Genomic DNA, 72,089 nt, shown 5'->3' on the forward strand with positions numbered 1-72,089 from the left:
GAACATATAAAATAAATATGAAGTGATATAAAAGAGTCAGTCAGTCAGTCAGTCAGTCAGTCAGTCAGTCAGTCAGTCGGTCGGTCGGTCGGTCGGTCGGTCGGTCGGTCGGTCGGTTCGGTCGGTCGGTCGGTCGGTCGGTCGGTCGGTCGGTCGGTCGGTCGGTCGGTCGGTCGGTCGGTCGGTCGGTCGGTCGGTCGGTCGGTCGGTCGGTCGGTCGGTCGGTCGGTCGGTCGGTCGGTCGGTCGGTCGGTCGGTCGGTCGGTCGGTCGGTCGGTCGGTCGGTCGGTCGGTCGGTCGGTCGGTCGGTCGGTCGGTCGGTCGGTCGGTCGGTCGGTCGGTCGGTCGGTCGGTCGGTCGGTCGGTCGGTCGGTCAGTCAGTCAGTCAGTCAGTCAGTCCCTCTGTCCCTCTGTCTGTCTGTCTGTCTGTCTGTCTGTCTGTCTGTCTGTCTGTCTGTCTGTCTGTCTGTCTGTCTGTCTGTCTGTCTGTCTGTCTGTCTGTCTGTCTGTCTGTCTGTCTGTCTGTCTGTCTGTCAGTCAGTCAGTCAGTCAGTCAGTCAGTCAGTCAGTCAGCCAGCCAGCCAGACAGCCAGCCAGCCAGCCCGCCCGCCCTCCCGCCTGTCTGTCTGTCTGTCTGTCTGTCTGTCTTTCTGAAATTAAATACTATTACTTAAGCTTGTACTTGTTAAAGATATGTGCATATAGTGAATGAAATCGATGGAAACGTATAGCTTGGATTTGTAAATGCCTTTATTTTGCCTTTTAAACATTGAACAGTTTGAAATATGTAAGAGGGAGTTGCTTTTGATGTTTACATGTTGAACACATTGTCAAGGAGGATACTTCTTCTGAAAATAAACCTACTAAAATGAAAACGTAAATAGTTTTTCAATAATCTGAATTAATGTACCTCGATAGAGCAGGTTTTCAGTTAGTTAAACATTCTGTTAAATCGAAACTTATAACAATTCAAAAAGCGTTAACATAATAGCCCGAAATATATTTATAACTTATTCGACGTAACTTCCTTTAAATGGAAGACGTAATATTGTAGGGGTATATGGCACAAAGGTACGCTTTACAAGAGATTTTCGTCATGTCATACTTTGTCACTGACTTTCCCATGTTTTATCTTACGAAAGAGGCACAATCCCTATAATTATACCCATTGAACGGTCACACAATTCCCACATCAAGTTGCTGAATGAGGTGTGAAGAATGTGCTTATACACAAATAGAATTATGTTGTTTGCTACCGTCCAATCAAATATCTGCTTTGATGTGTGGCTCGCGTTACCATTGTATATGCGCACTATTGACTGCGTATCATTAGCGATTGACCTGACATATGGTTCTTAATATAATCATTTAATATAATTGCGTCGACAATCCCAATTATGTCATTACAATCCTGGCCCATAATGAATTGTCTGTGAACAGGTCTAAGTTCATAAGTTTGCCTTTGTATATGAAGTATGTGGGAAGGTGATAACCGGCCGCTTGGGCGCATCCTATTAAGGTTGTTGGTTTCCAGTTTGTGAATGTCACGGACTTTTGTCTTTATTGAGGCAATGATACTAAGAAGGCTTTGGTCTGGCTGAATGCCGGTTTTGTCCAGATTCTAAATGTACTGAAACGAGACCTGTCAGACAAACCGTTTTCTTCGGTTATCTTTTTTGATGTTCAAAATATCGTTCAACCACAATAGGTAATGCTGATTTTGCTCTAGTTTTTTCCAACGCAATCAGCATTCCCGCGCTTACACGCTGTTTCAACCGTTGAAGAAATCCTATAAAGCAGCAGTTACTTTCTGGTTTTTAATAAGATTTTCCCCTAGTGTCTGAGCTAATTCCCTACCAAGCTCCTTTTGTTAATTATTTGTTTACACGTATTCAAGCTGTGACAAGACCTCCATGTGTTCTACAACAGACTGCTCCTCTTCAAACAAAAGCAATGCTGTCTCATGTTCAGGTAATTTGATCATTACACCATTTAACTCGAGTCTGAATCTGAACTCCAAACAGCGAGGCTCCCTTTTATACCGATATCTTTTCAATCTTGACACTCCCTCGTATTGTGATTTAAATTAGTCATAACAAGAGAGCACAATAAAACTCGATACGGGGCTCCAAGGGAAAAAAACTTACCTTATTTTTCGCTTTTCGCTTCCGGTGAAGGAATTTTGCAGATTTTCAACTTTTGTTTCAGTTATATCTATAAGAACAACGTGAGAGAAACTGAAAAAAGTGATAATTTTCAGGTAATATAATTTTTGTCTTGTAACTTCCTGTTTTTCCTTATAATTGTCGTCTTATAAACTACGAAAATTCTTGCGTTATACACTGGAACAAAATCTGGGCACATGCGATCGAACGTTGCTTAGTAATAAATGTTATAAAAAGTACAAGATCTTGCAAGTGTGCATGTACACGTGTACTCACAAATAAAAAAACTTAACAACAAAAAACGCACGCGCATAATTATGTTTAATATTTATTGATGAACTTGTTGGATAACGCGGAAAACAATATATATAATATAAAACATATATATATATATATATATATTGTTTTTCGCTTAATCCAACCATATTATGGAATACGTTTGTGTCTTATCTTAAGCGCGTGTTAGATCATGGGTGGACCCAGGATTTGGGGTCACGTGACGTTTACCAACAGAAATCCACTAAAATGTAAGTTAACATTGCGAGAGTTCATTAACTTCATTACTCTCTGTCTGACCAATCGCACTACGTTAGCTTGATGACATGACGCCGTTAGTATGAACTGAAAATATTCCCCGAAGTTGGTATGGACATGTGCATAACACTCATAAATTGTTAACCTTACACGTAAAAGTAATTTAAATCATGTCACCTATTTTAATAATGTGCGTAGAAACCTTGACATTCTACATGGTGCGTTATACCTTTTGTAGTGTGGACCTCAAATATTGACATTTGCAATTCACAATACAGATGTAAAATAATGTTCATGTTCCTGTCTCATCTGGAGCTTATTAAACATAATTTAACCCCATATAAACAAATTATTTTTTTGATATGTCAGACATATTTATTACCAAAAATGACCATGAACTACAACGGCGTGAATGATTGTATATTATTCAACATTTATGTTTGCTTGAAACGCAATTCAATGTTGAACTGTTTTATGACAACGCACTATTTTAAGAGCTACCATGATCAGAGATGTAAGTTAATGTAAAAGAATGTACAACCTTGTTATCCAAAATATATATTCTTGTTTTCAGTATGAGAAGTAAACAGTTTACGCAATGAAGTGCCCAAACCCAAAATGTGGGGTAGAAATACAGAGAAGTAATGCAAAATTTTGCAGCAAATGTCGTCAGAAATTGATACGAAAAGCAGAATCAATTATATGTAACGGCGAAGATGACGACGGTGAAAAATGTCGGGAAAACATCAAATCGGACGAACAATTCTGTGCAAACTGTGGTAGAGATGTTCTCCCAGATGAATTTCTAATAGAGAATTGCCAGAAATGCGGTGAATACTGCCTTGCTTCGAACAAGATGTGCATGCAATGTTTACAATCTGATACGCCAGGTAAGGATTTGCTTCTAAACGTCTTCTAAGATGAATGTGTTGAGGAATACACATCCAAGAAGTAGTCGTGTATTAATTCATTCGTTTGTTATTTCATTAACACTTGTCTAAAATAAATGATGCTATATTGAACATATTCATGAATCTTCTGAAAACATCAAAGTGGCTTTTAAAAGTACAACCGAACTATTTCATGAGCAGATGAATCTGCTTTTGATGTTCAATGTATAAAACATAGTTTGAATTATGCCTCCATCCCCAAGACGATACTGTTTTGATAAGGCTGTGGGTCTGTATGTATTTATTATACAACGTTATAGTAAACGGGAGTTAATGAACCTTAAATATACAAATGTAATTCCATGAATTCAACAGAGAACCGGACGGAAAAGCTGAATGCCTTTGTGACAGAGCCTATCCAGAAGCCTGCAGGGTAAAATATTTTTCAAACATGAACACTTTATAAGAACCATGAACAATTTTAATATTCAATAATTGTATTTAAATACAGCAATGAATAACCATTTATATTTTGATAACAAAAATAAAAGTACACTGGTTAACACAGTCAATTTCTTATCACTTGATTACGCAATTTATGACGTTGTAAACAGACGACAAAATGGCAAGCAATATTGCCAGCAAACGTTAACGTTTCAACGATAAGCAAGGAGGAACTGAAGGTTAACACAGTCAATTTTTTATCACTTGTTCGGTATAATAAAATAAATATTACATGTCTGACAGGGGTCTGACACTGGTTTCCACAGTCAAAGTATTCTTTCCTAATGGTGCAGCACAATACCAAATGTCATTTGTTTTTTAAATGATTCTAACGGTCATTGCCATAATGCTTCGAATTTAGGGTTCAGTTTAGATAGGTACTTATCAAAGCATCGGACTGGACAAAACGTACTGCCAGGCTGCTCGTAGATCTTTCCTTCTCCTGTGGTATCATCAGGCGTATCGTCAATCCTAAAAAGATGAATTCATTTAATAAGACACTGGTCTGACATTTAAAATTGCCTGAAACCAAAAAAATAAATATTTTTGCTAAAAGATTATGCGGTTTCACCACTAAAATTCCATGTAATTTATGTTTTTTTCCATCTGTCAAACAAATTAACAGCCACCTTTTATAGTTAAATTCTTTGCAGCAACTGCCAACTTTTAGTAAAATTACTACGATTTGAAAGGTTGACATTATATATATATTTTAAATTGAACCTACCCGTGATTTTTTGTTGATTTTGCGATGACATGGTGTATGAACTTTCTCCCGGTTGAATCAGTTGCTATAGTAATGTTGACTTCGTCAATGACCCTAAATTCTCTTGACCTCTCCTCAGAAGGTAGTACATTAAGTTAAACCACACCCGGTTTTGAAAACCACATGGGGTGTTAATATGTTAGTATTAAACGGTACACTGTTGCCACTTAATTTTTCCAGATCGCTGTCGGATATTACAGGTTTGTGGTCGACACTCCCATGTCCACTTCGCTTAAGCTGCTTAACTTTTGACTTGTAGGTTTCATTACTTGATGAAAATTGCTGGTCTTTCAAATTAATGTTATACGTGCTTAAGAGATGATTGGAAATTCCATACTTCAGACTGTCCAAATATTTTTTCTTTAGTTTCTCGCCGTTTTTCTGACGTACATTGTACAGATGCATAGAAAAACAAAAAGCGTAACTCAATAACTGGTTGTTAAGTTCCGCTGGATTTTCCACGAGATCACCAAGATCCATGTAATTGGAAAGAAGAAATTCGTTGTACAAGTTCATACCATGTTTAACTTCACGTTTAGTGTTTTTATTCGCATGCGCGAATGGGACAGTATACTTTTCGAACATTCCGCACGTGGTTGCTAAGGCAGCGGGATACATAATTTTTTGTACAGTAATTTTTTTCCCGCTGGTGGCACGTGATTGCCAAGGCAGCGGGCGACAGTAAATGTTTTCCCGCTGGGTCTGACAGTATTTCTATGTCACGATGGCCTATGGGAGTTTAGCATTGTGAATAAAAGTGAGGTATAATAAAGAGATCTATTATCTGGGGGTTGATGGCATCCTTATGAAGGTATTCCAAATTTCAACTTCATAAATGGTGAAATGCCGTTTTCAAGACGAAATTTTAATATATTATAAAACGATTGGAATCATCAAGAAAACTGGCAAAAAACAAACAAAAACATTTTGATATTTAAAAACGATGATTTTGTTTTCCGTAGACCGCTCGGGTATTTCCGCCACCTATTTTGGTGGTGATGTCAATTTAGCATACCGCGCATTACACGGAAATTCGTCTTTTGTTATTACGCATTGGAGCTTGAACATATCTTGCTTATGGCCAACTTTGACAATCTATATATTGTTATTGTGTTATAGTTGTTCATTAAGATTTATTGAACGCGCGTGTAACAACTGTTTATTTACACAAATAGTTATTCGGTGTTGTTCAGGGTGTTGTTCTCGGCAGCAAGGAACGTGCAGACAAATCTTTAAAATAGCATACCTGATTCGCTAAATTATAAAGATTTATATATTTTCTGACATTTCGCGACAAATTATATATGTATTAATATTACAAAAATCATAGATCATTGTACTGCCTTAAGTAGTTTTTCAGATAAGGATTATTTTCAAAATGCCATTTTTTGTATACGCATGTTTGCGTCAATGGGTTTATAACAAACAAGGTTATTTGAACCCTTTGAGAATTTTTAAAGACTAATGGGCGAATCAGTAGAACAGCTCTTAAATGGACAATTACATGTCTAGTAATAAATTTTGTCGAAAAAAAAAAGTATAAAAATATTATGTATGCTTGTCAGTATAAATTATATTTCCTAATTTTCTAGGAAATTATGAGAGAATCAATGTGATGGTGTGCAAACTGACAATAATACTTTATACAATTAATTGACTGTTTGCTACACAAATTTGTAACAGGCAACATTTTAAAAGGCAATACGAATAATATTTATATTGTCTGCTAACATCATTCATTATTTTATAATAAAAATTTTACAATTTTACAATTAAATATAATATCCTATGGGTTTTGTGCATGGGTCATAATCATAAGTATTGATTTCTGAAACAATTAATATATTGGAATTTCGCAGACATGTAAATTATCTGGATTAAATGTTACAAAGGGAAGGATTTTTCACAATCTTAACGGAAACAAATATCCATCCAATCTGTCATTTGAAATCTCAAATTGACACCATTTACCAGTGCTGTGTATTATTCAACGTAAATATATAAATTGGGTCATGTAGTTTATGGCTATTTGGGTGTTTACATGTGTCTTATCAGTGGCTATATCTCAAGTTGATTGTGACAGACACAGTATGGAATCAGATAAGATATAAGCACTCCCCAGTTAAATCAACTTCACATCATAAACATTAATCATTATCAGCAGCACCCTGTCGACCAAGGTCCCCATCCTGTCCCCTTATATATACAAATACATACCTTTATTTTGATTTCATCAGTTAATCATATTGGAAGATGTATTTGAAGTTTCAATAAACCGATCAGAACTGTTGCAAGTTATCTCTGTTGATAATTATGAATCGTACAACGAAGTTATATTCAACGCGATCGTTCAGTAGAATGACAAAAAAAGAAATCAGAAAATAAATCAGCATTCAATTATGTTTTGTTCAGACATTAAACGCAATAAGAAGATTATTTATTTACCAAATCGTATTTCCAACATGATGGCCATGTTGAGCATGGACAAAAATCTCCTCGCTGTCCGAGTCAGATTATTCAGACAAATCTGACTGACAGTCACTAGATCCCGGATCATACATGTACGGTTCAACGGAAAACTCTTCATAATAAAAAAATCGTCCATTTTCACCAATTTGTCCTACTTAAGTTGCGATAAATACCACTTTCGAATCTCTATAATACCGTTTTGTTAATGAGAGCATCGGAATGTATAAACATTCGCTACTTTGTTGGAATCGTTCTCGCCAATAATACCGTGATTGAATCGAAGTGAGGTGCGTTTTTATATGTAATCAATTCGATAAATAAAGGGTTTTACGGGTTTTAAAAAGAACGGCATTTCACCTTTAAGAGCATTATTATATCCCTTTGCATGGAACTGTATAGTTACAATTTTTATGAAGGTGAAATTTGGAATATCTTCATAAGAAGGATGCAACTTTATGACAGCGCTATACTGACACAGTTGCATGTCATATGTTTTATTGCTATTCGATCTTTTAGTAATTAGCATAGTGGTTAATATGGTCACCATTTCTATATGCATCTTTTAACGTTTTTATTTGTAATTTTAAATTGTTTTGAATTGATTTTAATTGCAAGACAAAATGTTAGTAGATAAAGACAGCCTAAACGATAATTATGAAACAATTAAATACGAAATCGTTTGCGCTATTAATAGATGTTAAGATAACATGGCCAATAGACAGAAAAAGATATTAATTAATTTGAAGTGTTGTATGCTAACAATGTATTTGAAACAGTTTGCACAAAACACTACAGTTTGCACAAAACACTACACTGTTGTGATATGCCAATATGCAATTGAAATATGGAATCATCCAGTTGTCGTTTAGCAACATGCAAAAATAACTAAGCAACATTTATGGGTTGGTGGATATTCTCTTCTAAATTCAGTGAGTGGTTAAAATTATATACATTGTATCAGTTACATTCAATTTCATCAGCCTGAACTTATGAAACTTTTCACATTATCTGCTATCTTGATCCTGCATTCAAACGTTGATTTTTCCTCATGAAACTTGTGTGCAACTTTAAAGTACTAAGATATAACCCTTCCATGGATCCGTACCAGGGATTTGATATTATGTAATCGTATTAATAACTTTGACCATGTCCTTTTAAAGATGATAGTTAATAAATTTTCGTATAATTTGAAGGACTTTAATTGACCAATTTCAGCATAGGAACTGATTAAGTTCTAATAAAAAAAAAGACAAACGACAGTACTTTCATCAGATCTAAACCCGAGATCTCTGGATTAAAAGACCAACGCATGCAGTACTCGGCCATTGGCCTTGTATGAATATAATAATTACAAATAAGTGTCTTGTTTGCTATGTAAAAATACTTTTGTGCGAGGTTAGATGTCATATTTCAATTTCAATGACCAAGGTACTTTCCAATATATTGCCAAACGTGGATTTACGTGGAATGACGTATCAGTTGAAAGGCATGACCATACATATATATAATATATAACCATACATATATTTTAAACGAACAGTATTAATACTTTAAATTGGTACGCTGTTTTGAGTAAAGAACGCCGATTTAATTAAATACAAAAAATCATCTGAATTGAAAACGAAGTGCTTAACATGCGAAGTTTGAAGTATGGTCTTTCATGTTTTTGTTGTTTCAATAAATTTTGCGACATTGCAAGGTTCTCTTTAGTCTTTTAAACACTAAAGCGTGAATGAACACATACCAGTCGATTGCTGAGATGTACTGGCGATATACTCAGTGAAGTAAAGTCAAACGCTTGGATAAGGCACAGGTAACTGAGTGGTAACACTTGCACTACAAGCTGTATTACAGACAGAATAGGAAGTTTGAAGGGTGTTAGCGGTACAGATGGGCGATGGAATAAGTTGGAGACCATGGGAAGAAGCAAGGCATTGAAAAACATAGAATGGCATGGGAAAAGCAACAAGCTTCAATTCTTCCACCGAACGATGTCCTTCCTACCCAAATGAACATTCTAAAATTGGGATTGACAAACAATAATTATTTAAGCTTCTGAGGAACCTCAAAATTACCATCGAATATGTCATGCGAATAAGGATTGACCAAAGGCAGATATAGTTTGCGCCATGATTGCTGAAGAACAAGGCTTAAGTCAAGGACTTCCTAAATACCACTCGTATAGGAAGGAAGCGCAAAGCAGTAACATCAAAACATGCCAAACATATATTCTGCACCGATTACATGACTGTTATATAGGAGTTTAATTTAACAAGACGTGCAGATTCATGACATAGTGAACGGAATACTAAGGTAAGATATTGTCATCTGTTCGGAGAAGATTACTCAGATTTTGATCGCGAAACTTACGGTAAAGTGGGAAGAAAGATGGCGCACGCCAAGAAACTGAAGTGGGGGAAGTACCCGAACAATCTGATACAGTGACAACAACAAGGCTGGTAAACCTGGAAATACTAAATGACGACCGGTTTCAGAGGTTTCATCGCACACTCTGCATGGAGAATGTTGAGCGCAGTCGGGATTATAGGATACTCGAGAAAACTGGGTGTTTGCTTCGGAAAGAAGCTCCATCTGCCAATGTATTAAGAAGTACGCAAGAATCTAGAAGCCCAACATCTATAGGTTATGGTTGGCCATCGTTATTGCCCTGACATCTCGAGTCTTTCTTTAGAGTGAATTAGTGAAACGGGCGTTTTAAGATGGTTTCCGTGTTATTATTTATGCTGATTAATGCTCAATTTATCCCGCATAGGCAATTTTGAAACTCGAGTGGCCATCTTGTTCTCATTTCTGTTTTATTTCAATATTTTTGTTTTCTGTTCTTTCACCTATTGTCATTAGTTCTGATGTTTGGATAATAAGTTCTACGTAGGCACTGCATGAATAGCTCAATAAAAGCCACATTCTGTGAACAACTTAAGACCCCTATAATTTCCATGTAGCACCATTGAAATTCTCTCACGAGTACTTGCGTTGTATATTTGTCTAACGTTAACAAGTCAAACATTTAATTACAATTGTATAGCAACTTTTTTCGTTAATTAATCTTAATCTTAATCGTTTTATTAAAAGAGTTTTTCGTTGTTCACTTTGCTAGGCCCACTGTAACGTGTGAAAAATGTGGACACAGTCAGACGGGTTACTGGAGTTTCTGTCTCAATTGTGGAAAAAATCATCCGTTCAAACCTAGTGGTAAGTAACTTACAATTCACGATTTTGCACAACGATAAATACATTCTATTTGCATGGAATCATGCGCTATTTTATGTGGTTTTGCACATTTTCAAAGTCGGTACCGATAATTGCAAAAACACTTTGGTTCATTTTATGCTCTCATCATTTACATTGGGATAACAAGACCAACATATCAAGACAACGTGTTGCTCGCTGAAAAGTTGAGGTTGCAGTTGATACTTGTAATTTGTTTATAATCCTTTAATGAGTTTACTGAACGTACATATTCGTGTTCGGCTTATAACTGTTTCGTGTATTTTGTTATTTCGATATAAAATGGCACGTTTGACCATCATATCAAGACAAAGTTCCATGTGCAAAATAGATGTCGCTCGCTTAAAGGTCAAGGATACGATAGACATGCGTTTTTTGCATTTTCCTCAAATGGATAAAGTGTCCGGACTATAGCTTGTAAAGCATGATTATATTTCAAAATAAATTGCCACAAATAATAACGCTATCAAGACGACGTGTCTTGTGCAGAACCGTGTTGCACGCGTGAAGGTCAAGTTCGAAATCAAGATAAATAATACTTTTATGAATATATTTGCGCCACATTTGAAACATGTTTATTTATTACATCCAGCGATACCAGATCCCATTAAACCAAACGCAATTTATATAATGTTTCAACATTTTGAGAACACAACAAAATACATTCCAATATTTTTCATAAAATATCAATGATACGCAGTACCAGTTCTACATAACGTCGTCGATCTGTTTTCAAAAGTGTAAGACTGACAATTAGGCATAAATTATCACGTATTTTGGTAAACAACTGCTTGTGATATTATGTAGTTGTTAACAGAAAAGATGATCTGTGCAAGAGATAAATATGGAATAATAGAGTAAATTTGAAAATTTGATATGACCGATAACAAACTAATTTATAAATTATTGAAAAGGAAAGGCGGCGCAAATTGATGGTCAGTTTATGAACCTGTACGTATTCGAATTGTTATTGCACTTGGTCAATATGTTTATCCGACAAAAAAGATATTTAAGGTTGGATGACATTGTTTGGATTAGAGTGAAGAAACAACCTACAAAGGCAATCTTACAAACTCGGGGCGATTAAGTTGACAGAACGACCGACCGCCAAACAGACAGACAGATGATCATGAGCAGCTTCGGCATTTTATTTTATCGCGCAATTTCATACACGTTTCCATTTATCGGTGTAAAATTGTGTGTGAGTTACGAATTTAGACTGGTGATAATTTTCAACGCTCTTAAACAAAACACAGTTGACTGGAACTCTGGGATGTGAACTTAAAACGTCTGGTCGAACAGACATGTACATATTCAAACATTCAAGAACCCTAGTCTGCGTCTGTCGATAGTATATCATTTAGGAATACTTAAATGTTAAGGGATTCCAACCAAACAATTTCGGACGCTTACTCTAAGGCACATTCAACAATGCGTTTTGTTAAGTTCAAAACTAAAACGCACTTCATTGGGACAGTGCATTTAATAATAACTCAAACGTTAAGAAAATACAGTTTCGCTATTATAAAACTTATTTGGTACCATAATGTAATCTTTAATGCTCTATATTTCTGTATTTTTGGACCAGTTAAGAGTGTATATTATATGTAAGTATTATGCGAAGTCCATGTTGTATATTTTGTCTTTAAAAATAAGAATTGCATTACTATAATAATTATTCGTTTTACAATTTCCTTTCGACCAAGGAGCTATTGTTCTCACTGGGGACCAGACACCGACATTAAGAACAAACGATGGCTTTATGGAGTCTCGTTACCCAGATTGTGTGCCTGGGAAAACTCATTCAGGTTAACAATAGATATTATTTCATTGATGTGTAAATGATATACTTAAATATTTTATGCTCTCCAGTTGTTTAAAGGGAAATACTACTACTACTACTACTACTACTACTACTACTACTACTACTACTACTACTACTACTACTACTACTACTACTACTACTACTACTATACTACAACTACATCTACTACTATTACTACTACTACTACTACTACTACAACCTACAACTACTATTACTACTACTACTACTACTACTACTACTACTACTACTACTACTACTACTACTACTACTACTGCTACTACTACTACTACTACTACTACTACTACAACTACTACTACTGCTACTACTACTACTACTACTACTACTACTACTACTACTACTACTACTACTACTACTACTACTACTACTACTACTATTTCTACACTACTACTACTACTACTACTACTACTACTACTACTACTACTACTACTACTACTACTACTACTACTACTACTACTACTGCTACTACATACAATAAGGTCAATACATAATGATAATAATGTTCTGTTTTATATAAATGAAGATAGAAGAGATACAGAAGACTTGGAGAAAACACAATCCAAACTAGAGACATTAAACTTCAGTGAAGATGATTTTGGAGGTATTAAACGATTGTTAATCTGTAAAACGTTTGAAGTATATTAAGGACAAATATAAATGACACAACCAGTAAATCTTTTGAGTTATGTTAACAATTGATCCTGGCACCTTCGGGACTATAAACCAATGCAGTCTCTCGAAAATGTTTTTACAATTTTCTACTGGTCACTTCACTCTTAAAGGTCAGTGCTTAAATATTTTCATGCTGTAGCTGTGTCCCACGTTTAAATATCACGGTCTATTGCACTTAATAGATTAAATACTTGACACGTTGCAGGGGTTGATAAGAATTTATTTTTACACAGTGTATATACTTTTGTTTGTTTATCTGTGGATTTACATATAACAGCACCATGTATGTCGAGCTTATATATTTGAAATGTTCAAAGGGTTTGTCTTTCTTAGGTGTTTAAGGTACTCGTTGCGTCTCGCGTGTATGAACATGTATATACCTTAGTGCGTGCTTAAGTATATGTGTATGCACGCACGTACATACGTCTACGTAACAAGACTTCCAAATGGCAACGCTGAATACATTTGCTCGAATGTGGAGATAAATATTAAAGTAATTTATACTGTAAAACATAGACAAAACACAGCCATACTTTTTATCGAAAAACATTTATAATAACAAATACCCTTTTGCCATTAGATTGTTCTTTTCTGTTTAAGATATAAACTACGACATGGGAAGTGACGAGGTCGATGATGACATTTTGGTAAGCGTGCATATTAAGATATGTTTTGCTTAATATTTGTTATTTTTAATAAATAATATTGAAATAAAAGTTAACAAGTATGTGGGTTTTCAGATTACGATGGCAGAGGCGGTTGTGATTCAAACGATTCTTGATAATGATCAGTCAATAAAGACAAACACCCCTGTGATTAGAAACGTTTCTGATCATAGCCAATCGACCTCGGCAAAGGCAGCGGCGATTCAGAAAAATATTGCATTGACAAAGGAAAAGGTCGCCTTCATTCAGAAATATCTTGGTCTTCATCGGCCGACAGAATCAAAGGTTGTTGTAAACCAGAAAGGTACTGATCAGGCAAAGTTAGGTAAGACTGAGATTCAAAAGGTTCCCGATCAGACAGAGATTGCTGCTTTTCGGAAACTTGCTGGTCTGGCAAATGCGGATACGATTCAGAAGGTTCTTGATCCGGCGGAGGCGGAAATTTTTCAGAAGGTTCTGGATCAATGTGGATATTCAGAGTTAATGCAAATTCTTGAAAATAGCAAGAATGCATGGCGGGATTCGACAATAACTATAGCCATAACAGGGGAATCAGGCAGTGGAAAATCAAGTTTGATAAACGCGTTAACCGAACGAAAGGATGATGACCCTGGTGCTGCCCATACTGATTGTGTTGAAGCTACAAAAGAGCCAACAGAATATCCTCATCCTCGCAACCAAAATCTTGTTCTAGTGGACTTGCCTGGAGTTGGAACACCTTCTTTTCCAAAAGATACTTATATCCAGCAAGCACGTTTAGATCAGTATGATTTCATTATATTGGTGTCTTGTTCAAGATACACAAATAATGATGCTTGGCTAGCACAGGAAATAATAAATCGTTTTCCTGGCGCAAATCTAATGTTCGTTAGAACAAAAATTGATAATGACCTGGAGAGTAGAAGGAAAGGCAGAAGAATCCCGATGTCAGAAGACGAAATAAAAAAAGTTTTCAACGATATAAAACAGAACTGTTTTACAAGTCTAAAATCTGAAAAAAATATAAAAAATCCTCGCGTGTTCTTGGTGGATAATCATGACCAATCTAAGTTTGAATTTGGCGCCCTGGTTGAAATGCTAGTTGATAAGGTGTCCGTTTTGAAGAAAGATGCTTTAGTAATGACCATACAGAGTTGTACCGAAAAAATCGTAGCTGCAAAATACGAACTTTGCATTAAAAGACTAGAGAATATTACCAAGCAGGCAGCTGTTGCAGCTGTTAATTCAAATAGAAAAAATCAAGAACGTTTGGAGATTGACATTCTTAAGCGGGAAGTAATTCTGTATAAGGAGCAGTTTGGAATCGACACACAATCTTTGGAAATTGTTGCGCAGAGGTTTGGGCTTGACATTGAGGAAGTGTTTGTTAAAATGGACTCCGAAACGCATACGGTTTTGCAATATTTTGATGAATACTATATACAAAGAGATATGATCAAACCTTCAAACAACTATTTAATTCCACTTGTAAGTAAACTTAACAAAATGAGAAATTACCAAAAACAATGCTACAAAGTACTGAAAGCTGTATTGAAAATGTGCGTTAAAGAAAATAAAACCCTTCAGAAGAACATAGCTGTCTGGTCATTGATACCGAAATAAGAGACTATTCGCAATGTTCCTTCATCTTGACTCGCCTTGGATGTATGATGTAATACGGTATCGAGCCATGCGCGGGATCGATTTACGTCACCAACGAACACATATTACCCTTACACATCAATGCGAGTAATCTAGAATATAATGCATTTTTAATGCTTTCCAGTGAGTGAATGTGACTTTTAGTGAAATGACTATTTTAGATGTAATCAGCTATATAATTTTGTAAATCTCTGAAACAATTTTACATGTACTATTATATGTGGGAAAATATAGACATATAAATTTGTACTGTAGCCTTTACAAACCAGTATTGCGTCTTCTTCCTAATTTCAAAACTGACGATGATCTGCATATTTAAGTATATGAGACCTTTCTATGATGCTTTTTAAAATCAGGAACAATATGTAGTTTATACCCATTTTGGGTTAATTTCATTGTTTCTCAGACAATTATAATTCTGGAGCTCTGGTTTGTATCCAATTATTGAATAGTTAAATTGCAATTAAGTCGAAATGTATTTTTTTTTTCTTGCTATCAAATTTTAATTGTGATGATGATAAGTTAGTTTTAATTGTAATTTTTATATACACTGTAATGTTTTGTAATTAAGTGTGGCCAAAATGCATTGTTAAATAAATGTTCTCTCCTGCTGGTGCAATTGAAGTTTCATTTTGTGTATATATACCGTCTGCTTATATTTTTCAATTTTCACTCAGAATTAACGTAAATAGCATTTTTTGCTAAACTATTATTATTTCAAATTGTATGCTTAAATGGACTTTTTCAAAGATTTTGGCATGTATTGAAGTTTGTCATGTATTGTTTTAAATTGATAAATGCAAACATTGGAACTAAAAAGCTGCATTCAAAAAACACAAGAAATAATTAAAGAATGACAATAAGTAATCCACAACTGGGCTCGAACCACTGACCCTTGGAGTAAAAATCTAGCACTTAAACCACCCGGCCATCCGTTCTCATAAGGCAATAGTGTTTTTTATACTTTATATAAGCAATTCTCGTAGCGTCACAAAATATAACTATTACAAAAGAACTCTCCAAATTATTAAACCGTTTCGCGTTTGTAAAGCTTTATCATTTTCAGGGTTTTTTTATCGTCAAAAGATGCATATAATTGATATTTAGAGCATGTTAAATGTTCAGTTTTACGGTTGCCTCGCAAATATCATAACTACAACGAAAATGTGCGACTCAAAACAATATTGTTTTAATTTTGTCAATTTACCAAACGTGAAAAGGTCCCCTTAAGCCATGTATAAAATACTTCAACTATTATTACTGTGTGGTTTATGCAATGGTAGTTCAAGCGGCAATTTTGTTTGCTAAACAACTAAACAACTGCATAACAATGTGATTTTGTTGTTGTTGTATATGTATTTTCATTTATATTATATTGATAAATAGCGTTTGCTAAATTCTGCTGAAACTCTTGAAGCAAATGTAAATGTAACTCGAACGCACTTATTTATAAAGCATTATAAAGCATAACAATATAAACACATTAACGGGAACACATAATTGCAAAATCCAGTACAACACATGAAAGTAATATTATGTTGACTTCATAATTTCATTACACATTTCACTAGTGGTTTAACTTTTTTCATACGGGAACCAATAGTGGGCAATTATTAAATGTTAACTTTTATTTGTTTGGATACGGTTTTAAATGCTGTTTAATTTTCTGGTTTAGCTATAATTTGAGATGGTTTCGACGATAATTAGTTGCAGCAGGAAAGTTGAATGTCAATTTAATTGCACTTATTTTTGTGTTTTGCGAAATGCAAACTTACAACAAAAATTTAATATATACCCAATAAATCCTTCATGCGTCTGTAATGAATAATTGCATGACTTGAACTATAAACTGTTAAAATAAAGTGAAATAATATGTTCCGCATATATGTCGAACTACATTCCAGAAATAAACATAATTATTAATAATTTTAATCTATGTTTAAAATTATAACAGTTTGATTGTGGATTTCTGCCTGTTTTTCTTATAAATAAGCAACAAATAATATCAAAGTTAATTGATCTTATAAGGCTTCATATTACTGTGTTAAAACGTGATATCACGTAGTAACTGATCTCTTTACTCGGGAATAATTTTAGCCGACGATAACACATCTGTAAAAAGAATTTCCGTCCAAAATAGTGTGTTTACTTGATTTTTGTTGTTTGTGTTAAACTCTCTCTTCTCCGAAGCTATCGTAAACATAACCATCCTAATGGAAATCTGCTCTACACATGTTCCCGCAGGTTATATTAATCGTTGTTACACTGTTGGGTGTTTGTGAAAAATGTGACATTAACATTAATTTCAACAAAGATTGTATTTTCGAAGATAGTTTTGGTATCTTTTATCCTTTACGATATTTGCCGAATTATGTAATATTTAGTTATCTGATTTGTAAATAAAGTATACCCGTTAATTAATCATCGTTTGTTTTGTTTAAGTTAGTTTAGCATCTCTAGTGCTTAATAATAATAATAATAACAATAATAATAATAATAATAATAAATAAAATATAATTTAAACCGAATTATGCATGTTTGTAAGTATTAAATGGTCTTTAACTTGTTTAATTGATATAAATACAACTTGTAACGTACCAAATGAAACGTGTGGTAACATCTTTCTTAATAACTCACCAACTATATTTTTTAAATATTTTCTTTATGTAAAGAAACGTCAACTTTTATTTCATTTAGAATTACTTTATTAAGGTATTTATACGAAACCATTGAGAACACATTTGGAACATACCATAACATTGTAAATTGAAAAACTTTGTATGCCAATCCACGTTTTCGTCAGTTCGGCATAATAATCTAATGTAGGTTATGTGGTTTATGTGGTATTTGATTTATGTGTATCTTAGTGTTTTTTGTTTCTTAAAGTTAGTGCTTCGTTTAATAGTATTTCATTGTTTATTCACATTTAGCAAATTATTTATGTTGTAGTAATAATAAGTTTGCTCCAAAATTAAAGGCATACATACTAAGGAGCATATATTTGTAAACATAATGTGTTTTCGAAAAGCACTCTTTAAAGAGGATAGATATATAGGAATGACATTAAGGGTTAAATCACTCACATCTTTAATCCATATCGTGTGAAATTCGATAATACACTATACTGCTAAGTAAATTGACTTCTTTTATTTAGGCTATCTGAAAAAGTGCGTTCTATATTTTGATAATGATAATCGCGTTTAAATCATACACACATTTCAAAGTATTGGTCGCGAAAGCATTGTTATGTTGATAGGGATATCTGTCAATGTGTCGTTAACTATTTTGCTTTATCGCCTCATGTAGTGTTGTGGAAAAAATGAACTCAAAGTATATACTTTGATGTTCCATTTGCTACGCATTTAAATGTATTTTATTTTGCTATCGTCTATAATTTCTTTGTATTATACATGCTTATGAAATGTACGGATACTATTGTTGATATATGATGGTTATTTGAAACATAATTTGCTTAAAACTACGAACGAATTGCTTGAATGTATGATTGAAATACTTACGTATTGACATGATTTAATAAAGCTAGTGGTTGTCAATAGATTTTTTTTATATCTAAACCAACCGTGTTTAGAAGGAATTCCACGACATGTATGGATGACCAAAACATATCCAATATATATGCAAAAGATTGGTTTTATTTATTTGATATTGCTTTTGCATAGAATATTTAATGGTCATCCCAAGAGATTAGTATTGCAATAATTGAACATGTTCGAATATTCAAACACTATTTCAATGTACCCCTTTAACGACAGCGAACAAGATATACATTCGTTTTAATGGATAGTTTTATTACTCATGTATTAGTTAATTCTTAATTAATTTGCATGCATGCGTTTAAAAAAAACGAGTGACTTGCATTAAATATGTTGTGTTGTATAACGATTGTAAACACATATATACTATAATAGGCAAAATTAAATGGCAACTAACGCTAACTGAGAGTTACATATTTCGTCTACAGAATCGTGTCTAATTTGAATGATTGTAAAAACGCCGTGGAGAACAAACGATTATTTCCAATCCGCGTAGGGATAACATTAGTTTTTTTCATTTTTTCGAACATTGTCGGTTGACAGTTACGAACATTGCTTGATAAATCGACAGGTAAATACTATTTAAATAATATATTACTATCAAACCGTTTAAGATGTTATAATCTGGATCCTTTAAGAGGTAGAAAATGGTTCACAAAGAAAGGACTATATGCCAATTGAAAACATCTTGCTTTTCGTAAAAGCCCACAGTCTCTATTGTTTTATTAATACTGTTATTGAAAAAGTATTTGCCTTCGTAGAAGACGTAAATCATTCGAAGAAAAAAGATAATTTAAAATATAATAAAGCACGCCGTTTGTTATACTACTTAAATATCGGCGATTCCTTATTATACAATTATCATGCGATAATCCAGTCAAAACACTATTAGAATAACAATAATTTAAGCGAGAAGTACACCTGCATGGACAAAATATGCAAATACTAAATCGTCAATCTGATATAATTAAAGAGTTCAATTCAAGTCAAGATAGCACCTCTGTTATTAGCATAATTACGGATATAATTCAAACAGTCATGTTCATTGATTACCCCTGAGTGGTACTACACTAAAAGTGTTTCAAAAAGTGTTGTCTCTCGGTTATTAGCGCCTTTCTAGCTCACATGTAAAGGCCCTAGACATGTCATCTATCAAAAATGAGTATAGTGCATAACGCAGCTCCATTTATTAGACAATTAATTACAAACTTGTCATATATTTTCATCTCATGGAGTTGTTGTAGCGCGTCGACTGGCTTTTCTGGACTTGGCTCAAATGTCCAGATCTTTCATAAATCGAAGAGACAACCACGATATAATACAGCTAATCCAGACTGAACATCGTCATTAAATTAGCGCTTTTTTTTATTAAATCTTTTTTTTAAACGCGATTCTTGATAACTAATCTACCAACCAAATATCAAAGTCCCGGAAAATTCTTAACAGCTTTAAATCGATAATCTCTTAACTGAGCACATTTATCAGTCCCTAATCTTACGCGATATTAAAATATACCATCCATAACTCGTGGAGGTTATTAATACCTCTGTGTAAAAATCTGCCTGAAAAGGGTGAATCTTCGCACCTTTTGATAGCTGCGAACGGATGATTAGGTTTATGGTTTATTTCTTCGCATAATCAGCAATACATGCATTTGGCAAAATAAATCATATAATAAATACAAAACCGCAATGAGATGAAGTTCGGCTATACAGAGAATTATTGTATGCAATATTGATAATTGTTATTCCACAAGTAAAGGAAAACAAATTATAACATATAAATAATGTCGATAGATACTATTAATAAAGCCAAGAAAGGCTAAAGAAACAGCACAAACAAATAAAAACAACAATGTGAAGGAATTTTAAGTTGTGTTCTACAAGTAAGCTACAAACATATCATTTATGAACAACATCTCTACCCAAACTTCAAAAAAACGTGTTGCATTTCTATGTTTAGTAAAATTTTCATTGACCTTAGTAAGACTGGTCTCCAATACACTTCCATGCTAGGTTTGCATATTAGCAACAAGTTTTTGTAACATAGACCTTTAAAAACACTTGACTAGTTCCAATTGCAATTAAATCTTTGTGCATTATAAATAAATAATAAATATTAGTACAATGCGTCCATCAAAACTCAAGTAATAAACTGAAAGTTCTTTTTCTATTTTAAGTAACGGAAACGTTGACCTTCACTTGACATGCCACACGTACAATATAAAGCTTGGTCTTTATGTAAACTACATGAGAAAAACATCTCTGTGATGCAATATCTCCCTCCAAACATGAGTTATTAAGCGTCAACTTTTTGTCTTTTTCAAGAAAACAGTAACCTTGATATTGACTAGACATGCTTCAAATACAACCACAAGCCAGTTCTCTATGCAAGCTTACTATATACATTTACAAAGTTTCACCAAGAATATTAATTACAAACAATTTATATACCTGAAAACCCTCTGTTCGTTGTTTGTATCTATTTTTCGTAACAATGACCTTTCCTCGAATGTACTCAAATGCAAGCCCAACCAAGGATTTTATGTAAGCTACCTAAACTCAAAAAAATACAGAACAATATCTTCATCCAAACACAAGTAAAGTAATTTAGCAGAAATATTTTTAATTTTTTTAATTTTAGTAATAATGACCTTGACGAGACAAACCCCTAATACTATGCCAAGCCTTGTCTCAAGGAAAGCTTTCTACATCATGCTATATAAGTTTCATTAAGTTCGGTCGACGCAAACGCAAGTTTTCAACCTGTTTAATGTCATCCGCCTGCCATACCTCAATCTAATAATATGGATCTTCTACTTCGTTTAAAACCTAGTTTCCCATATAGGCCTTCAATAAAGATTCGAGGAAACGTTACGTTTTGTGATAATATACATGTATTACCAAACGTGCGTTACTATGATGTTAATAGATAATGAGGAATTTTATATATCTCACTGTTCTTGCACTTCTCATCGCATTTTTTAATATTTAACGTTTAATTATTTTTGCATACAAATTATCTGTATGTCTTAGATAAAACAATAGACGCTTCATTAGATTTAGGAATATTCTGACACTTTCTGTTTTGGATTTTCGGCCGAATACCTTGATAATTAGTTGGAAAACCATTCTTTATAGTCAATTGTATTGTTAGCGTGTTGTAAAAGTTAAAAATTACAACAAGTTGTGTCCCCTTTTAAACTTAGCCATTCTATCATATCATGGTATTCAATATAAACTATTTTACAGTAACTTCACTGAGACCGAACGGTAATTAGATGTTAATGTCAGATCTTACCTAATCTCGGGGATTACACGATGTTTATGCCGTTGCATTTTTCTTAGATATTAAAAAACACACAATATACGATCAAAACTGGCCACGCATTAGCTGCAAATTTGTGGCATCCACTTGCTACAGATTTTGACTTGTTGTGTCCAGGTTTTTTTTCACTAGTGCGACTATCTCTTATTTCTATAGAGTTGTGGAATCTTCCGTCGCATGCAACACAACGCACATGGTCGTCATGTGCTTAACGTAAAATACGTGCCTGACACTCAATTTAGCCATCAGTACGTCAGATCTATTCAAACAAAGGATTCGTATTTTATGTTGTATTTTATTATGGCCCGAATTATTCAAATTATTGTCAATGGGTAATAACAAATAACAAATGTAATTATTAAAGTAATTGTCCTTGTTAATGCGTGGCCTGCTTTTGTAAAACAATGCTACTAGGATTGAAATAAAAACGTTGTCTTTAGTGTTACTAGTTTATGGCGACCAATTCAGTTTAAAAACCTACACAGTGTAGCCCGGCATCTGCCATTTTTTTCAGGCACAATAAAAGAATGACATATTTGGTTTTGGAAAGTTTCCAAAGATACATAATTATATAATGCTCAAACAATATTTTCTCTCAATACCTAGAATGCCCCATGATTTAACAGTTTCCACACATATTTTCACAATGAAAGCAAATAAAAACGATGTCTGCTGGATATATACTTTACACAACACAAAAACAAAATGAGAAGTCACTATTTGGCGAGTATACAGCGGCCGAATTGAAAAATTACACACACACTAATGCAAAATTGTGGATCGGTATTTGGTAGAAAACAAGTTCTATTAAGTTTTGCCAGTCTTCGCTTCAACTCCCCAGGACCGAAAAGGTTCTCCAAATATTTGCGTTTTTCGAGGCATACTTGATGTGCTATTTCATGTGGTAATATGCCTAACTACGATATTTGAGTTCAGTCCTATGCAACAACAGAAGCATCTCAAAAGGCGACCGGGCCAGATATGAAATCGCTCAATATATTTGCATTAAGACTGTTGGTGGAGGCCAATGGGTCTTTGAGACTCTAATATTAGGCAAACAACCAATAATTTAATTTTCGGTTATGTTTTGACGAATTTATGAACGGAAATATTAATGTTCTTGTCAGTTTAGTCAGAAGAAAAACTAAGAATGTTGCGCCGGAATTACAATATTCTGGACATAACAACTCAAAGTGATTCGCTCGCATTACACATTTCCTATTATTTCTAACCGTCAGCAGCAAAACTTAGAATGTCACGCCGTCACAGCACAATTAAGATTATTTCAACTCAAAGTGATTCGCATTCATTACTTATTTCTTACATTCTTAAATGTGAAAACATACAAAAAATACATCGGCGGTACAGATTTCGTTCATAGTTTGTTGGAGCCAAAAACATATCAACTCAAAGCGATTTACTGGCTTCACATATTTCCTTTAATATCTACCTTACATAATTTAAATTGACAAAGTAAAACCAGCGTTATGAACACTTCCACACATTTGAACTTTAAGTTAGTATCTAGCATTACAAAATTCATATAATTTCTAACGGAGGTCAAGCTCAAATGGTTCCGCCGGCGGTAACAACTCACATAATGAATTGGCTTGAATTGTATTGCCCGATATTTTAAGATGTAAAAAAACTTTTGATATATGTGAACTTCAACTACCTCCACCACTACTATCGCCTTTCCTACATTGTCACTAATAGTACTGCTACTAATACGAATAGTATTATTATTGTCACCACCAACAAAACTACCACAGTCTATTATCACAGTCTACTACTACTACTTCTACTACTACTTCTACTACTACTACTATTATTATTAATATTACTACTACTACTATAATTATTTATAGTTTTTCTTAACAACCGCAGGTGCTACTTACGCATGATGTTTTCCGTAACACTAGTTTACTTTTGTTTAACGTTGCAGCTAGTTCAACTTCTTATGCTTTTATAAATACTAAAATAAATAATAAATTATGAATTCAAACGAGGCCCATCCAGTAGCCATTTATTCTCAAAAAGCATTGATGCGCTTGTTTACAGGTTGGTAAGCGTGGAGTGTTTTAAGGAATGAACGAATCAACTAACACACGAACGTACAAAAAAGCGAACGCACGGGCGAATGACCTTTCTTTGGATGTTAGGTGTCAATGCACTATAACGCAACCACACCCGCGAACGACATGCCCCCTTTTCCAAAATCTGGCACGTAAGCATACGTGTCTGACTTCCATAACCACACAACACCAACTACTACTCATCATATTATTAGCGTAAACTTTTATCCTGGTTGTTAGTATCACACTGCTAGTACACTAGACGGTATGCTATGGGATTCGAATAAAGCTTTATTTTTCCGGAAAATAGTGAAACGGGGAATCGTCCATCCTGTCAAATTTCACGAACCGGAAATCTGAAGACTATTACCACTACTAGTTTTGCTATGCACCGGCTGCGATAAAACTGAGAACTGAAGGAACCGGATAATATTATGTCGTCGCGTTTCCGTGCACCCAGCTATGCAGGTATTATTGCCAATCATTGTCTTTGAAAAGAGTTTAAGTGGTTGTTTAAATAGGCATCTGATTACAAGGTAATGGCTTTGTTTTTTAACTGTCATTAATGATAATCAACAGAAATACTGTTGTATAACTGCTACTCTCTAACATACAACACATGGACGTGTAAATGAACGCGATCATAGACTTACGGTACGCCTTCGATATTTTCATTTGTAAGAAACTAAAAAGAGGAACATTTTACACTAATTACTGAAACTTTACATCCAAACAGTAAACGCTCTAACTCTGATTATATTGTACCTAGGTCACTGATAAAGGTGTTCCTCTTGTACCAACGAAAACATCACTATTGACGGAAGGGTGATTGCAGCAACTTCCGGATTGATTGTTGTTAATTTTACGACGCTCATGAGCGTTTTTTTTTTTGCATTTGGACCAATACATAGAATGAGCTTCTATAGTGAACACGTATGTCCCTCTCTGTTGTTTTTATGTTAACCTGTGCCGGTTCTGTCGTGAAATGTGCTCGCGTCCAGTTTTATTGACAGAATCTTGCGTACGTCAACGTAATTTATAGAACAACTTCTATTTTGTCTGTCTCACTGTTATACTTTCGAATAAGTCTTGGAAAAAACAAAACAAATGTCAAACCTCTTTACTTACCGAAATTCCGTCATTTCTATGTAAGAATTAATAGTACAATCTTCACAGCTAGCGGTTTACAACATCCGCTGGCATTTTAAAATATGGGTCCTCTTATTGCACTCACTAAAACATTGTTTTCAAATATATAGCACAGAGGGATATAAATGTATAAAATGAGATAATTCGCGTTTGTGTCACACATGTATTAACTAAAAGAAATAAACATTGAATAAATAAACTTGGTTAAACATTATGAACTAGAACTGTTGATGAGGATATAACGATGCATAATCTATTTCTACGGAATACAGGAAAATAATCTGGAAGCTTCAAACTGTGCAGTGAACCGGGATTACCCACATTTTACTTTAATACGAAAGTTACTTAATAAAAATATCTGCATTTACTACATGAAGATCAAAATGTAACACACTATTTATATCGGAGTAACAAAATAGTCAACCGTTTGAAATATCTTAACATTATGGTTCTTACTCAGAATCTTATCTTTCTATCAACATTTACTGGAAATTGACAGTTTTTCCATGTATCAGGTTTTTGTTGATTGAACCCATTTTGCTTATTTAGTCAGAGGGTCGATTAAAAAATAACGGTGTTAAAGTAATAGTGTGTAATTGTGCAACTGGTAAAATGTTTAATTATAGATCAGAGCTTATGTACTTATACTATTAAAATATCAATATCTCAGTAACATTCCGTTCGTTATTTTAAACTAACGATTCGCCGATGTTAAGGAATAATAAGATAATAATCCGTCTTTTATTATCATTATACAATCAATAAATATAATGACATATAACGACTTATACTCAAATATCATTCTTTTGTGGGGTACAATTACTAACATAATTCAAATAAAAACAAGACCAGGTGTTGACTAGTTTAACGCACGATTTTGAGTAAGTACATCTATCTGAGATTAAAAAATTGAGCTATGGTTGTTTATTGATAAATATCACCGTATATGTGCACGTAAGCAAACTCAGTAAATATAAATTGATACGAAAAGCACATTCTTACATATATTTGGAACTGTTTAGTTATACAATGTCGGGATTTTTTTATGTAAACTTAAGATTATCTTGCTATTCACAAAACGAAATAAACACATATAACGTGTGTGTGCTTGCTTTTGCGCCGTTACAACAAAAGAGTATTTAAGTCATAATGCGGCGGTGCGCCGATACAACAATATAGTATTTAAGTCATACTGCGGCGGTGAGCCGTTACAACAATAGAGTATTTAAGTCACACTTCGGCGGTACGCCGTTACAACAATAGAGTATTTAAGTCACACTGCGGCGTTACGCCGTTACAACAAAAGAGTATTTAAGTCATATGCGGCGGTACGCCGTTACAACAAAGAGTATTTAAGTCACACTGGGGCGGTGCGCCGATATAACAATAGAGTATTTAAGTCATACTGCGGCGGTGCGCCGTTACAACAATAAAGCATTTAAGTCACACTGCGGCGGTGCGCCGATACAACAATAGAGTATTTAAGTCACACTGCGGCAGTGCGCAGTTACAACAATTAAGCATTTAAGTCACACTGCGGCGGTGCGCCGATACAACAATAGAGTATTTAAGTCACACTGCGGCGGTGCGCAGTTACAACAATATAGTATTTAAGTCACACTGCGGCGGTGCGCCGATATAACAATAGAGTATTTAAGTCACACTGGGGCGGTGCGCCGATATAACAATAGAGTATTTAAGTTATACTGCGGCGGTGCGCCGTTACAACAATAAAGCATTTAAGTCACACTGCGGCGGTGCGCCGATACAACAATAGAGTATTTAAGTCACACTGCGGCGGTGCGCAGTTATATCAATAGAGTATTTAAGCTATATTGTGGCAGTTTGTAAACTTGTTTTAACTCACTTATGGGCGAACTCAGAGGATCTGCGGTTATCCAGCATTACCGGATGCAGAGGTACAATCTGAAGGTAAATCGAGATAACGCCCCCGCATTAACAGTACAACCCCTTCACATAAAAAGGTCATGTATGTTTGCATACACAAGTATTATATTTTTTAATAATACTTGTGAACTACGTTTATTTAAACTTACGTTCTTAATAAATTATGTGCTTACACAATTTAGTCTTCATAGTTATACCAAAATATAGCATAAAGTCATGACGTGCATCATATTATCATCGTCAATAATAAAACCTTTGAAATCCCGTCTATGAATTATGTAATAGATCTATATGCATCTTTGGTTTTCCAAACGAATGCTCATATGTTATGGATGTGATATTGTGCTACAATGGGTTTACCATACAAGTAATACACTGGGATTCCAAAGAAGAAAAAACCCCGAGCAGCTGGGATTATTAAAGATAAACAAACTATGCCGTGTAGTGTCATTTTTTTAAATGAATGCTCGAAGAGTTTGCAAAGTTTGGAAATGGAATTGAATTGTACGTACGTGTATAAATCTTGTTGAAAAAGTCATTTATTACTATTTTAGTGCTAACGTAATGTGTTAACGATGTCAGTATTCTTCTGAGTATCTTATTTCACATATGGACAAGTACTACCATTGCAAACATATATTTATAGAAAAACATTATTCATGACATTGATTATTCACATTTTCAGTAGTCATTATTGACGTATTTCTTATGTTTTGGAGGAAATAATATATTTTGTCAGAGAAATCCCTTAGCTATCAATAACATCGGATGATGGTCAAATAATAATAAAATATATAAACATAATATTTGCGTGCATGTAATAAAATCCTCGCAGAACACGAACCCCGAAAAAGGTGTTCATATTACGCGCAAACCGTCTCGCAAAACGCGAAGGATAATACGGCTCGTTAAGTGTTTAAGACATTGAATTAAACCATTAGAAACCGAAACTAAATCATAATGAGAGAAATAGGTTAAATAAGTACAAATGTCAAAGTTGTTTCGGAATTATCTTATATGATTATTATGATTTTTATGTTTAAAAGTTATGCTAACGTAGTGATCAATAACAAACAGTATACGTCGTATTTGTATACAAGAGGATTTTACTCTGGAGTTTCCATATTTTTCCTTTCGAGTTTTCAATTTGAGATTCTAAAAATAACTATTTCGGGAACCCACAAATTTTGAATTGTGCAATATATATTTATATTCGCTTTGAAATCGTAGTAATCGTGCAGGTAAATGAGTATGCTAAGTACGGTTTTAAATAGTGAGTCTAGATACCAACAAATTGTATGGATTTTGTTGTACGTACTGCGTTACCGTTCTGTAAAGAATAACTCAATTAAAAAAAACAACAAGCTTTTTTTAAGATTCGTACGCGTTCAATTGCTCCGCGAGAGTGAGCCCCAAAGTGTATATTGTTATTATTACATCTGCTCTCAAACGATTAGGTCTTCAGAGCCTTTCCTGAACGGGCATCTACTTTAATTGTTTAAATCACTTTTGTCAAATAGACGAAATGGGATGTACGGGGCTGAAAACGTAACGGGGCTTATGCACGGGCATTTATTTCCTATTCAGACGAAACCAAGTAAGACCAGTTGGTCTAATGATATCTCAAACTAAGTACTTCAACTAACCTAATTGAATAGTGTCATATAGATTGAAATTAAGCTTAATAAGTTATGAACACTATAAATATGTTTTCCAACATAAAATTTGGCCAATCGATTTGTCAAAATTGTATGTTTTGATTTTAACAGTTCATCTCCATATTCACGTTTTCAACAATATGGCTATATTTAAAGGGACCTTTTTACAGATTTTGGCATGTATTCAAGGTTGTCATTAAATGCTTTACATTGATAAATGTAAACATTGCATCCGTGCTCATACAGTGAGTGATGTATTTTATACTCCATATAAGCAATCTTCGTAGTGTCACAAACAATAACGACAACAACAGAACTCTCCAAATTATTCAATCGTTTTGCGTTGCAACGCTTTATAATTTTCAGGTTTTTTAATCGTCAACATAACAAGTAAACATATACCTATTTATTTATCCATCTATTTTATTTGATTTGTATTACCAATTGCACAAGTTTTTCTTTCGATCAAAACATGCCAATGAGGAACAGACACCCATCGGAATGCTTAATATGCTTTTTCAAAGGATCATCATCCGCGCTGAAATCATTTAGACCTATACCACACTGGAAGCACCTGATTAGGTCGCTGGTACTTGAGATAGAAAACGAACATTAAAATATTAACATTCCTCGACTTGCCATTAAATTATTTTTCTAGAATAATCGAAATAATATATAATGATAATAAATTTTTAATACCAATAACAAAGAAAATGTGCGAATATGAAACATTTGTTTTCAATTTTGTCAATTTACGAAAACGTGAAAAGGTTTCTTTAAAGCTATAACGGTAGAACGCAATTTAGTTTGCTTCTTTTGTATGGTATCTTATCGTTGATCTCGACCAGAAAATATAATCCATGATAATTGAAAAAAAGTCTCTACTTTGTCGGCAATGATTGCCATTGAGGAACTACGCATTTGATGGTCATGAAATACTTTCTCAGACTTTTGAACTCACGTAAAGCTATGTATTTGCTTAATCTTCATGAAACATTTACTAAATGAAATACTGTGTCACACCATATGAATACTGTGTAATGAGGAGTCTTATATATTTGATCACAAGGCCACATCCAAAAATACATCTAGGAATACTCTAGACCTTATATGGCTACATGTACGGGCGTCATCATTTAACAATTGTATTGAAAACTGAAATGGTATTACAATAAAATATATTATAGTGCAATATGGTGATGCCTGTCTGATGCCAATTTTGAACAGTCGTTTTAAAATAAAATGCACTTCAATAATACATAATTAGGAAGCATGTTTTCCGTAGAAAAATCACATTGAGAAGAGGCGGTTATGTTCCATTCGTTTGAAAGCAAATTTAATTATTTGCATAAAGTCTTTATAGTCAGCATAAATTGTTGGTCATACTTGAGTCTTCAGAGACTATTAGTAGTATATATAAAATGTGTCATGTAATTTTAAATTTGTTGAAAACCTTTCTTATTCATATATACTGACACATAGTCTATGTATCTTCATTTCTAACAATATGTTTCTTGCGTTATTCATATTTAACACGAATTTATCTTCAGATACTGCTTATGGCGAATCATAATTCAAATATTGCATACATACTTTGATAAGTCGTGCGATTGTGCATTATTTCCGTTATTTTCGTTTTGGCAGTTATAAATTTTTTGTTAATTTTGCATTGCAGAACCAATAAGAGCATACTTCAGTATCGTTCATGTGACACGTGTCCGATTCAAAAGACTACAAAAAACGTCTTCACCATTTTTTCGATTGCAAAATCCTTTTTCAATCAAGATGTGCAAAACACAAGTCAAAACATCGTCAAATGCAGACGTTAAAAAGCTTGCACGGTATCCTCATTACAACAAAGAATCTGCAAGAATAAAGTCATATGAAACATGGCCAAATACAGAGCCATCGGCTGAAGATTATGCCAAAGCTGGTTTCTTTTACACAGGTAAAATATATAGTTCATATAAACTATTAAAAATTTTTTTGCGTTTTATTTAAAGCCTACGTATTTAACCTTTTCTGCGTATATCTTTATTATCATCATATTATTTCGACTATTCTAGAGAAAGAATTTAATGGCAAGTCGAGGAACGTTAATATGTTAATGTTAATTTTCTATCTCAGGTACCGGCGACCTAGTCAGGTGCTTCCAGTGTGGTATAGGTCTCAATGATTTCAGCGCGGGTGATGATCCTTTGAAGGAGCATATTAAGCATTCCGATGGGTGTCTGTACCTCAATGGCATGTTTGGATCGAAATTAAAACTTCGTTTGCAATTGGTAATACAAATAAATGAAATTGATAAAAAAATACTTACATAAATAAATAAATAAATAAACATGTATATACTTGCAAAGCAAAAAGACATAATAGTGCTGTTACGTTTGTTTGTAACAAACTGTTACAGAAGGACATAGAACAAACCAAAGAAGCATTCCATTTGAGGAATACTTACACAGATCGTGCGTATAGACTTATCGTTCGTTTATTTTGATTTTTGTTTCCACAATTATTCATCAGGCAATGATTTTTATTCATCTAAACAATAAAATATCGATCAATGAATATTCCGCTTATATACCGTTATAACGTCAAATTGATCTCGAAAGTGCTAAAAAATCAATATAACGCTAATTAAGTTCACAAACATCAGATTCATTTAAGCGAATCATAAGAGCTACGCCGTAGAAAAGATATACGTTAATAAATATGTTCATATTAATTATTTATGTACTCATTGATAGTATATTACAATTTCAGCCGGCTGTGCAATAGCTAACTCTCAATTCATGACGGTTGAATCAAGAATGTTAACCTTCAAAAACACCACCTGTCCCTTTTCACAAACACCAGAGGCGTTGGCAGCGGCTGGGTTTTATTTTATAGGTTAGTAAATATTAATACAGATATGCTTAAAGTGTATGCCCACATATTATTAATTGTTCTGCGGTAGCATTTGAGTAATAACTATTCTAAATGATAAAGTATGGGCACAATTTTCATGAAAATTTGCATCATAAACTATCAATTGTTCTTATTTTAATAAGGTCCTGGAGATATGGTGCTGTGTTTTTCGTGTCAAGGAGGTTTATCCGACTGGAAAGAAAATGATGACCCGTGGACAGAGCATTGCAAATGGTTTCCTGCATGTGCATTTGCTCGAGAAATTAAAGGGGAATAATTTATTCAAGAAATTCAGCAAGAACTATCCGCTCACATTCGGTATGAAATGTTCGATGTATTCAAACCGGTGTTTTAAATTTAAGGTTAACGTTTGATCACACAGTTTTAAAATTAAAATAAGTGTATTTAGTTAGACGTCATTCTAAATCCGACAGTTTAAAAGTACGCCCCTTTGTTATTATACGACTGTTTTTACATGTAGAATTCGTTCTGGTATGTTTTTAAATTTTAAATGGATGTTCGATTTGCAGATTACCATCATTATAGGCAGGGTGTGGTTGGTGTGAAGTTATACTTATATATATATTAGGCTAAAACACACAACATAAAATTAAATCATATTTCATATTATATCCGCTGCAAATATCACTCATAAGTCTATTAATAAAATAAAACGGATACAACTATTGGTATTGTGGATATAGGCATTTCTTTCTCCACGATGTTTTAATTACGTTATATGCGACCGTTCTATGGGGTACTGGTTAATGCGATAATCTTGGAATTTTGCAACACGATTTAAATTGACTTTGAAAGCGGTTTAAATATGCTCTTTTTATTTCAGCTGTACTTAAACTTACCTTGTAAAACAATATCGGGGAGCTTATGTCGTTCTATTAATATCTTTACAAGAAAATAAGCTCTTTCGTATATTTGCTATAGGATCTATTATTGTAGAAGTTCTGCGGGAAATCTTAACAACCATTTACCAAATTATGAGAAAGGTCATACAATATTTAAGACAAGTACGCCAAACAACATTGCTTTGATTGGCTTGGTGGTTTTACACATACATGATTATGCACGTAATTTGATTATTTAGCATTTGTACCATTTGTGAGTCGCATTGCTAGGAAACGAATACATTAATTTGCAATATGCTCTACAAGAATAACTAGAAGAGGTGATTGCAAGATGACACGGTACGATATTAACAATATACATCTCTAGCAAGTATATGTTACATATTATATTTTCTTGTTTAGCAAGAAAAAATTATCCCCAATGATCTGGATCTAAGAGGTAGAGTTGAGTACTTGCAGAGCATGGGATACAGAGACGATCACGCTCATATAGCTGTGAGTCATCTAAACCAAAAAGGTAAGTCATATGAAATTGATTTGAAACATAGAGTAGTATGATTAAATGGTTCTGTCATTTTTCCCTTTGTTTCCAATAATGTTTTTAAAAAGTTTCTAAAAGATTCTACAAAATGTTCTGTTTTTCTTTAAAGGAAACATCAATCCCAGCATAGAAGATCTCATCGACTGTATTGTATTGTTTCAAGGTATCAATATTGAAATAAAATGTACAGTTTTATGCCAGTTTTACATCATTTTGATATTCGTGTTATGGTTACCTTTAATAAGGGTGTACGCTTAATTTTGCATGGCGTATCTTTTATGTTCGTTTTACAATATTTACACAATACTAATACTTTTCCACTTACTAAACATGATGCAGTTATGATACGTTTGTTTTGTTCGTGAACATATTGTGTATGGACAAGTGATGTAAACGGATGACATAGGGTCTAACCGCTCTTACAATGCTATGATATTTCAGAAAAAATATTTGAAGAAAATGCAAGTCTTCGGACCATACTCAAATGTACAAAATGCAGACAGAACAACCGAAATGCTTTGTTTCTGCCATGCTGTCATTTGATGTCGTGTATGTGTTGTGCCCGAGGAATACGTTTTTGTCCATCTTGCAACGAAGAGATAACGGAAACAAAAGAAACATGTTTTTCTGGTATGGCTGGTTTTTATTCATGTCTGATGAACTGAACAATACTATAATTGAGAATGGTTTCTGTTTAAGTAATTCGTCATTGTCTGTATTTTCATTTGCCAAACTATATGTTCTTTGCAATGACCGGCGTTGAGTGAATTAAAAATGTTCAAGAGATAATGATATGTGTCTCGCCATATCAGAGCATATGTGCACGCACGCTGTATTTGTAGTTGAGCATCTTTCTTATATCAAACATACGGTTTTTTGTGTTGTTGGTAAATATGGTGCATTGATACTTGAGTTATTATGTAAGTATGTTGTTTGAGATACAGGTAATCGTAACAAAGGAATTGTAAAAAACTTAAGAAATGAACTTAAGAACTTATGACAGTTAGGGCCATAATTTATTTTCATATTTAATGTCTATTTTTGCAGAGTCACTGCCTTTTGTGATGAAAGAAAACGCACGTTTGAAAGATATAATATATTGTTACCAATGTAAAACGAGCGAGTCGAACGCACTGTTTTTTCCATGTGCACACCATCGATTTTGTATGGCCTGTGCGCATGACAAGAAGCGCTGTGAAGTTTGTGGAAAAAACATACATAAAACTATGAAAACATACAGGTCATAAGCTACACGCAGTAATTTGAAGAAAGCTTCTCCAAAGAACTGTTGCATTTAACAAAAGTGTGATTTTTCAACGTGGTAATATTAATTTTCATAGTCTGCTCAATCATGTAGGAATACAATTCCTATACACCACCTATTGTGACCTTAATCAGTTAAATTTTCTACTCGTGTATCGTACCAAAGTGTTCGTCCTATGGTAATTCTTAGTATGTACGTTTTGCTACTTATAAATGTTATTCTTGCTTATCCTAAATGCTATTAATTATGATATATGCGATATTAATAAAGGTCAAGGCTTTGCATTTAAAGCTGAAAATCCTGACGGCACAGGGTAGGTAAGGAATACATCGTTTTTTTACTTACGAAATCAGAATAAGTTTTTAGTCAGTATTGATTCCAGCACAATATTTGCTAACTGTATTAGAAATTCTTTTGTGCAATTCCATGTTGTCTATTGCATTAAGGACCTTTTGATGTAAATACGGGTAAATGCAGCTTAAGTAACAAATTATTCAATTTAAACTGCGGTATAGTTCAAAGTGTTTAATTTGCATAACGGTTAAATAAAGTATATGTGAAAATTATAATGTTTTGAAAGAAATATTGAGGTATTGATGATTTTTTTTTAATTTTACATCGCAGCATGATAGATTGTTTGTTTATGTATACATAAATGTTTTCATTGAACCACGCCATAAAATATACTTTTGCAAAAACTTATTACGGCTACCTCAGTGTGATATAGTATATTTACGGTTATAATAAAAGGGACACGCTAACAAATTTACATTAACATTTTGTTCGGATTATACAGTAGCATTCAATAGTCTAAGGGTCCAAGTAGTTTGCTGACGACGTCGTACTTCTGGCCGACACCGATTTTAATTTAACTGTAAACATCAATAAAAGTCAAGTTGTAGTATTCAACTACGTTGGACGCCTAGCAACAAATGAGAAATGGTTCTTTAACGGTAATTCGTTGTCCGTGGAACAGACATTCACTTATGTCATCGTATCGTTTTCTTCGTCCTTGTTGTTCACGCATATGGCTGAAGCAAAATAATAGTATTTAAGGAAAATAGGCAATAAACAGTACTCTATCATCTATGTCCAATAATGGTCAACTGCCAAATTCAAGTTTTTGTAGAAATGTTTGACTCAAAATGTGTGCAAATTTTGCTTTACTGGTGTGAATTGTGGGGTTCCAAATCCAGAGAATGCATAGAACAAATACAACGTGATGAACGTAAAAGATATGCATGTTTAAATGAAAGAACATCTAATTCTGTCACACTTGGCGACTGTGGTCGTTACCCATTATTTATTAATGCGCAGATAAGGTGTTTAACATTCTGGCTTTAAATGCTAAAAATGCCTGACTCTAGATATTTACAAAAATGTTACGATTATTTGCTTGATACTAAGGGCCATCTTACTGTGAATTGGGCAATGAAAATTAAACGAGTATTGCATGAAAGCGGGTTGGATACGTTTGAAACAACGGTCATGTTCCACATTTAATCACTTTTTTAAACGAATTTACGATGCGTCTTAGAGACCAATACATCCAATCATGGAGAACCACTATTAACAATTCACCAAACCTGAGTGTGTATAAGCATATAAAGTAATCGTACACTCATGAAAGGTACCTTGCCATCCTATGCATACGAAAATACAGGCAGTGTTATTCGCAATTTAATTTAGATCAGATAACCATGAACTTGAAATAGGGGCCGGTATTCTAATATAAAATACACGAAATAATGTATTAAGTTTGTAATTCGAAACAAGTTGAAACGGAATATCATTTTGTTCTTATCTGTCCAATGTTTAAGGATTTAAAGGAACGATTTATTCCGAGAATATTTCGTTTAAATCCCAATATGATGAAATTTCATATATTACTGTCAATATAAAGAAGTGAAACTCCAGCTGCTGAAGCAGTATTGCATTCTCATTATATACAATGAGTTGGTCCTTTTCTTAAGGCAAGTGACCAATTGCCAAAACAGTACAAAACAGCACAATACAAAACAACATAAACATATGTTATATTTTATATAAAAGGAAATTAAAACGCATTCAATTTAATTTCCATTTAATTACTCAATGGTAGGAAAGAGACCAGAGCAACAGAGTTACAACTTTTTGAGGAACGATGAAAGGAAATTACGAACACGTGTCAACTACATCCCTTCCTTTTAGATAAAGATTTAAGAATATAGCATCATAAAGTTAATGTTTCAGATCATCCTCGCGCAAATACTGGAAGGAATTGAAATAATGGGTGTAAAAGGCCCATATTACATAGCTTGGTTGTTTATGTGACTGCTAAATAAATAAATAAATCAATCAATCAAACAAGAAACGCCTGTCAGAGAGAAAATATTAATAAACTTTAACCCTATTAACCCGATGACCTATGCTTGTAGCCTAAAACAGTGAACGTGTATCAACTCAAAACGAAACGTATATTAAGGGCCTAGCATTGCATAATTACCTTGCGTTTGTTAGACGGAAGGGATTCCTTACGTTGTCGGGTAGCTACTTATCTTTTACTACCTTTTCCAATATGTTGAATCTCAACCAATTCATGCTTAATGTTATGCGCACACATCCTTGTGTATATATGCAATTTATGTTCCATAACTTGTTTTAGGGGCCGGTGGCCTGAATATCACAATAAACATTTGTTGTTGTTTGTTGTTGTTGTTGTAGTTGAGGCTGGGCGCTTTGAAAATAAATCTTTTTTTCATGACTGAGTTTCGATGCTAAAGTATTTGCAATAATGACATACAATGACGTATCTAAAATGCAAATATGTATAAACATTACATTTGATTCTCAAAAAGAGGAAGTCAATCTTTGGTTTCGTTTGTAATGATACAAAAATAAGGATTTATGAATTTTTGTGTGTAAATTGTTTATTGCAAGGAAGCATTGCACACATAAGAGTGGATACTACCTTTTGGAAATTAATTTTTTTAAATGCACAAGATAAGTAAGAAAATCAACTCCTACATAATCGTTTAAGAATGATTCAAATATAGAATGCTTCTGCAAGTAATAAATTGGGAAATTAAATACATAACATATCAAAATAAATTTAATTGAAGTTTCTTTGTTAAAACGGTTGTGGTGCCGCTTGTATTTATTATTGCTACATAAACACGAATGTTAAACCATTTATTACATATACTGCTTAAAAATAATATTAATATAGACTTCAAGTAAAGGTACAATATCTTTTCTTAAGACTGTTTGCAGAAATGAGATGTACAGTCAAACCTTTCCACAGATGTTAATCGTATTGATAACCTGTATAGCATGTTATGACTATTCTTGCTCTAGCTGGAAGATTTATGGATAAGTTATGAAAATACTTTCTACGGACATTCTCTTCCATCCACTTTTCAAGTAGGGCAGGCGTCAGTTACCGGCATAAGTGTGTGCTCTTATTAGTGGTAAAGCAGCTAACGCTGGAAAAGTGTGAGTTGATTAACTGAGCGCCATGCTATGACGGACATAGTGATAAAAACGGGGAAAACTTCAACACACACAAACACGCACAAATTGTGCAGCTAAATTGTCGTTAATTAAGCGGCAATTTAAAAATGTCCTGTGTTAAATGTTCGCTCATATGTGAGGACGTGTTTATTTAGCTCACGGGTCAAGGTAACATTAGCATTTGAAACGTATTACAATACAATTGACATTCTCGACAACAGGTTAGGTATCTTGCCGACTTAAAATTAGTATTTACCTATTACTTTTTTAGAATTTAGAAAAAGTTTCGTTCCTGAAGCGAATATACCATTTAATGAAGTAAAATCTTAAGCTACCATTAACTAACAAGACTTAAATAAAAAAACAGGCTTTATTACAAAAGATTATTTTACTGCACACTTGCGGACGGAGACGCTTACTTCCCGTGACTTTCTTTTCTTAGTATAATAACCATCGATCACATGTTATGCAAGTTTTAATCGTAACTTTACTTCTATACACCAGCTGTTAATATTTGTATGTAAATAATGCACACGTTTATTAAATAAAATGTTACATAGTGAACAAGTGTTCCGCGGTCGGAGACATATGCCCCCAAAGATGGCCTTGACCGTGACCTTGACCTTTGACCTAGTGACCTGTGCAAAACAATATACCCCCTCTTCCTCGAAGGGGGGGGGGGCATAATAATAATGTATAATAAAACACGTATTATAAGTTTGTTTTTTTAGCATAAAAGAACACAAAATATTAAATCATTTTAATGTTACATTTTAAACCAGTCACAAGCAAAACATTAAAGTTAGTGACTGAAAATATATTTAAAAATGTAGGTATTCAACTTACATTTGAGAATCATTTACATTTTATGATAAGATAATAACCAGACGTTCGGTATTATTCTTTTGATTGATAATGAGGAGTTTTATAGATAACAATGAGCTAGTATTTCTCATCGAACTTACTTACATTTTTATGTATGAACCAATCAGTTGAACTTTAAATGCAGAAATTAAAATAAAATTAAAGTTGCGAACACTTTTCCACGTAGATTAAACAATAAACGTAACACAACAATAAGATACATTTATTCTATATCCAATAAATTCATCCAATGGGCATTTTTCATAAGTTCCACGTGACCGTCCAATATATTCCGGTATTGGATCCAAAAAGTCTGTATTTTTTCCATATTGGACAGTTGAGTACAAGTGCACTAAGCAATTGTTTTATAACGATAAAAGCCGTTACCGAGAAAAAGTATCCGAATGTACAATATTCGATTCACACAGGCGATATTTAGATTGTATTACTTAAATAAATAAATTGGATAAATGTTAGAAATTAAAAACAAATGCAACAGCAAGTGATATTGTTATTGTTTGAAATTGAAAAACAAATGCAACAGCAAAACAAAAACTCTATTTTATTAACCTCAATGACAGCTTTAATCCAATGCTTATAAAACACATTTCAATGATATGCCCTTCCATTTTCTGTTCTTCCATCCCTTTATCGAAATGTATTTAAATCCACACTTTCTTTGAAAGCGTTTGTATCCCATGCTAACCATTCTGACCCAAAACTCGATTTACGAATTCGCAATCCTGTCGGAGCGAGTTGTTTTATTCTTATCGAAGTTAACAATTATGCATTACAAACACACAATCCGAATTACGTTTTGGATTCGTTCGATGATTAAAAAAAATATTATGATTAATTTACCGTTAAACACAAACACGTCCATAGTGATTAGTGTTAACCCTAAAATGCAGAAAATCTTGCTTATACTAGTATGTTTCTTCAGAGAAATGACGTCACACGAGCTACGTCATAAATTGCGTAATCAGGTGAATGAAAATAAAAATATGGAAAGCTGGTTTTGTAATATATTTTAAAGAAGAAACAAAAGAGCATTAGAAAGGGATATAGAATAAAAAGATTATTAGACGTTTAAACTGTACAATACGTGATATATTTGGACTCGCTCACAGTTTGAAGTCATATTGGACTCGCCTAACGGCTCGTCCAATATGACTTAAACTGTGTGCTCGTCCAAATATATCCCCGTATTGTACAGTGAAACGTCTAATAACCTATAAATCATTTATACAAAAAGCAACACACATACTTGAAACTGAAACCATCAACATCATTAAAACATTTGAAAAACAATTGCATGAAACAAACACAAACGATACCAAAGCAATTGAAAATGTAATAACATAAAAAAACAAGTATAAGAAGGAATTTATCATACACATCTCAGTGGAATACTACTACGAGCACGTGCACAACATGTTGAACACAATGAAAAAAACACAAAATACTTCGCAAACATCGAAAAACGTAGAAGTGAACAAAAACTGTAAACAAATTAGAAGTCAATGGTGAAGATAAAACAAACAGAACTAAAATACTAAAAGAACAACGTTTATTTTTCGAAACCCTCTATAAACGAAAACATGTTGAAAACAACAACTTTTTTAAAAATACACATCATGCTTTAAATCAAGAGGAAAGACTACTGTGCGACGTATTACTTAATGAATATGAATGTGGATAAGCACTTAAAGAATTGCAAAATAACAAAAGTCCAGGATCTGATGGCATCACAATCAAATTTTATAACATATTCTGGAATGATATTAAAACACATTTAATGAATTCTCTTAACTATTCATTTAACAACGAAAACTTAACTACGCTACAAAAACAGGATATAATATCACTCATTCCAAAACCTGGAAAAAAACTTAGAATCCTTATCATACTAGCGCCCGATTAGTTTACTTAACAATGATTATAAAATTGCAACCTAAATGTATCAAACAGAATTAAAAAAAATATTACCATCAATCATTTCAAAATCACAATCTGGTTCATTAAAGGACGTAACATTTATGTAAACGTACGTCTGACACAAGAATGCATACATTATTTCAACCAACCAAACAATTTTGGACTCATTTTCTTTGCTGACTTTGAAAACGCTTTCGATTCACTAGACCATTCGTTTATGTTCTCTTGCCTAGAAAATATGAATTTCGGTGAAAGTCTAATTTAAACTATTCTTTACCGATATTAACAGCATAATTATTAACAATTGCCTTTTCTCAAACAGTTTCAACATCGAACAAGGGGTAAGGAAAGGATGTCCACTTTCATCATCGCTATTTATTATATGCATCGAGTATCTATCACACTTTATCCAATAAAATAACCATATAAAAGGAATATCGCTAGAACCTGACGAAGAAATTGAACAGTCCCTATTTGCTTACGATGCAACTTATGTTTTAAAGACAGTAGTGGCTCATTCAATAATCTTATAGAATCGCTAATACACTGTGCTACGAGTAGGTAAATTGAAACAAAGTATTATTAATCTTCAATAGAAATGAAATTCAACTGGACATCAAACAAAGCAACAACGTTAGGAATAACCTTTACAAACAATGAAGATGAAACAGTTCTAAAAAGCACATTGCCAAAATTACAAAAAATTAAAAATTGTTTAAAATCATGGAAGCATCGTAAACTTACACTTATCGGTAAACACACTGTATTGAAACGTTTGCACTCTATAAATTAATGTATACACTAATAGTTCTCCCAAACCCACCAAATGATATTATTGACGATATAAAATCAGAAATATTTAATTTTATATGGGACGGAAAACCTGATAAAATTAAGCGAACTCAATTAATTCAATAAGTAGAATATGGAGGTTTCAAACTAACGGACATAGATTCTTTCCCGAATGCAATCAAATGCAGTTGGGTTAAAAGATTTTTAGATAATACCAATACGAGTAAATGGAAATTATTCTACCAGAATTTTTTTAAATCATATGGTGACTCATTACTTTTTGAATGTAATATCAGCAATAATATCTTAGATGAAATTTCAACCAAAAACAAATTTCTATCGGATGTTCTATCGGCATGGTGCAAAGTTACTCAAAATTTACCAAAATAAACAGTAAAATCATTTTATGAAACAATAAAGACTTAACAACTAACAATAAAACATTTTTCTATAAACATTGGTTTGAACGAAACATAACATATGTAGATAAATTGTACGACTACAGAATACACGACTTCTATTCTTTGATAACTTATGCAACATATTCGGAATACCTACAAGTATTTTTCCTGATGTACTACAAATTGATCAAAAGTATACCCATACAAGTTAAAGCTGTTACCAATGAAAGTAACACACCATGTACCCAATTTTTCTTCGCAAAAACATAATTGCAAAACAAAACAAAACGAACAAAATATTTTACACACGTCAAATTACAAACCCTGCCGAAATCTCTAAAGCTCAAACTAAATGGCAAAATCTTCTTGGAGAAAAAGAATTTAATTGGAAACAAATATTTGTCAACCACTGAGAAGTATACTGAGAAATTTTCAATAGAAATACATCCAGAGAATCATAGCTACAACAGAGGGGGTAATCACGTGACAAACAAGATGGCGACGGCCAGGCCGAGGCAGGTATTTCTCGTCGTTTTATACCCTTTATTACTTGTATTATTTGTTTTATTCCGCTCAAGTTCCAGCCACATTAGAAAGAAAGTTACTGGCTTTTATTTCATAGTAATATTCGCTCTATATCTCGACTTTACTCGGTGCGAAATATCTTAGCGGGATGACCTTATTAGGGCTCCATTGAGAAAATTTGCAGGGAGTAAAGTCGAGATAAAAAAGCAAATTTAAATACGAAATAAACGCTTATCAAATTTTTACTTATATTGCTGGAAAGTGAGCGTCCTTTAAAAAATAAAAAGAAGTAATAAAGGGTTTAAATCGGCGAAAAATAACTGTCTCGGTATGGACGTCGCAATCTTCACTATCACGTGATTAACCACTCTATACAAATAAATATCTTTTTAAGTGCAACCCATCCAATACAAATCTATGTGATATGTGAAGTGAACATATTGCAACAATAGAACACCTTTTCTAGGAGTGTAAACATATTAAATCTCGATGGAATCAATAGACAACCTTTCTAGAGAAACAGCAATTAAATGTTAAACTATCTCTCTTAGACATCAGTTTAGGGGTTAATACCTTCAAAATACAAGAGGTTAATAATGCTGTGAATAACATAAGTATATTAAAGAAATATTTCATATTCAGTATGAAATACAGAAAAATAACACCTACAATGAACTGTTTTATCAATTATTTAAAACTGAAGATTCAAATTGAAAAAGAAATAGCCCTAAACAATGATACACTTTATATATTTGAACAAAAATGGAAACGCATTAAACTTTCATAACAAGTCCAGTATGCTTTATAGCCACTTCATACCACTCATCCTTATTCATAATTATTCTGTGGTTTTTCTTTTTCTTTTCTCTTTTACTTTCTTTTCTTGTTTTCTTTTCTTTCTTTTCTTTTTTTTTAAAGTATATATTAACATATCTTGTATAACATGTTTAAACATTTTGTTGCTTCATGGTATCGATTTGTTTTATGATCACATTCATGTATACATTGTATGTCTTATATTGAATAAAAAAAGATAAAACAATAAACGCCTTCTAGAAACAAGGAATGATCTGGTCCTGCGTGTTTTGGAGTTTTGGTCGAATCACTTGATAACCAGTTGTAAAAGCAATACGCAGAATTATATTTGATGATTTGTGTGTTAATTCCTTTTATTGACACAATTCTTTCATATTGTTCAAGCAATCTAAATGTTTTGGTACATTTCAGAACATTCTATGATATGAATGTCTGGACGCTTGTTTGTATCGTCTGCTGGCAGACAGGACATGTCTCGGTTCCATGTGCACAGTCCGTGCACATCCGATGGTGGGCACAGGGTAAAAACAGAACATTGGCGTCTTTGGACTTACATCTCATACACATAAGTAAGTTCTTAAGTCGCTGGTTTTCTGTAAATGGGTCGTCTGAAATTTTACCAAAACGTTTTGCAATCCGATGGATTAATTGTTTTCTGCAGCTGAATATTTTAAGTAAAATTCTAATTACAAATTGCAATAATCCACATTTAAATATATCAAGAAACTGACATGTGGCTCTTACCATGAACACGATCTTGATTGAACGTGTCACCATCTGAATCAGTTCCTTGAAGTTGCATGTTTTCAATGAAAGCGATAACGTCATCAATACTAGGTATAGTTCCTGGAAAAGGCCATAACTTGTAAATAAATACTGCTACGACACATACAAGAAATATCACAACTACTTTATGATAATCATCATCATAATAATGAATCTTTATTATCTTTCGTATATGTTCCAACACAAAATTTTAAAACATACGTTTTGTTAGTAAATCATTATTTGTGATCATTCAAAATAGCTCATACCATTTTTCTTTACATGTCTTATCGCTGTGTTAAAGGTGTCTTCGCTGAAGCCCATGTCGTTCACTATGGTGACGCGTAAACTTTCAATGCCACTGTCAATCATAAGGTCATTCTGATGCCCACTTACTGCATTTGTGTTTGTAGCACGCTATTGTGAAAAAAGAAGACAGATTAAAACATGGCGATAGTGCATAAAAATTTATGTTTCACATCGCTTATTTAGAACCTAATGTGTTCAGTATTTATATTTCGTACGTTACGCTTTTTAGTGTGGCTATCTAAACCCACTTTACACCAAGATTTTTTGCGTTAATTTTTTCAGCGGGCATAATGAACACTAATCCATTGGGCACATTGTCTAATAAAGAAATGCACACAAACTGCACTAGTTGAACAACATACTGCAAAAGATTAACAATTACCAACACGTGTTGTACATGTATTCCGTGGGAGGATAACATAATTCACAATTGTTTGCATTAAGCTGGTATAATAAACTAATTTTGAAACCTATGACCTACACTCTAGATCTTAGAATAACTTTATACATTTTTCCTTACCTCATTTAATTTTATAATCAGACTTTTGGTTCATATAATAAAACACCTATTTTATCTAGCCTTTGTTAACGAGGCATAAAGAACATTTCAGGTGCTGACTTGGGGGCTGAAGTCGATCTTACATTTATTTTGGCAAGGAGAGCTCACAACGGCCGGTCAGGTTCCTTGACCTTATATTATGAGACCAGTGAACACGATAATGTTGTGAATTTCTGTATTTTAACAAGACAAAATGTTGAACAAATGTTTGGCGTATAATAAAGTATAGTGCAGAAAAGTTCAAAAGGTTATATTTAAAATAGTATAAATAATAAACGTAATTGGAATTTAAGACAATTCTCAATCGCGTATGAGTAAACACTATATACAGGTACATTATTCATATAATATACTAAATGTAATTGCGTTGAACATCGACATGAAATATTACATCTATTATTAATTATATAAGAATTATTTAAAAAGTATTCTGAACGATTGCAATTATATAAAAATAATATTTTTACTCGAGTCATTTTGCTTTGTACGTTAAAGAAAAAGATAAAACAAAAAAAAAACACGGTAAGATATAAAACAAAACCGTTCAATGAATATTCTTTTCATCATATAAATGCAACGTGACCCTTAAATGGCCTGACGTTAGTGAGTCATTAGATTCTAATATATCTGGTTACTGAAATTATATCAGCTAGACGATCTGTGTGATGGTAATCTTACATATATAAGAAAAAAGTAAACAGTTTAAAAGGGATTCATTTATTTACAATCATTTCCCGTGTATGCTTAGATAGTGAATACCAAGTAGATGTATGAGCCATTTTCTTTCTTTGTTATATTAAGAAGGTTTCTTAATATCTCTTCATATATTCTGCCAGAGGGATAGAGTAATCGATCATTTATAAAGAAAAACCAGATATCAGCCATTTAAGTCGTCGACCACGCCTTACTAAAGAGATTAATTAACAATGGTAAATTATAGAAATGTATGTATTAAGTTAAAGATCTTTTGTTAATTAAATCGGTAGAATACGAGAATACAATTGCGCCTTTGGAAGTAAAACAGTAAAGAACAGCAAAATAAATTTCAAGATAGGTCTGACATACAAATGGTAGATTAGCCAATGCAATGTAATGAGTTATTTATTCTAGTCTACAGACGGGGAAACATCTTAAACATTCTAATGTGTATTGATAAAGGTTAATAACGGTCAAAACTTGAGTTTAACAGATACGCCGAATAAAATGAAGAATAAGAAATATAAAAATTGATGAAGTTTTTATCTACTATTTTCTAGTATCAGTATGTTAAATTCGTATTGTACTTTTCATAACTGAATTCTATCATCTCCGGTAGGTGCTATTCGATATTAAAATGATGTGCAACATCATGACGCTGGTGAAGTATGAAGTAAAAGAAGTCTCGCTATTCGTCGATATTATTAATTACTTCATTTGCGTATCATGAACACACTATTAGTAATACTTATGACACGCTTTATCATTTTAATTGACCCCTGGTACTTAGTCAAACAAGTTTACTAGAATCATAATGCACGTATGTCTATCAGTCCGGCTGTCTGTCTGTCTGACAGTTCGCCTGTCCGTTGACAAAATTTTGTCTTAATACGTATTTAACACTTTTCAACTTTTTTACTTTTTACTTCTTTTATCATAAGACGAAGTATAACAGTTAAATTCTAATGCATAATAAATATTAAGACCAACACGTTTTCTTTACATCATTAAATAAATTCATATGAATACATGGTAAAGGCAATGAGAATAAAATGTGTAATGTAAATGTAAATATTTGTCTTACCGGTCCGGCCCCGATTGTTTGTTTTTGAACTTTCTCGATAAACGCGTCCCCTTTGACTTCTCTTGCAAACCTACAGGACGGAAACCACCTGCAGTGTTCTGTCCATGGATCATCGTGCACTTCCCAGTTATGGAATCCTCCATCGCAGGCGAAACAACGCACAAGGTCACTCTCTCCTTAAACAAAACCATACTTTGCTGGCTTTTATTTTTGTCAAACGTATAATAACACTTGGGGAAAGGGGACGCATGACCTGTCTTGACAGGGAAGCATTTTATACCGGAATTCTCCAAGATAGAGAAAAAGATTAGCCTACAGGAATGTGTTTATCATACCAATACTTTGTGTTTTTTATGTTTATCCTGCTTTCGTGGAGAAGTGTTTTTTTCATCAACTAGGGTTAAAAAAACTGTAAATTAGTGCCTATGGTATATGGAAATCAACACTGTTCAAATACCTGTGAAGTAGAGACCAGCATTTGCCATTCGTTGAGGTAAAATAACGCAATGAAAGTTTGGATTTCGGAATGTCTCTAGGCGTTTTTCAGAAGAAGACATTTCTGGATGTCGGTAAGGTTTGGTTGAAACTGAAACGCGGATGTTGATCGCATTTGTTATGTTAAATAATGCATTTTCAGTCAAGAAGAACATCTTAATGCTACAAACATAAAAATTAAGTATGCGTAGTATTTTCTCAATATTGGACACTGAAAAATGTGATATAGAGAATTAATTTCCTGTGTAAAATTATTTTTAATTGTTATATGATTAAAAGTCTTTTAATACAAATGTTCAGTTTTATTCCTGATTATTTTTGTTTAACATTTTGCCAATATACGTACAATCGTTCCCTTGGTTTGATTTGAACTCCATATACTGCTTTTGTCGAATATTCTCAGGCTCCACTGATCTTATAACTTCCTTAAAATACATTATACTCATCAATATGAATAATGGATACACAAAACACCCAGACACTAGTGTCTGATTGGAGTTCAATACTGGAAATCACTATTATTAGAACCATTTGTTCAAATATATTGCACAATTTACGAAAAGAGATACAGTGCCTGCATGCGGAAAATATACTCTAAAAACAAATCACGAAAACGTGATTAGTCAGTAGTTAACAATTATAAAGCGACCTAGTGTGTTCGTGTCTTCTAAAAATTAAATGTATAAACACAAGCTTATCTCTACTTGAGTATTGTTATTTCGTAAAAGAACTATGACAGGAGTTTTACCAATCTACGTTTCAACTCCTCAGCTCCGAACAGGGTCTCTAAATATGCACATTTCGAGGCATATTTGATGTGCTCCTCCATGGGGTCATCGGTCTCATTGAAATCTTTCAGTCTAATGCCACAACAAAAGCATCGCACAAGATCGCCAGGCCCTGTGGGAATTATCATAACGTGATTGATTAAGTGCACAGAAAAATATATGTGTCAACGGAATCTTTATAAGATTTTTCGAGCATAAGCCTAAGTAACGATTGTATATTTATAAAAATAAATATACAATTGAAATAACATATGAATATAATTTAAATAACATATGAATAAAATTTTACGAAAGTGTAAAATTGTTGAATATACTGCTTCCTTTTATTACGATTGACTAGAATAACGTAGCATCACACATGTTAATTGCTTGTTTCAGCTGGCTTTAATTGTGCTGGTAAACATTTAAATCCAATAAATATCAGTTTATTTACAATAATCGAGCCTGTCAGTGTGAGTGAGATGTGATAACAGGGTCACTTATTTCAAGCACGATTTCTGTTCATAGTTTTGAAGAAAAGGTATTGAATAAATATGAAAAAATGGAAACAAACACAGATCTACACGTGCCATTGATATTGTTTACATTTAGCCACTAACAAAGATTTGTTCATATATTTCCTTATATTTTAATGAAATTTCGACTCAATGCATTTAAATGATTATCTACGCACGAATATCCAGTCAAATAAAGCATGTTCATGCATCGGGATTTGATTCCGGCAGCCCTATGGGGAAACATTATCTTACGAATTCAATAGACATCTCAGGCAATTGATAAACACACGTACATCACAACATGTTGATAAAAAACTTGTTTTCAAAATTATCGACAGACAATGTCACAAACGATGTATAACTTAACCGACTTTAATTGATAAAATCCAAAAACGGATCGATATTTAAGACATTTTTTTTCTTAATTTGGATTGCTTTTTGCAAATTTGAAAAGTATGCATATATTGGTTTTTCAATCTATTTCAATATTTGTGTACATGTTATTTTGCCAAACAGTTATCAAGTCCTTTTAACTCAAACAGTTTTTTGAAGTATTAAATACTCAAGCAGTTAAAATATAAAGTTATCTGGCTCTTACATAGTAAATTCGAAGCGACGGTTTCGATCAACTGAAAATTGTCTTCCATAATATTGTTAAAGGAGCATACGTCATATCGAATAGAACGCCTCCAAACACAGGATGGTAAACCTTTGATTGTATCAATGCGATCCACTTCATGTCTGTGTTCGAAGCATTTTTATTTACGAATTATACTTATTTATGACTAATGATAACTTGTTGAATGAATAAATTTCACATGGTTAACTGTAATTGTCATCCCGGCAAACAACTTAGGTTAGTTATCGGAAATGAGCATCTTAAAAAAGAAATGCTTTACGACACAAATATAATTGTGTTTTTTTTACTTGGGATCCCACTATGTGATACGATACACCAGGCACGTGCTACACATGATAAGAATATTTACAATAATTTAATTTACCATTATTTTATTATAAATGTTAAATTACTTTGAAGAAATGGGCTACTTTTGTAACATATGATCTGGACTGCGCATTTATTTGTAAATTACCCCCCTTTTAAAAGAACAAAACATATAGGCGAACCTTTTAAAAAGAAACCTGCGTTTGCGCATTCGTCCTTTGTTGGTTTGTGATGGTTCCATCCTTCAAATGAACTGATCCGTTTATCGTAAGTATCATAAGATGTATATCGGCATTGTCCATGTACGAGTGAAAATGAATTATGTTGATCTAGTAGTACATTGTCTATACTTCGGTTTGAATGAGAACTGCTATTAGTTATTTCTCTCGAAGAAGTAACTTCTAAAATATCACTATCAGCAGCATGGTTATTTGACCCGTTCGCGGATGACTCTTCTGTAGCTTGTTCTTGACCATCAGTAACTTGTATCGGCTTTTCCTCGTTGGTTTGATAATTTGCCGGACGTTCATGAGTTTGTTTATCATTTGGAAAGAGACACAGTATTTTTTTTTATTTCTTCAACGAAATCACGCATGCGTCTGTTTGATTTTTATTTTTCCGTGTACTGATTGGTTTCATCTTCATGATCACAGGTGAATTTCCCAACACAAAAGTGTGCACAGTTGCGTACTGTACATAGCGGCGATTATGTTGATTGCCTGAACTATAAATGTTCGATGCAAGTTTAGAAAAGAGTTTTGTATTGTCTCCAGACTTCTTTGCTAGCCAAAGCCCCGTATTTGTATTTCCACAAGCCACAAATTCACGACAGATAGCAGTCCCCATGACCTCTTGGCACTCGGAGAACAAGCCTCTGTCTTTCATCACACTTATTTCGTCTGGCGTCGACAATAAAACGCAACACTCGAATCCGTTACCTTTTGTAGAAAAGTAAATGTATCGTTGGTTAAACTTTGATGTTAGGCATCTCACAATGGTTGTTATCTCAGCGTCGCCATACTCTTTCTGTTCGAACGATATCCATAATTGATCAATGTCAGATCCAAACGATTTACTTCTCTTTACCATGTTTAATTATTGTCGATTTCTTTGTTAGGATCCAAAACAAGTGGTATACATATTTCGATAACTTTCGGTGAACAATTAGTAGTTAATGTATTGACATTACGTAAGCATTGTTAACACTCCCACTTATCCTCAAGATACGCCCGATCACATGCAATAATGTGAGATCCGGTGAACTTAAAAAACATTGTCAGTTATTTTTAGCAATTACGATTATGGATACATGTTATTGGGATTGCAATAACTTAACTTGTTTTTTTTTCAAGAAATGTAATACATCAATATTTTTTTCAGGAATATTTAGAACGCATTTCGATTCGTTGATTACTCGGTTTTCTTTAATCCACGTTATTTCACATGATGGTTCCAAAAACACGTAATACAACAAGTTTACAGTAACATTACTTAGGTAGAGATACTTTCTGTTAAATTAAAGGCAAGTGTTTTTAGAAAAATTATTGTTGCCGTGTCGTTATGTTTCCAGAAAGGTACAGCTAATTCTACCTTTAATTCCCGTAAATCTGGTTTTGTGTAGTTGCAGAGTTCATGTTTAAATTAATGAAATAATTGTATGGGAGCAAAAGCTCATGACTACGAGCGTCCACAGTAATGAATAAACGGGCAATATTGAAATGCGTATAATGTACAGTGTGCACCTCAAATTGCGATTTTCATTGTTGGAATCCCATAGATGACGACAAATGTAATAAATGCACGAATAATCCTTGGATAATAATGGGCGAATTATTATATATTTTTTAATGTTTGTAACACCATTCAATACATACCGAATAAAGTTCGGACAGATTTGTAAGCGAATCTTGTACTTAACGAGTATTCAATAGATTTATACAGTTTATTTTTGGTAATTTATATAAAATTGAATAAGACATCCATGACGTCACTGGGAACCAACGGGTCGTGTTTTCAGAGGTGAACGGATATTTTTTTGGTTTACAAATGAATCAACCGCCAGCCCATCTCGCTCTGCTCGCTAGCCGGTAAAACCCTAATCTAATAAACTGGTTTAAAATCATAAACATTTTGACGGTGTTATAGCCCATTACGCATTCCTTGATGATAACGTTCGAACGCTTAACCTTTTCAAACAAGTTGTATACACATATGTAACGTGTTACCTTAAAAATGCGGATCCAAGTCAATTTTGGTCATTCGACATTAAATATTGACGAAGTCATTGCCCTTTTTTCTACAATTACAATAACATTAAAAGATTTGGTCCGGTGATGACACAAACTATATTTCCAGTAACTAACCCGATATATCTAAAATAATTTTTGACACATGTGCACAAACTCAACTACAAAGTTTATTTTTGGTGTTGACACGGTATCGTTTCGTTCAACTTAAAGTAACATTACACATGATTTGAAGATGATAATTCACGGTATAATTCATCAGTTAAATAATGTGTGATACACTTGTGCAATTTATTTAATTCAGGTCTTGCTCGGCTGTGTTCACAATCAACTTTAACTTCAACTTAAACTAAACATTTCCAGAAAACTTAAAAACATCATTTTCAGACAGTTACTTAGACATGAATTAAAATGATCAAATCACATTAATTGATGCTTAACGTTTACACAATACAGTTTAAGTTTGAATTTGATTATAAACCGCTGTGATTATTAACCGCTTATGTTTCCAAATGCACTATCTCAGGATAATTATAGTAAAGATGATTAAGCTAAAGATTAGACACGTCATGGTGGATCACTGACAAGAATATCCAATTCTGTGGCCAAACAATCCCCAAACTTGGCCCAATTTAAACGATAAGAACATATCAGACTTAAACACGCATTGCTAAAATTAATGATAAAAAGCATTACACACGTATCGATTGCGGTTGATGGTGACGCATACACGAAACTAAATACATTTGTTTATTTGTAACTAGTTTGAAGTAATATTTTTCTTGGTTTGAATATGATGATTTGTAAAATAATTCTTTTAGCATATCCTTTGATAACATACTGCATACCTATTAAAACAATATATTTGTTTACAAACATTAGACATTAATCAGGATATCATTAATTCGCAATTAAATGACGGTACGATATTAAACAATTACTTTTAGAATTGATTATAAACAAAGCACACATACAATCAGCCGATATTTAACTGATACTTGTCAATAGTTTCATCACATCAAGTCAAATAGATATTTTAAACCGCTATTTTAAGAAAGATCAAACTATTTTTTGTTTCAAAACACGAATGATTCATTACTAGACTCCCAGGTTGCCTTTTGCATTAAATAAACAGGCAACATCAGCATACGAATGTTAAACCTCCCGTTATCTTATCATTTATTTAAAACAGTTAACCACACTCCTTTTTCTCGACCTAAAAAAACGTGGTTCAGTTGTTAAATTCTTATTTAAGTCGTTTGTGCAAACATTTGAATTAAATATCTGGTAAAGAATACAAGTAATAGTATCTTACAACACACCAACATATCCGACACCACACCATACGTAAACAAGTGACAAACGCAGTTGAAACCTTATAACACTTTCGGTAATACATGATATAAAAATAAAAATATTAGATTCAAAACCGTTCACCCAACTCCTCGCACTAGAAAAGCCTGGTTTAGTTGTAAATTGCTTTATTAAAATCGTATACGTACATATAGAAATATAATCCACAACTATAAAGGTATAAAAGTATACAGAAAAGTATACAAGTATAACGTATCATGAAAACACACACTTGACTGTATAAGCATAAACGGGAAGAGAGATTGCGACACGACATCATATACTCAATGATTCTGTCATCGTATCAGCGATTAAAATATGCGTCATTTAATGTCACAGAATCACACGAAATCATTACTTATTCTGACGTATTCAGCACGTTTGTTTTGAAAATCATTCGGCAATGGAAAATATCACATCGCGTCATTAGATTTCACAACATAACGGTACAACTTCTCTTCAACCATTATGATAAGACGTTACAAAGAATTGTTTAGGCTAATTACAAATAGTATGCAAAAAACACACAATTGAGTTTTATGACAAGTAAATAATAAACAGCTATGGAATGTTATAATAAAACAATAATTAAAAGCTATGGAGTGTTATGGCATCATATAGAAAGTTTATATTTTCACATGGCACTTGCTCTACTAACGGTGTAATTTGAGCGTTATATGGTACGTATGGTCTGTGATTGTGGTCGTACTATAAATTAACTGAGTGCTCTTTAAATTATGGTGTGTGACAATTACGTAGTGTGGTGTTCGTAAATCGAAATTGTTAAGCGGTGACTGGTGTAATCATTTCAACGAAGGTAAGGCGTCATATATATGTGTAACATTATTACAATACAACATAACCATTACCACTCGTTTCATCAAATTTCATTCAGCGACGGAAAATATCACATCGCGTCATTAGATTTAACACCATTATAGCAAAAACTAAACTTCAATCTTTTGTAATTATAAATATAAGTTTTGAAAATAGTTAAAAATAAATTTAAATGCATCCAATACAAAGTATGAACCAGAAACAAACTCCTATTGCCAACGACGGTAGTTTGAAATAAATGCAGACAATTATAACAAGTATTTGATCGCTGGAGAATTTTTTAAAACACACATTTATTAAATTTTAGGCTAGGAAAGTACAGTCACATGTGCATTAAACATGAAATTGCATAGTTAAGTAATAGACCACACATTACAAGATTGTTTGTAGATATGTACGTCGAGCAACAGTATAGGCACTTATCATGAAGTTGTTAATACTGCAAATGTACAGTTATCTCTCAGACATCAGCTAGCAATAGAAATGATTTTACTTTAGAAGTTTCCTGGAAATACATGCAACAATAACTACATGACGTTTTATCATTAATCAACGTTCACTTATCGTATCTAAAGATATTTTTGGTACTCTTATAAATCTTTTGACCTGGATCTTTGACCTTAAATTATTCAGTTGTCTTCCTTTCACAAAAGTTATACCATTTTACCAATTAACATGATCTTAAGCAAAAATGATTTGGCGTGGAACTAAAGACATCTGTTTTTAAACATACGTGTTGTAACCAAATACGTGAACAACACATTACATAATGATTGGTAAAGTTGTAAGTACGTCAGCAATTAATAAAAAAAATGCATGAAAACAAGAAACGCAACGTATTATAAAATAAAAAGGTGATATTCAATGCAGTTGCATAGTTGTCCACTCTCAGGAACTTTATAATTTGACAAGAACTATATATTAAGTAGCAACATTAATTTACAATGTGGCAGGGATTGCATTATGATGTATCGAAACCCGAACCTTTGCTATCTTATTCGAAGCGAAACTATGCTACCGTTATAAAACACAAATAGGTTATGTTAAAAAGCGATACTTTGAAATAGGAGATATACATTTATTGGTTTGATTTTGTAGCATATATGAAGGACACATACAGTGTCTCTTAAACCACTTCCAGATTGTTTGGATGATTCCGTTAACTGATAATCATGTACAACCATCATCCTATGTTTATGAACGACAACAATAAAAAGCTTATCATAATAATGAAATAAAACACGATCTTACAGGCCCTTTAAATTACAAAATTTATGATAGTTAACATGAAGAATCAAACTTAAACGTGCTATACAAACTTGTTATATAACAAATCACAAAACGAGAAAAGCCAATTAAAGCTAACGAAAGAACGAATATAGGTTATGGAGTCGTATATAATTTCAATTATTAATTTAAAGAAAACATTTTATCAAATAAACAACATTTGATACTAATATTTATACGTGTAACAATTAGACGGATGAAAAAAGTATTTTAATCAATATTTGTCTACTACTATGATGTAAAAATAAGTATTAAATATACTTTACTGATAATTATGAATTAATGTGGCTACTTAAAGCAAAGTTTTCTATCACAATTTTATGATTAAATGGAAAAGATATCTACTGTCGTTAATGCTACCTAAATACAAAATAAACCGTCCTAGGACCTAAGACCTAAATGTCTGCTTGGTGCGACGAATCTCCGCCGAGCAAGAACAACATACCTCCAAGTCCTTGGCACAGTCCAAACACAAGAGATGGTGTTGGCAAGGGAAGAAGAGCACGTTACTGGGTTCAACCTTGCATTTGCCACAGTATAGTTCTGACTTCAAACGTGCGTTGTCGCTGACTATTGTCTGGATCAACGCTAAGAGAAAATGCTATTTACTTAAAACACGACATTTGATGTAGGAACTGGGTAATGTATTTGATTTGGCAATACATTTCAGTTGCATTACTTGTTTTCCTTTGTTTTATAATTTAACAACGGAACTGCATTAAAGTTTAAGATAAATGCTCTTTATTACATTTTAAATCGTTTCTTGATCGATAATTCTGCAGATTTAGTTATACTTACGTGTCAGAATAACCTTGAATATTTCCTCTATAGTTGAGTTGCACTCTGGACAATATTTTAAGCCAAACGCACAGATTATGCACATATTAAGATGGCAGCATGGTCTAAACAAAGCGCTCTTATAGTTGACCTGGCATTTCGAACAGCACACAAGTTTCTTCAGTCTTGTATTTTCTTGAAACAACAATATTATGCATCATTACGCTCCATAGTGGTTACAATCGATCATCGTTAACAATAATATTTTAGAATAAGTTAATGTTGAATTGTAATTGCAGTTTATTGTGTTATCATCGTCGATAGTATTCGAAAACCTTGACGTATTATATCTCGATGCGTAACATAGTTGGCTGTCTTTGGTTTTAACGGGTATAAATATGTAAGGGAGCAGGCGTTTATTTTAAGATTGACATTAATATGAACAAACATTAATTAAATGCTTTTGTAAACAAGTTGGCAAATCTACCTTCTTTCGGAGGTATACTTGCATCTTTTCCGTTCCCCATGTTGAAGTGAAACCCGTTCGCCTAATTCAGAACTAAAACACAAAGTACAATAACTTTGTCAATACGTTTTGCATACATATTCTTATGAGAGATTTTCATAAACATGCATACTCAGTTTTGATTATTAGTTCGAAAAATATGTTTTGTCAATTTAAATGAGGATTACTTTATCTTAGAACGTTAAACACTGAACAATTACATATAACATAATGTTCTATTAAGAGAAAGACACATTTAAAGGGGCTTTTCACAGATTTTGGCGTTTATTAAAGTTTGTAATTAAATTCTTGATATTGATAAATGTAAACATTGGATCTAGAAAGCTCCAGTAAAAAATCAAGAATACAATTTAAAAAAAGAAAACAAAGCAACCCTTAACAGGGCTCGAACCACTGACCTCTGGAGTCCTGGAGTAAAAGTCTCCCACTTAGACCACTCGGTCATCCGTGCTCATACAATGAAGGATGTATTTTATACTGTATATAAGAAAACCTCGTAGTTTCACAAAATATAACTACAACAACAGAACTCTCCAAATTATTCAATCGTTTCGCGTTGCAACGCTTGATAAATTTCAGGTTTTTAAATCGTCAAAAGATGCATATAATGGCTATGTTTGAGCAAGGTAACTGTTCATTATTAATGTTTCATAACTAAAACGATAATTTGCGAACCGGAAACAACTTTTTTTTTTTAATTTTGTCAATTTACCAAAACGTGAAAAAGCCCCTTTAAGAAGCAATAATTCAACGTTTAACATGATTTATGATAAGCGGATATGCAACATGCTATACTGATTTCAATATTATATTTAATTCATCAACAACATTGACTTGTAGAAACAAATCCGTGAAAACATTGAAATTACCCTTAATGATTGAAATACGTTTACCGTATTCTATTTTTGCTTTGCATATTCCTAACTTTGATTTATTCAAAGCACTAAGTGTTAAACACATTTCTATGTTAAATACAGTATTATTGCCATGTTTGTTTCTAATATCCAATTCAGACGTTTTATTACTAACGTAAGGTTCCTAAATCAGAAAGTACACTCAATAAATAAATGTTAAACCTGGTTTATATAAAATACTGGTCTACCTCCGATCATAAACTGTCTGGACTTCACGAGTTTATATTGATAGCCGAAGCCGCGTTGGATACATCCAAAGCAGCTTAAAATGTAACCAAATACGATAGGATTCATATAGGATTTTACAATGGAAAAACACATAACACAAATTAGGGTTTAATAAAATTGCCATTCACCTGTTCATTGTTTGTTATATAACCAATGCGCAATTTTATCAATCGACCAAAGGGAACTCATTTACAGAAAGTAATAGGAGCGTGCACATGACATAACCCTATACTTGAATCAGTTCGGTTGCGACTCGTAATAGTTTATAAGGTTTACGATATGTAAACTACATGCTACTCACTCGATATAATACAACTCTTATCAGATTGTGTACTTATATGTTGAAAACTTTTCTTCAATACAGATAAAGTATAGAAATATCTTCATATTAAGATATTCCTTGACTAAAAAATAGTGTTTTTATTTATATTGACATTTGAATCGCATATTTTCCCTTCAACTTTCGTTATTTAATTTTATTGTTTGGTAGATGACCATGCAAACAATTAAAGAATATTATTCTCTTAAATATTTAATAAACAATTTAATCGTGTTCAATATCTGCCACGTATTTAATTGACCGACTGACTGACTACAGTTATTTTGATGAAATGGCTTCGAAAATATTAAATCAAACGACGTCATTTTTTACAATTTGTCAACAAGCTTAAATACAGTTTGAAGATAGTTCGTGGTTAAAATTCAGGTTCATGTAAATAAAGGTTTTCCCTATTAACACCATTCCAGAACTACATTAAAATAATAGAAGTTTGATCAAATAATTACACAGAAAGTGGTTTTTGCGATATCCAAACATCAGTTCCTAAAGACAATGGAAGCATTTCGAATATGAGACTTTGTGATTTGCATATGATTCATTCTATATCATAAAATACTGTTATAGAATTAGAACTTCTACATGTTCGAGCTGTCATAATAACGTTGTAATCAATGTTCGGGTTGTAAAAATAATATAAGAACCAATGACTAGTTGTCAAAAGAAAATATTGCCAAAGTATGGATTGCTAAAAAACGTAGGAACCAAAAACCTAGCTGTCGAAACAACGAACGAATTAATGTCCGTGCTGTCAAAATATCGTCGAAACTATTGTCCGTGTTGTAAAAACATCGCAGAAATCAATGCCCGTTATTTCCAATTTTTTGTATGCATATGAATATATTATGGAAAATCCAAACACTACGCACATAGTTAGATAATTTGGAATCCCAGTCAGAAGTTGGTATCCCAAATAAAATGTCTGTACATACGTGTGTTATCACAGACATATTCATGTATGTGTGTAGCAATAGTTCGATAATGTACATACATTAAACCGCATCTCATTTAGAATGATGCACGCTGGTAAGTTTAAAGTGCCTCTCATGTTTTGTGGAGTTTATGTACGTCAGATGAACATCCATTGTTATATTCGTTTTCTTTTTGTAGTATTTAATTTATTCAATTTTATTCAGTTTGTATTCAGTTTTGGTTTAGCATTTAAAAAAGAAACACAGATAAAGTTTGATTACAAACCGCTGTGGTTATAAACCGCATATGTATTTCAAATACACAATTATTGAATAATGACGGTGGCTTGCACGATTTGAATTGATAATTCTCCTGATAGAAAATATTATAGATAAACATGAGATACACACTGATTGATAACTGAAAAAATACCCGATTAAGAGAACAGAAAATCTTGGAACTAGGCCTAGAGTAAACACGTAGTATGTATGGTAATTTAACATGCATTTTTACAATGAATTGACAAGAAGCGCTGCATACGTATCGATTTCGGTTAAGAATTATGCATTACCGAAAGTATATTTTAAAACTTCCATTTGTCATTAGGTAGCAGCGATATGTTTTCTTTTTTACAGTCAGATTTCTTACGAATTCTCGAGTATATATTTCGATAACAGTAAACATACTCATAAGAACCAATAGCTTTGTTCACACACTTTACAAATGAATCATGATGTTTGCTTTTCAACAAAAGTAACATAAGTCTATGCAACAAATCACTTTTATAATCAGAACACGTCACTCAACAAATATTTTACTGATACTTAGCAACGATATAATCATACATAAAGTAAGAAAGGTTTTTAATATCGCTATTTTAGAACGATACAATTTTGTTTCATTTTCTATCGAAAAACGAATGACTCATTACTGGACCCCAAGGTTGCCATTTGCATTAAAACGAACGGCGACATCAGCAAACGGGTCCCACTCTCCCGTTAACTTATCTTAGATTCAAAACCGTTCGCCTCACTCGTCTTTCTCGAACTAGAAAAAAATTGTTTCAGATGTAAATTCTTTATTAAAAATCGGATATATATATATATATATATATATATATATATATATATATATATATATATATATATATATATATATATATATATATATATATATGTGAATACGTTTGATTTAAATTTCTAGTAACGAATATAAATAATAGTTTCGGACAACATACCATAAGTCGCAAGTGGAAATCTCAATTTTAACATTATAACTAATATTTCAAAGAAAATTTACCACATAAAATATAGATGTAATTTTAGTATTATACAAAATAAAAGTGTTCAATAAGTAACAATTAGAATGCAAGTTAATAACACAAATAAACACAACAGACATTTAATATAGTCTGTTCATCATATAAACGTTTGAAAAAACTTTACACAAATTAAAAAACAAAAACAAAAACATATGTCTTAAATCCAAACATTTTTTAATATTTTCAAGCACTAAACACAAAATTATATGTATATATATTTCTGAAGCATGAATGACAGAAAGGGTATTTTATCTTTATCTATCACACGAATAGGGAACACATTACCTCTTCCGACTTTTCAACGCGTGTTTTGAAAATCATTCGGCCATGGAAACTATCACATCGCGTCATTTTATGTCACACCATGACGGTACAACTTCTCTTCTACACATACGCTCAATGCATTCGTATCACATGCCAAGATGTTACAAAACAAAACGTAGATGACTTTGATAGGCTAACTACACATGTACATGTATATCTACAGGTATAAAACAATACACACAATATAACAAATCAATTATCCACAGCTATGGACTATTGTGTCATTTTATTGAATGTTTATATTTCCACATGACACTAGTCCCACTTACTGTGTAATTTAAGCGTTAAACATAAATATTCATACTGTGAATCCGTTAAGTGAACGTTGAACCATTTTAACGCCATCTTAACATTTGAGCATGTATTCCCGGGAAACGCCTTAATAAAATCAATGAAGATTGCTTTAAATTATAATTCACATGTTTTAATGCTATACACAACTGTTTTACTAGTTTTATTTTTCATATGCTATTCATGTATTTCATGGCTTATAGCTTACAGTGAGCTTAAAAGTGTGGCATGTCAATATACATGTATTAAAATGCCAGCTTCACATGTATTTAAAGACACAATTGATGGCTGTTGAATAACAAGTAATTTAATAGCAGGGAGATTGAATCTATTTAAATTCATTCTAGTTTTTTTAAAGCCTTAGGTAATGTTCATTCTAAACACAAAATGACCATATTTGAGTTACAACATTGTTCCGTTTGCTACCAAAAGATTGACGCCATTAAATGCTTCAGTCAATAAAACGTTTTGTTGATACCGGGGTAACGCATTTTCGTTGTGGCACCATACACAGGTTGTCATGATCGCGCACTAAAATCTCTCTTTCCGTATATACTTATAAAGTGAAGTGTGTTCATCATTCTTTTATTGTGGCTAATATTTTCATAACTGTATACCTCATTGCAATGAGTTAATTCGTGATGCACACGAATTTCTCGCGTAGATGCTATAGTTCTACCCGATGTCTAAGAGATAATTGTAAATATGCATTATTAACAATTTCATGCTGCTCGACTAACATATCTACATACATCTCTTGTTATGTGTGGTTTATTTCTGTGTTATGAAAATGCATGTTTAATGTATATATGGGTGTGCTTTACTTAACCGAAATTTACTAAATGTGTGTTTCGTATATCGCGAAAAAATACATGTCTGAATGTTCAGCATTGCTTGCAAATTACTATCATTGACAATATGGGATTCGTTTGTTGGCATTACCTTTATTCAATAAAGTTACACATGTGCACCAAACATTTGAAAATATAAATCATTTCGTGAATTATCATCTAGAAATCCCGTGTTAATGGAATATAAGTTGACAAGGGAAGAAACCTCGTGCAAATGAAAATTGAACTGTAAATATAGTTGATGATGTGTAAACAAACTATTTCAGGAAAGAATGTTTGAGTCATCAAATGGAAACCATGCTGGAAGCTTATCTAAGATAAGTAGAAAGAACAAAAAACTCTGCCAATATTTAGTGTTGTGTGACCAAAATTGATTTGGATCCGCATGTTATTATAACACGTAACACATGTGTAAAACTTTGTGTGAATATGTTCACCTTCTTTGAGTTATCTTCATGGAACACTTTTTAGAACGTTTAGTCCAAGATGAGCAATTACACAGATTTTTAAACTGTTTATGATTTTAAACCACCTTTACTTTGCGATATTGTAGGCTGGCGGAGAGGGGCGGACAGCCTGTTGATTCATTTGTTAAGCAAAACAATACCAATGCACTTCTGATATTACTGCCAGGATTTATGCTGATTTAATTACCAAAATTACACTGCATTAATCTATCGAGTACACGTTGAGTACACAATTCTTTTACAAATCTGCCCAAACTGTTTTCGGTATGTATCCACTTGTGTTACATTTAATAACTTCTTCAAAACCAGATTGACGGGAATAAATGGTAGACTTTACTGTACCTTTCTGGATACATAACGACATGGCGAACGCATTGTTCTTAAAACACTTGCCTTTACTATTACTTTTAAAAGGGTAATATCAACTTGTTGTTTTGCGTGTCAAAAGCATACTGTCTTTGAATCATTCTTAAACGATTTAGTAGTAGTTGATATCCTACTTTTTAATACGACATAATTATCGCAAATATAAAAAAAAATAAAGGACTTACCATTCCTTCGTTAAAATAAACAATTAACACGAAATTGTTCACGAATTTTCATTTTTAACAAACGGAAACAAAGATTGACTGCCTCTAAATAAGAATCAAAGGTATTGTTTATAAATATTAGCTTTTAAGGTCCGGCATTATATGTCATTATTGCAAATTCTTAAGCATCGGATCTCAGTCATGAAGTATACAATGAACACAGATTTTTTTCCAATTTGCCCAGCTTCGACTACTGTTGCATGCTTCTGTATAAAGTAAACACAATGTACTTGTACATTTTTCGGTTAGCGTGTCCCTTTTAGCATAAACGTAAATATACTATATCACACCGAGGTAGCCGTAATAAGTTTCTGAAGATGTATATTTGATGTCGTGGTTCAATGTCAACATTAACGTAATTATAAACAAACAATCTATGATGTTGCGGATGCAAAAGCAAAAAGCATCACTGCCTGAATATTTCTTTCCAAACGATATATTTGTTTCATATATTATTTATTTATCCGTTATAAAAATAAACACATTTAACTATACCGAAATTTAAATTAAATAATGTGTAATTCAAGCTGCCCCGTATTAACATCAAACGGTCCTTAATGGAATTTACAACATGAAATTGCATGACGATTTTCAAAAATACAGAAAACGAATATGAGCAAAACCAGGATTATGCTGGAATCAATACTGACAACAATAAAACATATACTGATGTCACAAGAAAAACAACGGTATATGCTTTACCTACCCTAGGCCGCCTGGGTTTCCAGCTTTAAGTGCAAAGTTTTGACCTTTATTAATATCGCATATATCATAATTAATAGGATTTCTGATTAGCTAAAATAACATTAATGAGTGGCAAAACATTACGTTTGACTAAAGATGACCATAGGAACAACACTTTGGTACGATACACGAGTAGCAAATTTAACTGATTAAGGTCACAGGTGGTGCATAGGAATTGTATTCCTACGTTCTTGAGCAGAATATCGAAATACATGTAAATATTATCACTCTGAAAAAATCATACTTCTAATTGCATGCAACACTTCGTTGGAGAGCTTTCCTAAAAGTACTGCTTGTACCTTATGACCTGTATGTTTTCATAGTGTCGTGTATGTTTTTTTTCTTTCCACAAACTTCACAGCGCTTCTTGCCATGTGCACAGTCCATACAAAAGCGATGGTGTGCACATGGAAAAAAATAGTGCTTCGACTCACTCGTTTTACAATTTGAAAAAATATATTTTATCTTTTAAACGTGTGTTTCTTTCATCACAAGGGCAGTGACGCTGAAAAATAAACATTACATATGCACGAGAATTATAGCAATAACTTGTATACACTTTATATTTATCAATTCCTTTATTACGAAGACCTGTGTCTCAAACAACATATTTACATTATAATAATTCAATAAGCAATACACTCTATTAACCAACTACACAAACACCCGTAAGTTTTATATTAGAAAGATGCGCTGATATGACGAGGTACATATCATTACCTCTTCAACATTTTTAATTTCACTCAACCCGGCCATAAGAAAGTACATTTATTTGAAAAATGCAAATACAAACAATGTATAATTACTAGAACATAAACAATTATCATTTATAGTATTAATCAGTTCATCACACTAGCCTTACCCGAATAAAAGTTTCTTTGGTCTCCGTAATCTCTTCGTTGCAGGTTGGACAGAAACGTATTTCTCGGGCACAACAAAAACAAAACATCAAGTGACAACATGGAAGAAACAATTCATTTCGGTTGTTCTGCCTGCATTTCGTAAATTTGAGTATGGTCCGCAGACTTACATTCTCTTTGTTTCTTGAATATCATAGCATTGTAAGAACTACTCGACCCCATGACATCCTTTACATCACTTATTTACACATAACATTTTCACGTTCAAAACGTAAAAGAAGTCGCATTTTATAAAGATTGTAAAACAAACATCAACGATACTCCTTGCACAAATTAAGCGAACTTCCTAACTAGATGTTACCGTATAACAAATATCGAAATGATGTAAAACCGAATAATAAATACCTTACTATATATAGTAACACATTTGTACAGATTTTCATGCCATTATCACCATTGCGGGGGTCATTATAAATATTCGGCCCTAGGGCCGATTATTTATTATAATCGGCCCTCAGAATGTGTGCGCGTGACGTTCAACTGGAAAAATGGCGTCCTCTTTCAGTCTTTGCCACAAATCAACGAAATAATCAATCATAATTAGATTATTTAATGACAGGAAGCACGAAATTTGGATGATACAAATATCGATTGAAACTGAAACTCTGCTTCACATTTGATTGATGCCTCTATTTGAGCTTTAACAGGATTCACCGAATAGCAAAATTTAGAAAGTAAAAGACACACATCGCTATGACCCAGCGCATCCGAAGTTTTGGTTAATGCAATACAGCAAGTGAACAAGGCCGAACATACACGGACTCAAAAGTCGGGATAAATCATTTCAGAAATCAAGACGCTAGGAAGCGTGCACGTAATCATAAAGAAAGGGTCCGCCTTTAAGCTTTTTGGTCAGCTCTGGCTCTGGTCCCTATCTTGACGTAAAGTATGCCTAGTTCCGATGCTGAAACTTGAATGCCCTGTGCTAATTTTCCCCGGGCATTATACCTGGATGCCACGTTGCGTTAATGAAGTGCAGGAATACATACATTTGACACGTGTGAAATAAGGTTTAAATGTGCAGGCGTGAAATTTTCACCATTTTACAAATATGTTCGCGAATATTTAAATACATCAAATTATTTCAAAACATAGTAATGCAATATACGAGTAAACTAGCATGCTTAAGTCCTCATTGGAACAAGATAAGGACTACTATTCAACCTCTTGCAATTCTGTCCGCAGATAGATCGTATAAACAATAATGAGCACATGACATGCGTACTATGTTTTAGACCTTAATAACTTGTAAAGAAACAAAGTATGTTTACAAATTAACATATTCATTACTTTCCAACAAGCAGAGCAAACGGATCAGGTATCATTATTGTTGGAAGCGCTTTTTTAATCGCATCATTCTGAGTTATGGTCTTTTACATACGACTAGCTTATCCCATCCGGGACAATCTTTCCTGACCCATCTGAGTCCTTGATTCAGTGGGAGGCCCTTCGAACATTGGACCAATATTAAGCATTGCAAGATCGGCTCTTGCTGAGAGATATCTTTAGTTTGCTGCCGTTCCATCTTCAAAATTAGCCATTTCAGAAACAGTCACTAATTCATCGGCATCAAGCGTACGTTAAAGGGACACGCACACACTGCGGACCGTGTCGCATCTTTAATATGGGGATTATAAATTTGGGCAGCTGGGAGAACTTTCGTAATTATACCAGTTTTGCGTCCAGTAGCTGCGATAGCCATCAATGTTGCGGTAACCTGGTAACCCGTTCATTGGTCTAGTGGGGGCATGTTGACCATTGACTGGTGGGTATTCTAAACTAGGTTCGACTCGACAGTCTCTTAATTTGTGGATGCGAAACAAGTCCCAAACGTGGTCTATAAATGCGTGGAAGAGGAAACGTACAGAATCGTGGGCGGCTGTATTAGTACCTTCTATCTGTCTACCAACACAAACTTGAGGACTATTGTGGAACGATTTAAAGTTGAACTGATTGTGGAATTTGATAATATCGAACGTTCTTGTTTCTTACAAAGCTATATATACTCTGTGCCAGCCGAGAAAGTTGGTACCCCCATGTGCGGACGTGGTTACAATATCCCGGTGAAGGTTTGCGAACGTGTTGTACTGTCCATTCTGATACACAAGAGTAATAATGTTAATACAATTGCTTGTGTTGCATTTATCGATGTCATTGATTCGATTGTTTACGTTGAAAGTATTATCAGTATTTGGTGATCTATTTGAATCAGAAATACATCTCAAATTATTTGATTAGGTAAATCATATGGTTTAAAAGCTACATCCTCAGTGGTGTACACTAATAAATGCATTTTGGAAAGATTTTTCGGATAGAGCTGTCACACAAGACAGGTTGAGGTGTACAGAACGAAACAAAACCGAACGAGAAGGATAGGGCGCAAAATATACCGACGGTGCCAAAATGTGGTCTCGAATGATTACCAATCTTGCCGAAAGGATGCGACAATTATATAAAAAGCACTGACATGCTATGTCGTTGTTGTCGATGACACAATACATATTTGGTGTATAAAACTCTTAAGATGAAAGAGGGAGTGTTTTAACTAACAAGTATAGATGATGAATAAATTGAATCTAAACATTAAATTGCACAAAAAAGTATTTGCATTTTAATGAAAAAGTATTCGAGTCATGCTTTACATCCATATACAGATGATCCATGAAAAAGATTTAATCATTTTATTGAAAGGAAATGTCGGAGGATAAAAACTATAGACAAAACAGTTATTTAAACGTTATGCAAGAAGAGTTGGTGAGGAAAAAAAACCTGTTGGATGAAGAGGAATTAAACAAGTTTTTGTTAAAGTACCTATTAATTCAATAAGTTTTAACATACTTGTTGTTTTTTCATAATTGTACGCTTTCTGCAGTGAATTGAAGGCTGGGCATATTATAATAAAATTGTACTCACCTTCAATATCTCTTACATGACATTTTGTGCATATGCGCTAATATCTTTTTATAGTGTTATGTCAACCTGTTTCAATGGCTACTGTGAGAGACGATATTCGAAGATTTGTAAGACAAACCCGCAATTCCTTCAAAAAATAAGCAAGATAAGGTTCGAATTCACACGTGCATTCAGATAATATGTAATAATATGTATAATACTCCACTTATGATTACAAAGATTACAAATATATTCAACGTATATGTAAGTTGGCGCTAAGGAAAAGAAGAAGTAACCAAGTTTCAACGTTCAATGAAGACCCAGATCATTATGCGTATTTGCTCTATGCATGAGTATACCTGTCGCTTTGTGTGAGTCTAACAAAAAAATGGACCTCAGATAACACCGTTAACAGTTTCTTTTATCCAATCAACAACTCGATAGAACACAGTTGAATGGCTGTCATTAATTTCAGTTTTGAACCGCTTAAAGTTTATTGTTTTTAGAAAAATACAAGTACTTACTATTCATTTCTTTGGAAATTTTCGTTTTTGGGTCATTTGATCAAAATAGGAATAATAAAACTCTAGAAATACTTTTAAAGAAAAAAGTTTGAGTCAGTATCCGCTATTCTTTTTATCAAAATTAAATTGTTGATTTCCTATTGTATTCAATACCATGAGCACTATTCAACATTAAAACACAGCTTATATTAGACCAAACTAATCATAAAGCACTATAGTGCAAAAAGCATTCACCACGTTGCAATGAAAAAAAAGCAGAAATAATACAATTTCGATTGAACTGCATATTAATTCATTGTTTAATAAGAGCCAACGAAAAAAAACAAACATTGATGATGCACAATTGAATTAATTAAATACAAGTACCAGTTTAACTCCCTTAGTTACTAAAATTTCAGAACCCATATTTGTAAAAAAAACAAAATCCAGATCATCTTAATGCGATACCGAGCAGACCCAAGGCACTAAGCAAAGTTAAAATGCCCAATTGTATAGCGTTTATATGTGTGTACAATGTGTTTACAGTGTAATAAGTGATATTAGCTGAAAATGAAATCAATCGGCGACTAAACGCTACATTTACCTCGTAAGGTTAATGCTTTTATTAAGCCTAAACGTGAATCATTAAATGTATGTACACCTTTAATGTCTGTGTTACATTTAGTCGACATTGTATTGACAAAAATAATAATTCAAAAAGATTGTTGGATACATTTTTAGCAAATGCTATGCTATTTGTTGGAATTCAACATTGCGTTGTTAAAATAAGTTCATGGTAGTATCATGAGCGAACAAATATCCACGTATATTTAATTATATTTGCGGTAACTTTGTGAAGAACGCTAAGAAATCATATGTACTTAAGTGTGATTTTTTTACAAATTTCGATACAATTTCCGATGAAGACACACTTGGCTAAAATAAGTTAAATAGTTTATTAATCTTGTAGATTTACTTAATTACTCATGTTTGTAGAGCATTCCTGTTTTTGTTGTTGTCGTTGATTTGAGTTTTATCATTATCTTTATTTTTAGTTAACAGTGAGACTCGTCACTCATTTGCTTCTACATATACTAGTTTAAATAGTTTTTATATTCGTGAATAACATTTACATCCCTACATAGCCCAATTGTTTTCTCTATGCTTACTGTAAATAAATATAAAATTGAAACTTACTTGCAACAGTTCCATAATAATAGTGAAGAACATTTATTTATGTTTTCTAACTGATTGGAATGTGAACTCTGAATTTGCGCGAATGACCTTATAATACGTAAGACAAGCAACATGTTCAACGCTTTTTTTTCCCCCCAAGTCAAGAGGCGTAGCCACGTTCGGTAAAGCTAAATGTGTGAAATATTTTAAGCAATCATAATAATGAAATCTGTCTCATGGACATAAATAAATGCGTATATTCCTTAATTGTGTAAATTTTACATTTGAGAATATTTGTCCCTAATTAATTTTTACAATACAATACCTAACTACTAGATCAGCTATTTTCACTACATAGGAATAATCAAACTCAAGAAATATTAGCACAAATTAATTCTTATGAACAATCCATAGGCAAGCGACGAAGTGACTAATTTCGTAATTAATGCGTGGCAATATATTTGGTGATGTATAAACATGAAAAAATAAATAAAGGAAGGACCATCTCACTAGAACGGTCATAATACATAATTTATGGTTTAAAGGTTTTAAGGCGTAACGATCCCCACACGTAGCCGGAAAAAAATACAGAAGTGTACGATAAACTTTTATCTCATAACATAGAAGTTATCATTAAAAAGCAATTATGGAGAATGTAATCTCAATAGATATTTATTTACACATGTGTGTGATATTCATCAGAGAAACATATTACATCTTTCTTATACGCGATGAAATGAAGTAAATACTACTATCAGCTAAATTCCTTCTTGCTTACAAAATTTCAGAACAAATCATAATTTTACAAAATGTCTCGATGACAGATCAATATCTCATAGAGAATTCGCAAATCAAAGACTAAAATGCCCGATCACATAGCAAGACTTAAACAACGGAATTATATTTTGACTATAAAACATGTAAATGAATATGCGAAAATGTATAATTCAAGTAGACAGTTAAGACACATTTAGCATTTACGCATTAAATAAAGCTACGTTCTTCACTAAAAAATTACACAATTAATATTACAGACGTCTAGATTTATATATTGCAAAATCCCATAATTTATCAGGCACACATGTTAAAAACAACCGATGTGTATATGATTAGGCCAGCCTATTAAAATTATAAAAATTGCTTTGCGTATAACGTGATAAAATATAATACAGAACCCCGCAAAAATACACATCTACACCTACACATAGCATTAGTTTATTATTATAGGGCCTATAAGCCGTTTTAAGACAGTATAATTCATACACACTATATGGTTAATTTTGTCTTTCGAATGCTATCATCAACATATGTAATGAGCTGATTCAAGAAGTTTATCAGTCAGTTACTGTCATCAGTATATATGTCCTAAAAACTAAAAACAAAGTAGGTTTTACCGAAGTGGTGTGAATATTGTTAAATATTGCGAAAATTATAGCAACCAATCCTTAGGTTTAATGGCCTCATTTAAAAGTGGATACACTATATTGAATTTATTTGTTATTTAACTACGTATCATAAATAATGTTCATTAATGTTTTTGAAAGTGGGGCTTTCTTCAACCTTCACCATATTTAAAAAATGTGGTGACATATAAATGATAAAGGAATTGCAACGTCTCGTGACTTTGGCTATATTTCACTAACTAAAACAACCAAATTAGTGATGTCTATGTTGTGCTCTGGCTCGAACTGGTACGAATTATAACATAGTTTATTCAGTTGAACATTTTCCCATTTAAAAAATTGACATCTGTATGTATGTTTATCTTAAAACATCACAACAGTTAAAAGTTCTTGTGCAATCGTGCGGATAGTTCGTGAATTTATTGATTATTATCAAAGTCAAAATTTTCGGGTCTTCCATGTATGAACAAGCCATTAAAAGATACTAAAAGCAAGGACGACGCTTCGTTTACAACCGTTAACCAAATTAAAATAGAACTCGATAGTTAGTTAAGGAATTGTATTCATGAAACTTTAATTGCGGAATGCATCGATAATAATGCATTTAAAACAAATTAAGCTAAATAAAGCTGTTTTGAATTTGTATGATGATTTTTTTAGATGATATGGTGATAAGTGTTTTAAAAGTTTTTTTAATTCTTATAGCGTTTGTATTATTTTTCATCACTCTATTAAAAGGACACTCGTTGTCGTGCGGTATCTTCCGTATGTGTAATGGTACAAAACAAATTTCGTATATATCTTTACAAGTAAATTAAGTCACTGTGAATTTCATGTACAAAGACATTGCTTCCTTTTGTTGTCGAATATTTCGTTTTTGTTGTTTCAGTTTCTTCTACTACGTTATGCTGGTATTAGCTATCTCGACACTCTGTTTGTATATGTATGTTAAATCTGTTGAGAGTAAAACTGCACATTATACCATCTACATGATATTACATAACCAATGTAAACAATGCTTGGAACGCTGCGATTTCTATTTTCATTGTTATATGCCCTTGTTTGCAATATTTTGACCATTTTCTGTAACTGTGACTTTTCTCAATAACTAGTTATAGTATTTAAGCTCAAATAAGTTAATTGTCGTGTTTTGCCCACTTTACTGACACGATAGAGCTGTTGTTATAAACAGCAACTCGCAAGACGACTATTTAATCAATTCAAGTTGATGGCATCCGTTGGTTTGATTAATGACACGGTGACTGAACATTAAGAATGTGTACACGTGCAGATGCTAAGTGATTTGCTTTATTAATTTGACATATAGCGCGCTACTATATTCAAGTCTTCAATGAATGTACTAGTTGAAACGAGAGAATAAAACAAGAAAATTGTAACGTTTCTTCGAAAGATATGTACGCACACCAGTTAACAAAATTCACAGCAAATTTAGGATATTATTACTGTAAATTAAGCTTATATTTTTGTTTCTGTTGATTTAAGAAATCAAGTTTGAACAAGTTATATCAGGTTGTTCAAGACTGAACAAAAGTTCGTTTACGCTCGATGACCCATGAGT

The 72,089-nt window shown here is 33.0% G+C and overlaps 3 protein-coding genes and 1 long non-coding RNA gene across 7 annotated transcripts; 2 read left to right on the forward strand and 2 right to left on the reverse strand.

The window, feature by feature from the left end:
• Positions 1–1,896: 1,896 nt before the first annotated feature.
• LOC127854292 (uncharacterized) lies at positions 1,897–16,225 on the forward strand. Of its 3 annotated transcripts, XM_052389373.1 has the most exons (10): positions 1,897–1,971; positions 2,209–2,260; positions 2,622–2,692; positions 3,274–3,589; positions 3,965–4,022; positions 10,447–10,541; positions 12,284–12,385; positions 12,944–13,021; positions 13,693–13,739; positions 13,833–16,225. In XM_052389373.1, exons 4-10 carry the CDS (start codon positions 3,298–3,300, stop codon positions 15,357–15,359), a joined length of 2,199 nt encoding a protein of 732 aa, XP_052245333.1. In that variant the 5' UTR covers positions 1,897–1,971; positions 2,209–2,260; positions 2,622–2,692; positions 3,274–3,297; the 3' UTR covers positions 15,360–16,225. The 3 variants fall into 3 exon arrangements, with proteins under 3 accessions (XP_052245333.1, XP_052245334.1, XP_052245335.1); XM_052389374.1 differs by lacking the exon at positions 2,622–2,692; XM_052389375.1 differs by lacking the exons at positions 2,209–2,260; positions 2,622–2,692.
• A 17,260-nt stretch (positions 16,226–33,485) lies between these two features.
• On the forward strand, positions 33,486–35,148 carry LOC127852266 (uncharacterized). The gene is made up of 3 exons (XR_008036156.1): positions 33,486–33,543; positions 33,822–34,010; positions 34,428–35,148. It is a non-coding gene; the product is annotated as an uncharacterized LOC127852266 (long non-coding RNA).
• Positions 35,149–43,576: 8,428 nt separating this feature from the next.
• Positions 43,577–47,466, reverse strand: LOC127854243 (baculoviral IAP repeat-containing protein 3-like). The gene is made up of 5 exons (XM_052389262.1): positions 47,343–47,466; positions 46,886–47,061; positions 44,507–44,654; positions 44,217–44,318; positions 43,577–44,080 (listed from the first exon to the last, which is right to left on the reverse strand). The coding sequence occupies exons 1-5, from the start codon at positions 47,440–47,442 to the stop codon at positions 43,890–43,892; spliced, it is 717 nt and encodes a 238-aa protein (XP_052245222.1). The 5' UTR covers positions 47,443–47,466; the 3' UTR covers positions 43,577–43,889.
• Positions 47,467–47,722: 256 nt separating this feature from the next.
• On the reverse strand, positions 47,723–56,729 carry LOC127853869 (E3 ubiquitin-protein ligase mib1-like). Of its 2 annotated transcripts, XM_052388670.1 has the most exons (5): positions 56,599–56,729; positions 56,133–56,306; positions 55,780–55,922; positions 48,129–48,280; positions 47,723–47,805 (listed from the first exon to the last, which is right to left on the reverse strand). In XM_052388670.1, exons 1-4 carry the CDS (start codon positions 56,636–56,638, stop codon positions 48,236–48,238), a joined length of 402 nt encoding a protein of 133 aa, XP_052244630.1. In that variant the 5' UTR covers positions 56,639–56,729; the 3' UTR covers positions 47,723–47,805; positions 48,129–48,235. The 2 variants fall into 2 exon arrangements, with proteins under 2 accessions (XP_052244630.1, XP_052244629.1); XM_052388669.1 differs by lacking the exons at positions 47,723–47,805; positions 48,129–48,280 and having other exon boundaries at positions 55,684–55,922.
• Between the last annotated feature and the right edge of the window lie 15,360 nt (positions 56,730–72,089).

This window comes from Dreissena polymorpha, chromosome 12 (assembly GCF_020536995.1).
Source record: "Dreissena polymorpha isolate Duluth1 chromosome 12, UMN_Dpol_1.0, whole genome shotgun sequence".
Taxonomy (NCBI): domain Eukaryota; kingdom Metazoa; phylum Mollusca; class Bivalvia; order Myida; family Dreissenidae; genus Dreissena; species Dreissena polymorpha.

Coding starts and splice junctions, on each gene's coding strand:
- LOC127854292 (XM_052389373.1), top strand. CDS start 3,298: ATGAAGTGCCCAAACCCAAAATGTGGGGTAGAAATACAGAGAAGTAAT. Junction 10,542..12,283: donor TCATCCGTTCAAACCTAGTG/GTAAGTAACTTA, acceptor CTTTCGACCAAG/GAGCTATTGTTCTCACTGGG. Junction 13,740..13,832: donor AGGTCGATGATGACATTTTG/GTAAGCGTGCAT, acceptor GTGGGTTTTCAG/ATTACGATGGCAGAGGCGGT.
- LOC127854243 (XM_052389262.1), bottom strand. CDS start 47,442: ATGTCTTCTTCTGAAAAACGCCTAGAGACATTCCGAAATCCAAACTTT. Junction 47,062..47,342: donor TGCTGGTCTCTACTTCACAG/GTATTTGAACAG, acceptor GTTTTGTTTAAG/GAGAGAGTGACCTTGTGCGT. Junction 44,319..44,506: donor AAGACATGTAAAGAAAAATG/GTATGAGCTATT, acceptor GGCCTTTTCCAG/GAACTATACCTAGTATTGAT.
- LOC127853869 (XM_052388669.1), bottom strand. CDS start 56,638: ATGGGGAACGGAAAAGATGCAAGTATACCTCCGAAAGAAG. Junction 56,307..56,598: donor AAGTATACCTCCGAAAGAAG/GTAGATTTGCCA, acceptor TGTTGTTTCAAG/AAAATACAAGACTGAAGAAA. Junction 55,923..56,132: donor ATTCAAGGTTATTCTGACAC/GTAAGTATAACT, acceptor ATTTTCTCTTAG/CGTTGATCCAGACAATAGTC.